Here is a 71,073-nt window from a genome sequence, read left to right as displayed (position 1 = left end):
ACCCAAAAGTTGCTCATGGTCAGTGTTATTATTCATTATACAATATCATGGGGTTAACTAGCACTTTATGGAATGGAAGATTAGGATATCCTGTAATCCTGTCTGTCACCAGTGTCGTTAACAACAGGAATCGGAGGGATAAACTAGGAAGTGTTATTTCCTTTGACCAGAACCCCCATATGGTCAGGTCTAAAACTGACAACAGTCCTATTATTGTAACCACTGGCAACCTTAAAGGCATCCGGCCACTCTTACACATAGATTATACCCTCCCCCTTAACAAGCACAAGAATAGCCATAAACAAACCTTACATGGGCCCTTCAGTAGCCAAACCCCTAATTGAGACAAGTGGGGATAATTTCCTGGAAGAACAGTCTGAGTGGCGCTGGACAGGTATGCCAATAACCTCTGACCAAGAACCAGGCCTGTGCTGACATGAAAGTTGACCCATGGCGACCTTTAGGTCACTCCACAGGCCCTCTGTGGTGCTTTCCCACATAGGCCTGCCTTTGATGTCCATTGCAGCCTTTTCCCATGGCCCTGCCAGTCAGGACCTCTCAGGACCAGAGGAGAGGAGGGGTTAAGGGGCTACCTGAGGAGAGGTCAGGCCACACTGGAGGTTACCCACTGCACAGCTATTCCTTCTTCCTTTAAGACACCTCTAAAAATAATTCACCCCACCTAATATACCCCCTTGCCCCCCACGCGCACACACAAACATACACAACCTTTCACACATTCTGATGTTTTCCTTATTTGGGTAGACTTGAAAAGCCTTTGCGGCTAATTTGGAAGCATGACAGATAATGTTTCAGCGTTTGTGTTTATTTGTGTTCGTGTGTGTTTATGTGTGCATCAGCGCGGGGTGGTCGGGTTAGCGACTTCCAAGTCCTGTGTTCTCATAATGGGCAGCTGCCAACTATAACTTTCTCCTCAGGCATGTCTATGCAGTGAGATCAGCGTTGAGAAGATGGTTGAGGTAGCAGTCAGGACCAACCCTGGACCAGAACTGGGTAAATTGCTTGTTTCAAAACTGTTATCTCTTCATGTGTATAGGTCCGCATTAATCAATTATTATTATCATTTCTGGCCCCCAAGTCTAAAGTAATAAGAAATGATAACTCTGAAGGCCTCATTGTCTGGCAACCCAATCAACATAACTGACATGGGCAGGCTTTGTTTGTCTGACAGGAGTGAGGCTGCTCCTCCTGCTGAGCTGCAGGGCAGTATTACGACCCTCCTCTAATTATGGGGTAATCTTTGTCAATCACTGTCAAGGCATACACAACACCATGAGACACCTGGCTTCATTCCATTTCTGCAGACCACACTGCCCGACACATATCCAGGATGACGGGCTGTCAGTGAAGAGCATACAAATGACTTTTAGGGTGCTCTGAGTGATTTAACGTTAGTGCTTCAGAAGGTGATGGCTTAATGGTTACATTTATTATGCCTGTGTGAAATAGCCTTTCCACAGACATAAAAGCTTCATTATGAATAATGTAGCCTATTTCTTTAGATCATATTTCTATTAAAAATCCATGCATATGTTGTTACACATGCGTAATAATCCTGATGCATATATGAAATATAATTACTGCTACGAAATGCTTGTTTATGTGTCCTTCAAACCTGTCTATTAAGAGGATGTAATTTATCTGCATTATCATCATCACGGTTGAAAGGTTATTCCAGTCCATTGAGGGCTCACACTGCTTCAAGCAATTATAATATAAAAACAGCAATTATCCTGTGGTTGGGAACATTTGCACATCTGCAGCGCTGAGTTGTATTGTATGCTCTGAAGTTACCGCCATGGCCGTCTGTGAAGTATCAAAACCATTACATTGGGAAATTAGAGAGAAAGTCCATTAACCCTTAACACAGTCATCACTATGTGCATCTTTAAAGAAAGGCCTGTGCGCTTTTATGTGAACTCGCTTCAGCATTTACAATAATTACAGGTCTCATTTCCATACAGGTAGTTAAAGCATAAAATACAAATAAATAAACATTTCTCCTAATTACATGCCCTTCCATACCAGGATGCTATATGAATGTCTTTGTTTGTACGTGACATGCACATCTCCATGACATGGACACCATGTTAAAAACATTTCAATGTTTCATCCATTCTCCATTGTTCAATCCATTGGGAGTATTGACAGCCAATCAAACGCCCTGTGCAAGCCCACACTTGTCTCGTATACCTCCCATAATTATTTTTCCTGCCACTTGCAGAGTGGCAGCAGGTGGGATCTGAGGACAGCTGGAGAGGTGATTGGCTGGCCGTCATGATTGATGGGTGAACAAGTGGTTTAAGTGCGACATCCAGGGAGACAGAAAAGAGTGAAGGAGAGAGGCAGAGAAGCAAGAAGACAGTAGAGGTGTTTAGCAGAATCTATGAGGTCACATGGGAAAGTGAATCATCTCCTGAGAAGAAAATGTGGCCTTGGTTAATATGTTACATAGGAAGCATTTTAAGTTTGTGAGGAAGGGTGGAGGTGGAGGACCAGGTCAAGGGTGTGCTGAAGGGTCAGGTGGATAACAGAGTTTATGGGAAGCTTCACTTTGCAACATTAATTACGACACAATGTTGCACAAAAAGGAAGCTAACTTACAGTATCACGATCAAGTGGAAATGTGCTGCTTAGAATGAGTGTATGTGTGTTAAAGTCACAATTTATTCAATCATCAAATTAGTGTACTTGAAATGAGCACAAAGATATATTACACTTTAAAACTCCATCATAACCCATCAGTATTAACTAACATTAAGGCATCTTTTATTGCTCTAAATAAATAGAAAAAGTAACATTTAGTGTCAGTATTACTATCAATATGTCATAAAATTCATTTTAGAATTAAAAACTTGAGGAATGTATATGTTCCAGTGGATTGTGCACATAGCCGAATGACTATAGTCGAACCTTCTACATGGAGAAATGTAATTTGGTGTTGTGAAACCTTCCTGTGGGCAGGTTTCTATTTATCTAGAAAGAGGAAGTAATTCATACAATTATTATGTAAGCGTAATCTTTTGCCACAGTGCTATTTTCCCTTGTGACCTCGGAAGTGTCAGTGTGCAGTGCATGCAAAAGAAAAGGTGTCAAAAAACTTGAGTGCAAGAAGCTCATCGGATTTGGGACAACATGGGTGACTTTGAATCTATTTGGTGACCACTGACATAAAAAACGGACGTCCTGTAAGAACCTGTTGCCCTCGCCCCGGGGAAAACTGAGGCTTCCAGAGATTGGAGGGAGCAGCTGGCACCAAAGCGAGCGGCGCAACTAATAATCTGTCCTTCTGACAGATGAGGTTAGATGGCTGCAATTTGAGCCCTGCTGATCATGCAGGCAGGGGTATCTGCAGCTCCAGAGAGATGCGCTCACTGGTGGCATTTCATAGGCCTGCGGTCACTGTCACACTCATTGCTTTGGACCTCTCCGTTTTCACACACCTCTCCAATGCCCCTGACTGAGCATGAACTCAGCACACACTCCTCTCTGGACCTTTCAGAGAGGAGGCTTTAACTACTATTACTATAGTGTTACTACTGTAGCTTAGCAATATCGTAGATGTTTCACATATTCAGCTAAATTCAAAAATATGAAGAGCAATAAGAGAGCCCTGAAAAGTGACTAAACAGTCTGATGAACTTTTACACATGAAACTAGAAAAACAGGGCGTGCTTTGGTTACAGTGCACTCATGATGATTGCTGTTTGGCACTCAGGAGTTACATAGCTCAGCACCTGATTTGCATGTTGTACTCAAACATTTCAGGGGCATTTAAAGGAATTTGCCCAAGGCTCCGGAAAAAAAACAAGTATGAGCCGGCCTGCGCTCTCATTTTCATTCCAGGCAGCCAGGGTGACCTGAACACAGTTTATAATATAGTTCACCAACATTTTTACAACTACTTTACGATCGAGATGGCGTAGTTTTATATTGAACTTTTTTGTGTGCAGCTCTCCTCATGTTGAGGCATGCAACACAATTGCATTTTAATTAAGGATTGCATGCATGCAAAAGGAATAAAAGATGGGTCGATGGACAAGATTAACCTTTATTATGAAATATAGCACAGCTGCCAAATGCCCATTTAAAGAAATACATCATAACTAAATAAACATCACTTCCTTATTAATCCGCGTTTCCTTCCTCCAGTTTGGCAGAAAGACACATTCACATTACATATTTGTGAAATACAATATATCAGCATTATGATGGCTCACAACTTACCATGAAATTCAAAAGAAAACAAAACATAACTTGGGCAGGGGAGGGAGAGAGAGAGAGCATGCTACTCAGACAATAACATGCGCGGGAAAAGGAGGGCGGAGAGAGGAGGAGCCGAGAGGGGTGGAGGAGGAGGGGTGGTAAATGGAAGTCTTTTTATCTCTAGTTTCCCACATCCTGTGAACGGCTGCAAACGCGGCCACCCAATTTGAAAGAATGAGTGGAATGCGCCTATTCTCCCCAGCGCGCTTTGATGCGCAGCCAGTTGAGGGGCATTGTCAGGCAACTCAAATAAAGCCCATGGTCCTGGACTTCACTTCAGCCAATAAACCTGTGTTTAATGCGAAAACAATCAGGTGAATGGCAGGGTGTTAGAATAGCTGGAATGCAATTGATTAACTGCTCTCAGGTTGTATAGGACCCGCATGTGTCTCCTCGGGCAAAATGTCCATTGAGCCACGTGGATTCTTTAGTGAAACCGACAGTCAGCAACAGTCTGTGTCTGTCCTCAAATGCAGACACAACATGAGGAGAAGGGAGGAGTGGGCAATTCAAAAACACAGTAACAGAGGTGTTAAATGTGGCGAAACTGTATCATTTGAAATATACTAGAACAATATACATGCAGTCTCAGTCACTTGATGCACTCCTCGTGTTTTATTTCGGGACTATTAATAATAGTCTATTCATGTTGTGTATTCCCTGAGTCAGTTGCCTGCGAAGGGAGGAGACAGGGGGAGCACTTGGCTTTGAATTTGCATTTCCCTCCAACTTGAATTCATAATTGTTACTTTAGTCTCCCCGCCTTTTAGCGCGTTTTTATTCCCGCCACGTCTGTGTCTGGCCCGGCAGGTTGTGAGGTTGGCTTTATTTTCATTCGGTGATTGACGTGCGTTCGGAGCGCGTATGTGCAGTCTTATTGGTGCAGAGAGCGGAAAGGGGCGGTGAAACGGGGGACGTCAGAGCGTATCGTAACGCCCTCTTACTACTGCCTTATAAGCGCCCCCCCCCCCCCTCACTCGTTGTTTCCAAGAGCCGGTGTCTGACGGAGGCTTTACCCAGCACACCGATTTCTGTTTATATCGTGAATTTTACTCAACTGTTTACAAAACATTGCGGGGAACAGCCGTGGTTTCGCGTTAGTTTTGAACGTGAACTCACACTCCCCGACCCCGGGACGAGGTTTTTCTGGCTCTATTTTTCTGGAATCACAACCGGTTTTTCTTCTATCCGGATGAGAGGATCCCTACCGCGGTTTTGTTCCTGCAACGTGGACTTCAAGCTCTACACGGGAGACGAGAGAGTCGCGCTATCGGAATAAAACTGCTGTTATTAACCAAAAAATACAACGGAAGAACACGCACATCATTGACCTGTGGTGGATATCCTCAGAGGAATGCTGCTGTCCAAGCTCAATTCACTGGCCCACATCTCCACCGTAGACATGCCGGCGAAAATCCAGCTCCAAGTTCATCAAGGTTAGACGCCCTTTTTCCACTGTGTCATGGAGGACGGTGCTGCAGCAATGGCTGGCAGCCCGCTTATCGTGGCTCAGTCCGCACATGCTACCGCTCCTTTTCAAGGACGGAATTTCATTTACACCATAATATCATTTATTAACAACATAGTATGCGCATTAGTGTGTGGTGGTATCTTAATACTGCCGTCGCTTTGATGTGTACGTGCCGGTGTTTCCAGGGGGGTGCGTTGCGTAGTTTCGTCCCTGGTATTTACCGGCGGTGTTTATGTTTTTTGCAGTGAAGGAGAGGGAGGCTTTCGAGAAGCTGTATCAGGTCGGCGCGGTGCTGGGCAGCGGCGGCTTCGGCACCGTCTACTCCGGTACGAGGGTAGCCGACGGAGCTCCGGTTAGTATGCCTTATGTGTTATTACAATGAGACATGTTGCACTTTAAACCAGCTGCTTTATATTGCGGGTTATTGTACATTTCATTTGACGCGGTCTCTTCTTTGCCATGCTAGGTCGCTGTCAAGCATGTGGCCAAGGACAGAATCTCCGAGTGGGGCGAGCTGGTAAGAAACGATTTATACAACTGTTTTATAATTATAACTAGTGTTTATATATACTTTGTGTTTTATAAAAGAAAATTATATTGCTTCCAACAAAGTATTTTATTTGAATTCGGCATTATTTTAGCATGTATATATGTAATAAATACTGATGTTTATCATTATCTCCTCAGCCTAATGGCTCCCGGGTCCCTATGGAGATTGTGCTGTTGAAGAAAGTCGGGACGGGCTTCCGCGGAGTTATCAAGATGCTGGACTGGTTTGAGCGACCGGACAGCTTCATCATCGTGATGGAGAGGCCCGAAAACGTCAAGGACCTGTTTGACTTCATCACGGAGAAAGGTGCCTTGCCGGAGGAGCTGGCGCGGAGCTTTTTCCGCCAGGTGCTGGAGGCCGTGCGGCACTGCCACAACTGCGGCGTGGTGCACCGGGACATCAAGGACGAGAACATCCTCATCGACCTGCGCACCGGAGAGATGAAGCTCATCGACTTCGGATCTGGAGCCCTGCTGAAGGACACCATATACACAGACTTTGATGGTGAGTCACCAATGCTCAAAAACATGCTGTGATGTATTTGGAAATTATTTATTATTATTTTATTTGGACACAACGGGGTGTTAAGAGCTTTAAGTAGCCCAGTGAACCTCTTTAGTCTTATGATGTGTGCCCCCAGACCACAGCAGGAATTCCTAGGTTGTGTCATTTCTGACATCCCCTCACAGCAGTCTGTTAATACTGGCTGAGCAGCATTGCCTTTGATTTGGCGCCCCCCGTTGGAGGGAAGCTGCATTTTTACAACTCAAAGTTTGTAAACAAAGTCACATGTCCGCTCCCCCTCCCACACACACTTCCCTCTCTCTCTCTCACATGCACACACACACTCCAGCCTGTCAGGCTCCCGAGCACCTGATCCCAGATACAGGCTCAGCTGATAAAGCTGCACTCTTTGTAAATCATTTAACTTCGTCGACAGTGCTTTCATTTTCAGTTTGACAATATGATACAAATAAAATAAATGATTATCCGTTAGAGGAGAATGCATTAGTGCTTAGATATTTCTGATAGTTGTGTTAATGTGTGCATTGTTATTAAACGTTTGTACAGTTTTTGAAAGATATGTGTCTCTCTTTATTTCCTGACAGGCACAAGAGTGTACAGCCCGCCAGAGTGGGTCAAATATCATCGCTATCATGGACGCTCTGCCACAGTTTGGTCCCTGGGCGTCTTGCTGTATGACATGGTGTGTGGGGACATCCCATTTGAACATGATGAGGAGATCACAAGAGGGCAGGTCCTCTTCCGGAGGAGAATATCCACAGGTAAATTCAGATTGCAATCCATGTTCTAGCCTTTTGGTCACCGATGTGTATAATTTCCCCCAGGGGATCAATAAAGTATTTCCGATCTGATCTGTGTAATAATATTTCCTACTCAGTCTATTACTCCAGACTTATTGGTTGTCCTCCTCCTCCTCCTCCAGAATGCCAGCAGCTGATCAAGTGGTGTCTGTCTTTGCTGCCAGCCGACCGTCCATCCTTCGAGGACATCATCAACCACTCGTGGATGCAGAGCTCGTCCTCCTCTGTAGTCCCATCCACAGTGCAGACGGAGAAGACGACCACGGAGATCAGGCTTCACAGCATCAGCCACGACACCACAGCCTTCACTCCCACACCTGTGGCCGTGGCTCGGTGATGGAGGCAATAAGTTTGCTCTGGCCGGCTTTGGCCTGAACTGGACTGCACTGACACAAGAGACTATTACAAAAGACTTATGTAACAGACTTAAAGCAGTGAGAGAAAGAGGGGGTGGGCAGTGGACAGGCCAACACGCGTCCTGACACAGGCGAGAGCCAGGTCTAAAGGACTACACGCAGAGGAGGCCGAAGGCATGACAAAAACCATCATCCCGTGGTTCAACGTGGCAGGCCAGACCCTCTCCACCCTCACCACCCCCAACTACTTGATTTTCGTTGACCTGCATCAGTGTCAGAATATCAACCTAGCTGGACTCTGATCTAGGCAACGGGTATTTAGCAGTCTGTAGGAGGGCGTGCTCTGTGTGCACGGACACCTGCGGTCAGCACATACAGTATATGTGCTCGCTGTACTGCTGAATGGCAAGCGGACAGCCTGAGTTATGTAACCTCTCGCCGCAGTGTACTCTGCTCTCTCTGTCACAGTAGAGTGGGAGGAGCAGAGGCGTTTGGCGAAGAGGAGTGTGACTTTCAAAAAGTGCCTTCTGTGAGATTGTTGGGGGACCCTGAAAATACTTGAATTTGTGAAAGCAAAAAGGCTCGACCTTTCTGCTCCTTACTATGTACAAGGCTTTATATTGTTTATTTCAAATTTTTATTTTTCCTCTCATGGGCCTAGATCAGTAAAGCCTATGCCATTTACAACCACTACTATCACTACTTCTACTGCTCCAATATCATTAGCAACCAGACAACCTCATAGCTCTGGCAGCAACCTGTGCAAACAAATCCTAAAAAAAGAAACACTGGACTTACCTCACTCTCTTTACTACAGCATCCACCTCTACTCTACAACCTCCGCTTCCTCCTCTTCTGGTGTTGTACCGTATACAAACACAAGGCTTAGGCGAACGCTCGCTCACATCCACCTGAATGCACACCACAATGCAACCTTAACCACACGAAATACAACACCCTCTGCTCTTCACTTAAATTTTTTTTTTATGTTTAAACAGTGCCTCACACAGGTCTTAAAATTCGGTGGGGAAAAGAATTGTAAATAATCATGATATTTATTATTGCTGTGACTTCTTTCTCACACTCAATGAGCGCAGAATTTATTTATTTATTTATGAGAGAATTTCGGCTGTACATGCGTATTTCATTCCACAGTCACTGAAGGGCCCACAGATTATTTAAAAGAAACAAAGACGAGATGAATTTTTTTAACCATATTTATGGCTTGAAATTTTTAAAGAGCAGATGTGTGTGTGTATATATAATGTAAATAACGCGTAAATAGTCCTGAAAGTACTTCGACCTTAATGTATCTAAACATTGAACGTCTACTGATGGTAACTGGTTTTGTTACTCTGTTGTCTGCTGTGGGAGCAAGTGAATTCTGAATGTTGGCGTGTGAGTGTGTATGAATATGTTTGCGTGTGTGTGAGTGTGAGAGGTGTGAAAGTGAGAAAACTCTTCTGGTTTCCTGATTACGGCTTGGATTGTTGTTTTTTTCACCAATTCAAATTAGAATTGTAAATTATGTTAAAAACTATTTTTATACAATTTCAATAAATATTTTTTTTAACTATGACTCTTGACTCCTTTGCATTGCTAACACAGTAACACAGTCGGTTGTCATGACCCTGTGTAGCTCAACTTAGTCATGTTATAAATGTACTGACGGTGCCGCAGCACACTTCATATCTAGGTGAAACAAACATGTGATGTGCATGTATCAGAGTAAAAAAACAGGTATGCTAGGATAGTATTTCTCTAGAAATAAAGTTAAAGCAAGAGCGGTACATACGGTATTTTAACACATACATAGAATTTACTCGGTAAGATGGTTATGCAATTTCTCAGCAGGTTTCCTGTTTGACACATTTGTAGAAAAACAGCGGATACAGAGAACAGATGACGAGATAAGAGAAGACTGGCTGGTAGAAGGCAGATGGCAACAAAAAGGGGCATGTGCTTAGATAGAGAGGAGGAAACGAAACATTCCCAGAATTGACTTTCTACTACAAACTGAGATATTTAAGAATGGCAAACCGCACTGATTTCATTATTGACGTCATTCATTCAGAACACGGACTGTTCTATTATTTGTTTGAGAAGGTGCTTGATTTAGAGGAGTTATTAACCTGATATGAGTTGTCATGGTGACCTCATGGCTGAATAAACAGGACAGACATCAGGATTTCAGCTTTGTTAAAACACGTCTGAGGGTTTGAATGGAGAATTCTCTCTATAGCCATATACTGTATGTTGTATATTTTGTAATATCTTTGAATAAGCACTGGTTGCTCTTCATCAGTAGTGGAAAGTCACACATTTCAGTTCTGCATTTTACTGGCACATCTATGATAGCTTTATGTCATTTTTATATTTAAAAGATATGATCATGTAAAAAGTCATGATTACCTGTTAAAATAACCCAGCAGCATGGCTGGATTGACTGTTAGGGGGCCCTGGGGCAAAACACTTGACCCAGAGACCAACCAGTCTGCAGCAGGAGTACGACCTGGCCCCATGTGAGCGCAGTATAAACTAACAAGTGGATTTTGATACAGGGCCCCTCTACAAGACAGGGCAACAAAGGCTAAGTAATAATGCAGGATATTTAGTTTACAATTAAGCAAATCACATAAAACTAATTGACTTCCTCTGCTGGGGTCTGGGGTCTTATTTTTACACTGTTAACAGTAATACTTTTACTTAAGTAAACAATATGTGTACTTCTTCCACCACTGGCATCAGTTATAAGCCATACAGTAATCACCCTCTGCCAATTCACAGCTGGAATGTGGGCCACTGCTTGTCTTCATGGGTTTAATCCCACTAACAAACTGCAGATGCTCTTGTGGGTTAATCTAGACATTTGAGCAGTGATAGTGACCAGCAGGCAGCAGCCTATCATGGATCTGCTCTCTTGGATAGATAAGAGTTGTAGGTTTAATCGCTTGTGATGCTCCCGTGGGACTACGGGCCTCACCACTAATCTTCCTCGAGACAGCGCAGCTGGGAACCCACCTACAGCGAAACGGAGATTTACACAACAGCAAATTACATGGAGGTTGGGAGCGCTGCTTCTCCCATCAGCCCCAGTTAGTGCCTGTCAGGTAAGGGGGAAATAAGGGGATGGAGATGGAAGCCATAATGCTACCATTGTTAGCATCTTTCATTATTTTAGTTTTACTGCCTGCAAACTTGACTGTTTTGGTTCACTCTCACCGCTCTCATAGCAGTGTTTTCAAATGCAGCAGGCAGCTGTTTTCAGTGAAAAAGCTCTAAAAACACACTTAACGCTACCCGTGTTACCCCAGGAGTTGGTGGAGACCAAAACAGAGCTAAAAGTGCCACCATGAGGTTGACATTTGTGGTTTTGAATGAAACGTGTCGACGACTATTAGATTGTCATGAAATTCGGCACAGACGTTCATATCCCCTTCGAGATGAATTGTAATACATTTTGTGATCTGAACGTTTTATCCGGCACCATCGTCAGGTCAACATTTTAATTTGTCCAATTCTTTTGGTTTATGACTAAATTCCTGCAAAACTAATGACATCCCCATCAGTCTCAGCTGTACTTTTAGGTTTAGTGCAGATGTTAACATGCTAACACGCTACTCTGAGATGGATAGCATGGTGAACAACGTAAACATCAGCGTGTTAGCATGCCGACGCTGCAGTTTAACTCAAAGCACGTCTTGGGGTCACACTCCTTCAGCACCATCTAATCCTCTGCCTATCCCTAATATCTGTTCCCTGATCAGCCTCTTGCAAGCCTTTAGCCCGTCTATCTAGCATAAAGCTTTATCCTTCAAACATTCTGAGACATCCATATTTCAAGTGACAAATATACCAAATCAGAGTCCTGCAGTGGCTCCATGCAAGTCACCGTATGCATTTTTGCATCAGATAATAATAGTCAGAGGTCCTCAAAGCTCAAAGCCCCAAACTGTAGTGTCAGTCTTCAGTAATCCTTTTGATCTGATTCTGGCTTTCTACTTCAGGTACTGAGACAGCAAACAATTTTACTGCAGAGACTGCAGTGTATCGGAGACCACAGGTAGTTTCCGCGAATGACATCGCCATACATTTCCCCTCTCATTCTGGGAACCACATGCCACATCAAACTCTTCTGTCGTTCAAAATGTACCAAGTATCTAAGCTGGAAAGAGGACTTCTTCTAAAGGTCACCCTCTACTTCTTAGACCTTAAATCAGTTGGAGATGCAAATTGGGTTACAGGTCATTACTAAACTAAATATAGAAGATAGATTTTTGTGTTGACTACAATGATGATTGTCTCTGCTAAGCAACTAGCTATTGACCAGAGTGGAGCAGCTAAATTCATCAAGTGGCCAGAAAGACAACCACAAATGAATAATAATGTTGCTCTGTAGCTGCTGGATGTGTAAATAGGCAACTGTTAGCTCACAAGTTCGCCGTATACTTAAAAGGTGATGATATGTCAGTGTTGTGTTCACAACTTGTTTTATTAATTTATTGCAGGATAAAAGATATAGTTCGACATTTTGGGAAATGTGCTGATTCGCTTTCTTGTCGAGAATTAGATGAGAAGATTGATTTAAAAAAGGCTATAGCCAGCAGCCAGTTAGCTTAGCATAAAGACTCGAAATAGGGGAGAAACAGTCCTGTCCAAGGCTAACAAACATCCACCTACCAGCACCTCTCAAGCTCACTGATTATCACATTATATCTTGTTAGTTTGATCTGTGCTAAAACCGAAGTGTAATAACTGTTTGCTTGCTGTTGTACGGGCAGGTTGTGTTGGCTATTTGTTGGTGGGCACAGTAACTCCCTGGAGTCTCTGCTGGTTGCCTGTCGACGTAACGGAGATGAAAAAACTTCAGGAAGTCTTGTCTTCAAGCTACCCAGGCTAGCTTTCTATTTACCCCTGTTTGTAGTCTTTATGCTAAGCTAACCTAACCAGGTATTTACTGGACAGACATGAGAGTATCTATTGCCTCGTCTAACTCTGTAAAAAAGTGAATAATCTGTACTATCATATAACTGCTGATATGCACATATTATTGTATATTTATTTATTGTTTATTGCTAATCTAATTTCATCATTTTCTGTACTGCTTTGGCAACATAGACTTCTTGATCTGTCATGCCAATAAAGCTCATTTGAATTTGAATAAGCTCATTTCCCAAAATATCAAACTATTCCTTTAAATCTTAAATACAAGCATACATTTGAGGCAGCTGCATCTAGACACTGTCGTGCTCTGTTTTGCCCTAATGTTCATACTACCATTGTTTGTTGACCACAATTTCCCTGCACATGGGGAAGGACTAATCATGCAAACTGTCTTTAGAGTCAAATACAGAGTTAGGTATTTGCATAGACTCTCGGTGAGTCACTCCCCCCCCCCAGAGTTCATTTGACTGTCTTAGTTCAACACTGAGTCATCACACAAATAGGCCACAGTGGAATAGCTACCAGAGACAACACTGCCTATGTTTAGCTTTCAGAAGAAAAGACACATTGATAACTTATGTTTGTGTGTGTGCTTGAAGAGTCCTGATGTGTGATAATGAATCAGTGAGTGTGTCATTTGTTTTGATCACATTACAATGGCCGTGATGCAGTATGTTCTTCTCATCTGCCCTTGACTCACCCTCAGCAGGCGTTATTGACCCGATACTTCTTACCGTCTCACCAAGAAGAGCTGATTGGCTCATTTTTGTCTTGTTCCCATCAGTCGCGTATTGCACCTCCTTCTTATGAGAAAGACACAGAAAGCCCTGTTGCAATGTATAATCACCCTCCTCCCTGTTCCAACTGTTACACGCAGAGCCGGAACTGTTGGGTAACGCTGTCAGGAACTTCCTTCTATCTCTCTCTGTGTCCATCTGCATGTGTTTGTCCTCTGCCTATCTGCCCGCTTGATAAATACACTACAGGCACAGACACACACATTCACATTCGTACGCACACACTGGCAGGGTTTGCTAACACAGATGAATGGGAAACCATGTGTGCACTGGTTTGGTCCGTAAATTATCATAAACACTTTCGTGACACATTCGTTGTGAAATATGTAGCATTTGGCTAAACATGATAAAACATGATTATTTCAACGATTATTTTCTGGTTAAATGTCATAATAAAAGGGGGAATTTGCCCAAGTACTGTACTGATGTGCAGTTTTGAGGTACTTTACTTGAGAAACGTCGTACCTCTATTCCGTTGCATTTCAAAAGGGGATATATATTACATTTTACCCCACCCTTACTGCACAGACACATATTACACTCAAAACCTATGATATGGTCATATAATGTGATACATTACCTTGGTACCCCAGAGTCCTCGTACAGATGCAATTATTTTAGATATCCCCCCAGTATTCTGTGTTGTCATTGCCTAATTAGACTGTAAGCAACGTATGTCTTTTATTTTGTATTTTTCTAGTTTGCTAGTTTTTAGATCCGTGGACATGTTTTTGTTTAAGGCCTTTCTTGGATTGGCTTCTCTACGGATTCTGTTTTTTTATGTCATTCAAGTTGTTTGGCCTGAGAGCTCTGATTGGCAGCACCTGTCCTAATTACTGTAAATGTGAGTCAGGTGATTCTCCCGTACAAGGCTGATCTTTACCATTTGAGTTTGAGAGTGTGCTGGTTTGCTGTTTCTTTTTCCGGCCATCTCTTTTTTCTCAATTCATCAGAGATTAAACTACCCAACAATATATAAAGTACTTGGACCAGCTAAATGTGCTGCTCAACAGCAGCTCAACATTCTGAATTGAGCCATTTTTCATAAAGAGTACTTTTCCTTTTGAGTAAATGTTTCTGATAATAGTTTTTAATAGAGTAAAAGTTCGAATCCAGGACTTTTACTTGTTATCAAGTATTTTTACATTCTTCTAAAGGACAAAAACATTTCTTCCACCACTGCCTAATCCATTCGTTCAGTTTTAAAGGGGCATTCCAGCATTTTAGTTTTGGTCTTCTATAAAGTTGGGGGACTTTAGAAAGACAGATTAAAGAAAGACTGGTTGGAATTGAAGCAGCAAGGACAGATATCCTGACTTTGATGAGTCAAGCTCCTAAAAAACCCAGGCTCATACTCTTCCCATAATGCAACTCAATGCGGTATTTCATTGGATCCTCCTTGGCTGGTAAATGTCTACATCGTCCAAACTCCGGTTTATAATTAAGCCTAGAAGACATTATACAACAGTTTGTGTCGAATATTACCTTAAAACTTTACTCAGTAAAGTGAGGAGCAGCAACATGTTCTCATTTTGGAGAATTTCCTTCATCTCTCTGTCTTGATGAGGTCACTTCAACCTCATAAAGGCAGAAGTACAGGAATACACACAGACTCACACACAGACATTAAGTGAGTAATGGATGGTGGCCAGCCAGTGTCGGTGTCACTTCTTCCAGCAGACCTGAGGGTACGATGCTCCAGTAAAGGTCGAGATGAACTGCAACACAGTGATCCAGATGTCACCGCTTGGCTCCAAACCTTCTCTTCTTCACTGCTCGTCTATGAGCTGATCCAGACTGTGTGTGTGTGTGTGTGGTTGGGGGTGGGTGGGGGATTTCGGGCACCAGAGTGTCGGGCCGTCCTGGCTGCTACGCTCAATCAAATTTAGTCTATAAGGAGTATTTGTCTGTTGCCAGATTGAACAAAAAAAAAAGACTTTCCACAGATCAGGAGCTCATAGTTTCCATCTCTTCACAGTGGAATGAGTCACGCAGTGATGTAGCGGTAAAGGTTGGTAAAAGTATGGCCACCAGCTGCTGATTATCACAGGCAAACAGCCACCAAAACCTTGGTTCATCACTTTCTCCTTTGTTTTTGTTAGTATGTATACAATCTGTTCATATTACGGAAGAGATGAGAGATTGTAACTATTGGCATTTTGCTGTCTATTTTTGTAAGATTGCAGCAATTCAGTATGGAACAGTTTAAATCCTGTCTGACTGAATAACGTAGCATGCTGCCAGCAACAAAAATGAGATACGATAGTTTGAAAACCAAGCAGTTTTTTTAGATATATGGAATCAATTTCTTGCTATTTGATGTTTTTGTTGGTTTGTAATGTGAAAGGCTATAAATAAAACTGTCCAGTTATTTATAAAATGAAACTGCACATGGCCAATGACATTTTTACTCCGGTACACATATTTTTCAAGAAGCCAATTTCAAAGCAATTTTGCTTGTTTTCTTTTTCTTTTTTCTTAACAAATACAAACAATCTCGTCATTTTGTCTTTCAACCACGTTCTCCTTGTTCTCTGACCTCTCGGGTGCATATCCCTGTTGGAATCCAAACGGGCCAATAAAGAGGCTCCTCCTCTTACAGCAGGTCGCAATACAAATACAACACCACAATAATAGACTGTATTACAATGAAGTGTCAGTTAGCCACACCTATCTGCTGCTTTAAGCTGGATAAAACAAATGCACACAAAATGAAAGTGGTATGCACAGTCAGTAAAATAAGAACATAACCAACAGGTGTCCATATGATTTACAGAAGGTGGAGAAGGACATGTCATACTTTCATACTGTCATACTTTATTATGTTGTTTAATAATATTGTATTATCCCTAAGGTCTTCATTTACAATGTTCGCTATTGCAGAAGTCATCCTAACTACCTATCCTGAGTAGTACAGCTTCGGCACGGAGCAATAAAGTATTCTCAGAGCACCAATGATGATAATTGTATTTTCTGCGAGGATTACTTCTGTAGATTCATTGCAAATAGGAAACAGCCGAGTGTGAAATTAATGAAAGCAAACACGGCAGCAAAGCATTTGTTCATCAACTGATGTTCCCATGGCGGTGTTATTTATTGCCTCATTAAGTGAGAATGTTTTTCCTCTGTCTTCTGCGTAGAACTCCTGCTGTTCAATTTAATCTGCAAGACAGCCGGCAGTCATTCTCTTTAGAAACTTGTAGTCACATGAAGGCAGTTATGCTGTTGACTTTGTTTTCACATTTTTATGAATGACTCAGACTTTGTAATGAGAGGGGAAGAGCGAGAGAGTGGGCGGACAGCTCTCCGCCCCACCTTAGCACTCTCTCAACAGCTACGTCGGATCCCACGGGTTGTGGCCATCCCTGGCCGTGTTACACCTCCATGACTAACAAGTCTGGACATGGAGGGAGCGAGGAGGTCTAGGCTGACGGTATGAGGAGGTTTGGCCTGCATTGGCTACATAAATACACCACCATATTGTGCAAGGGCTCCTATTGCAACGTCTTTTCCCCACCCAGATTGTCAGTTGAAGTTCCCTAGAAAAATACCAGAATTGCTGATAAAAGATTACAGGAACCAGAGAGCGTCCGTTGTCATTTTGACATTCATGTGGAAAATCTCAGTTTTTGTGACAGAGAGATAAAATTGTGCTTTTTGTCTGTTACAGTCTTGCAGGTTTCTGTCAAATTGTCAGTTACTATGTACATTCTCAATTTCCCATGTCTTGAAATATTCATGCTCCAGACCAGACAATCCCTTTTGTCCAGGTGGTTTCAAGTTTAACAGTTTTTCGACAGTGACATCACTTGACTTAAAGGCCATGTCTGGTTTATTACAATTTGTTACAATAACATGGTGCTCACTAAACTAATCGTTTAAATCTGGGAACAAGATGACAGCAAACCCGACAGGGCAAGAAACTGACGACCAGACAAGTTGCTAACAAGCTAATAGTTTAACCAGATAATCTTAACCACTTTATTTGGAGATAAACTGAAAGTGCGCCTGAAATGTCAGTTTTAATCCGTCACTGCACAGGAAAACTACGGTAAGTGCAGTGAGCCAAAACAAGAACCAGGACGTCAAACGAACAGTTTGGGAAATAGTTTTACTGCTCATCTTCCTTTTTTTTCTCCATGTAAGTTTGGCTAACTTGGGTCTGATCATCTGACGCTGTTACTTGACTTATCTGACTTATTTTTAGCACTGTCACTGTTTTCTCGGATCTCAGCAGTTAACTTGGTCAGTACAATGTCACTGTTGTTTGGTGCTGGGCAGAGTAGTCTACAGTGGGTACAGGGGCTGCTGGAGGCAACGTTGATGTCGATTCATCAATACAAGCACCTTTCACATCATACGAAGTCCTTTGAGCCATTGTTAGTGTAGAAATATTACCGTTCAGCTAGGAGGACATGAATTTGGATCAGGGCCTGAAGGACAAATAAGAATTCAGGTAACTAGAGATGAGCTAAACGTCCCTCCTCCATCAACCAGAAGAAGACAACAGAGGACATTCAAAGTAAGGAAGAAATGAGGAGTTCTAAGCCAGTTGAAGCTTCTCACTGAACACACTTGAACAGCCTCTTCTCTTTTATTTGCCTTAGTTAAAACATGTTCAGTATTTTTCCCAGGCCTGGCTGGGAACTGTGGTAGCTCAGTGGCTCTGTGTTTGTCTCCAGGATGCCTGTTGGGTTTCCACGGTAGTGGGAGTAACTTGTCTGAGCGAGGGGTGACCCTGACTTTCTCTTTGACTAATTCCCTGAGCAGCTGATAGGCTGTGGGAGGGGGAGGCAGCAGATCCGTGAATCGGAAAGGTTATGGGAAGGGGAGGTTGAGGAAGCTTGGAAGAATGGATTGGGCCAAAATCACCAAAAAGGGTTCTGCTCTGCATTCATGATGGTGTGTGTTCGAGTTTATGTCATGACCTGTGCCATGTTATCCCTGTTCTTGTCCCTATAAATGTCCAATTACTTCACATTGTCAGCATAAAGAAATAGTTTTATATTTTGGGAAATACATTATTCACTTCCTTACAGAGAGTTAAGTCAAGGCAAGTCTATTTTATTCATTTATACAAATATACTAAAATCACAAATTTTATACAGCATACGAAACCCTCAGGTCTAAGGATAGAGCGAGAAGATATACCACTCTCATGCCTGCGCTTTAAATATGAAGCTAGAGTAAGGAGGCATTTAGCTTAGCTTAGCACAAAGACTGGAAGCGGAGGGAAACAGCTAGCCTGGCCCTGTCCGAAGTACCTCTAAATTTACTAATTAACATGTTACATCAGGTTTGTTTCATTCGCACACAAACAGAAGTCCTCACTGTGCAATTCCCAGAGACCCAAGGAAGTCCCTGTGCCAGGCCACTAGCTTGCCAAGAAATGGTTACAGCACGTAACTCCCTTTAAAACCACAACGTATTCTTTACATTTCTGCTTACACAGATTAAACAAACAAGATATTGGTGAGCTTAGTTTTGAACTTTCTGGTGAGTCAGGCTAGCTGGTCTTTATGCTAAGCCAAGCTAATTGTCTCCCTGCTCTAGTTTCATATTTAGCGTACAGACTTTACAGTGGTATCTCAAAAGCAATAAATAAGGAAATATAGCTTAGCAGCCTGTATAGTATCACTTGTACATTGTCTACATGCCTAAATAATCAAGGCAGAAACTCCTACTTTGAGCTCCACTGAGTTTCAGCAGCATTATCAGAGTTATTAGTCTCAACAGAAGTAAAAGTGTCTGCTGGTATTTGGTTCCTGACTTGCAGAATGAGGTTAGACCTGAGGTTAAGGGAGTGGCAATAGCCGAAGGGCTAAACAAGCAGGCTTCCAACCAGGTCGACCAGGTTGACCAGGTTCAAATTTCTCATCTAGTTGGGAGAATCTCGATGGGGCTAATGACTGAGTTTCACCTAAAACAGTGATTATGTGGTCACTGAACCAAGTGCCTGATGACCATACAGGAAATAGACTGTGTTAGTTCAAAGGGGGAGAGTACACAGAGTGTGTTTGCTTAAGGAGCCTCTTGGTTTTGGGTGATTGCTAATCTTTTAAAAGGAGGATTTTTCACAAGCATACAGCAAAAACACACCTATGTGGCCATTTATAAGAAAGACATCAACAGATGGGGCTAAGAAGAAAAATATGGATTAGCTTCAACAGTTAGAGAGCCATGCCTCCCAGAACTCCCCCTCTAAACTCTCCATCTCTCTGTGAGAACCTGTGCGAGGTTTCCAGGAGATGCCGGGGGAGTGCTGCATTCCTACTGGCTGACTCCTCGGCTTACACTTTGTGCCGGCTGCTGCCACGTCCTTTAAGGGAAAAGGTCAGCTCGCGCTCTCTCTCTCTCTCTCTCTCTCTGTCAGCGAGTGAGAAAATGGACACAGCAACACCAGATATGGACCGACAAATACAATCACAGACACTACAAGGCAATGCGAAGGGCGAGGAGACTTGATTATTCCCATGAAGCTACAGAAAACACATACATACACACAGCTATGGCACACAGATCAATAAGGTGGTGTGAACACGTGCATGTCACTAACGTGTGAATCATGCTGGTTTGCTGTGTGTGTGTGTGTGTGTGTGTGTACTGTGCTTTTCTTCAACTGGAACACGTTTTATCAACTTCTCATGACATTGTGAAAGAGAACACAGTGTATCATTGCCCCAAGCTACAATAACTCCCTTTTAGAATAATCCTACAGTTTGCCAAGTAAGACCGGCATGAAATGTCCTTTCACAATAACCATCTCGTGTGCCAAGAGGTGGCAAGTAGTAACACAGTAACAATGATAATCCAAAGGCTGGGTGGGTAGGCTACACAGAGACCGGCCGCAGTGTGAGTAAGATGAAAAATGTGATTACCCAGCCTCAAATGTAATTAAACTTTTCCACCTTTGCACTTTGCCTTTCTTCTCATCCCTCGCTTCCTGTCTGTCTTAACAAATATTTGTCATAACCTCCCCACCCACATGCATTCCCATTAGCTCCTCCCTCCCACACTCGCTGCCTTCCCGTAAAGATGCTGCCTCACACACTTCCTCATTCCTGAAAAACCAATAAAGAACACTGATGTGGCAACGCTCAAGCTTCTGCTTGCTAGTACTGTCGTTAGGGGCTTTGATCCTCAGTGAGTGTGTGTTTGGAAATGAGACACTTGAAAGTGTTGATAACCTGCATTTCTTAACCATGTTGTTGTGGGTTGTCACTCGGTGGTGACGGATTCTGTGATGATTAATGATTAGCTGCTGCATGAAAGTGGTCCAAGTGCAGTTAACAGGTTTTACTGAGATACAAACCATAATGTGTCATAATTCCCGCAAGGTGATCCTCAGCCAGTGTATGGTTTGTTTGCTCTTTTCACCACACAAAAACAATACAGTTCAATGTGGGCTCAATGTGGCTGCGAAAAACTATACCACGATGGTCATCCATATACAGGAAGTCACGTGACATCAACAGGCGGGCGAGCTAATTATACTTCGTAGGTTATTGTGGGGTAAACATGGGGTCTGTCTCATTTGTAAGGTATATGTAGAGGCAGGTGGCCTCACCTGAGGTAAAGGCAGCCTCTGCTGATTGAGACAATAAATACACTAAATAAAACATTAACCTTCGGGGTAAAAGATCAGAGGCACCTATATTACTGATTGATAAAGATTTTAATATATTTTTCTGACTACATTGTTGTAAGTGCTTTGTCTGAAAACAAAGTATAAATAGAGGGACAAAAGTAAAAACATCATGTAGTAAAACTGTCCAACATTTCATTTGCTTCAATGTATTGAAGCATGTAGGAAGAAAGATATTTCCCCTACAGTTATGTTTACAATATCAAACATGGCACTTGGTACATTATTCATAGAAATCTTAAATGAGAATAGACAAACCATCCAAGTGATCAGTGTTTGTGGAGGTTTTATAAAATGTGTGTATGTAAATGAAAAAGAACACAAGGGCTCTAATGAAACATCCTCATAAGAAGTTTATATATTTTGAATCAGCTTAATTTGTCATTTCTATTCTTCCCTTTTCATTTTTGCTCTGTCAAACTAACTTGAACCTTTTGTACACACATGTGGTTACTGTCATGAGAACATTAAAAAGAAACCTACCAACATGAGTTTGTTATTGTATTCAAGCTGAATCTATCTTTCCATGAATTGTGTGATTCAGCTTTTTCATGTTTCACGTGGTCATTGTGGGTCAACTTATCATCATACATTTCCAGAATATCTTTTCTTTGTTGAACAATGCATTTCCTCTTCCACTGTTCATGTAATGTCGCCACCTGCTGGTCTCTCCTAAGACCTCTGGAGCTCCATTATATTGAAGCTGACATCAATTATTAACACTTAGGAACAATTAAACATTGCTTCAACAACATATGCTTATGCCTAAGCATAAGAGCAAAATAAAGCCAATCTTAGAATTTTAATGCATTTAAGACCAACATTTTGATCTGAGTGGCTTCTTACACACTGGCCCAGGTGGCCATGTGACCTGCACACATAGTCTGTGCAGAAAATAGATCCACAGTGGCAAAGCGGCTTAGTGCTCTGACCCTTTCTCCAAGTCAGGATTGTAATCAAATCATGTATGCGATTGGTCTTTTTAACTTTTTCAGTGTGAATGCCAGCAGTAGAAACCAGCATGCCACTAAAAATGTCCCAACTACATCGTGGTGGCATCGTCCTAACTGTAGCCCCACAGCTGCAGGAACTATGGAAACACACTACCAGCTGTGGATGCCACCGAAAGTGCGCACCTACATACTGTGGCAACTCGGTGTACTTTCTTTTGCACTAAATTAGGTGGGATTCATAATAATGCAAGAGAAACTGAGAGAAGAGCAAAAGGATATTGTTGAAATAAAAATCATCCGATGAAACCTCTTCCATTAGTGGTGAAACGTCTTCAAGACCAAAGTAAAGCTAAATTTCAGAGAAAGACCTAGCTCAACCCATTATCATTCTGGGATAGGGGGAAGAAACCCTCTGAGAGAGATCAGAGAAAAGAGACAGAGAAAGAGAATAAGGGTGAAGGTGCAGTTTGTTGTCAAGTTTCAGGATAAGAGTGTTAAAGCCTTACACAAGCTGTCTGAAGAGCTGAACGATAAAATGGGAGGTGCACTGTGTAGTTTTCTGTAACTCTGAAGCCCAGAGAATGAAGGCCATGAAAGTTCGCCATCTGTTTAACAGGCCCATCGCATGCTTTATACCTGGCCAAGTTCAAAATGTTCAAGGAGTGATATACATTATCCTGAGATAACTGAAAGTACCATAGTAAAAGTATTTAAAGGGAGCTGAAGTTGAGTCTGCTCGTAGACTTTCCGGTTCCAGGGTTTGAAAGTATTAGACAGGATCGAAATGAGAAAGCAGGAAGAAGCTGTGCAACGTTCATAAGATCTGATGTGCAGAACCAAAGGGTGAAACTTAAGTCTCTGCCATAGTGGTAGCACTGTAAAGGTATGGGGAAGGCACCGATGGGTGTATATTGTGAAGTTCTATTCTTCTTTGGAAAATTAGCATCTGGGACTTGGAGGAGATTATGGAACAAATAGGGACACCAGTCATTTGGGTAGGTGACCTTAATGCTCACAACAACCTTGGGGGCATCAGAATGAAAGATGATAATGGGAACACTGTGATGGAATATGTATGTTTGAATGATGACTGACCAACTATATTATAACAGGTGCAGTTTCATGTATAGACTTAGCTTTAGCATCCAGTGAACTGGCAAGGGTTGGAGAATGGGATTTTACGGACAGGTACACAATGGGCAGTGATCACTTTCCAATAATGTTGAGATTAGGGAAAACTTGGTTAACTGAAGAGCACAAAAGATCAAGATACTTTGATTACAATAAGGAAACCTGGGAGCAATTCTCTGATATTTGTGATAAAGCCCTTGAGAGTTTAATGAGGAAGGAACAATAGATGAATGGAATAACAGCTTATGTGCAATGGTCTCGCGTAATGCATACGAATGCATCCCTATAAAGACTAACCCTAAAAGGAAAATAAGTGTACCATGGTGGAATAAAGCATGTCATAAAGCAGTGTGCCTACAGAGCACTGAGAAAGTGGCCAACAGAGAACAAAGCAATAGAATATAAAAGGTTGAGAGCTAAGGCTAGGAAAGTGATGAAGTCTGCACGAAAAGAGTGCTGGAGAATATATTGTGGAAAACAATGTGTGGAGACGTCAGCTGGAGAAGTACGGGCAGCAGTACAGGAGTGTTAAGGAAAAGGAAAACGGGGGGGTCGCTACAAGTTATTTGGAGAAAGCAAAAATGTGTGAAAATAAGTTTAAGGTTGTTCACAGTAGCACAATCGCTGGTGAGGGAGGTATATAGGGAAAAGGAATGAGAAGCTAAGGCAACAAGAGTCTAAACATGAGATAAAGATAACACCAATGCTGTTAATCTCTATTACTCACTGGAAGAATTGTGCAGAGCAATAGGGGGAGAACAGTTCCTGGAAAGGATGGCATTAGCTATGAGATCTTAAAGAGATTAGATGATTCAGTGTTACATGAAATACTGGCTCTCATATATGGAAAGGAGGAACTCTTCCCACCTCCTGGACCAGTGGTGGTCCCAGTTTTGGGGGAAAAATGCCTCACAGGCAGGGTCACACAGGCCTATTGCACAGACAGCAGTGTTGGGTAAAATAATGGAGAGAATGGTCACTGATAGACTGGTGTCTAAACTGCAGAGGGAAGGTAGGTTTACTCCAAGACAAAGTGGTTTTCGTAGCAGGAGGAGCACCATGGGTTCTGTGCTTCCCCTTGACTCTGAGATAAAGAGAGCCGTGCTAAATAAAGAGGGAGGAGTAGTGATGTTTCTTGATACTGAGAAGGTAGTAGTAGAAGTATGCTTAATTGGATTCAAGACTTGTTGAACACCAGGATAATATAGGTTAGGGTGAGGGATGCTTATTATGACGGCACAGGTGTTGACAATTAGCCCGGTACTATTTACCGTTGTATCTTTCAAGGCATTGGGGCACGTTTTGGTCTCTCCCTGTTTGCCGATGATGGAGAAATCTGGAAAAGAGGCAGAAATATTAAATATACAACTGAGCAAACGCAGAAAACCCTAAATAAAATAGCCAATTGGGGAGGCAAGTGGGGATTTAAGATTCAGTCGATAAAAACAAAACATGTCATATTTGGTAATAAGAAAACTGAATGTCAGGGTTTATTTATGTATGGACAGGCAATCGAGAGGGTAAAAGAAGTCCAATTCTTGGGAGTGCATTTTGATGAAGGCTAACATGGAAAATGCATATATTTAGTGTTTTGAGTGTGGAAATGTGATGAAAGTCTTCCCTCTCAGGGAGTACGTGGGGTGCTGGCAAGGATACACAATTAATGATTTACAGAGCAATGATAAAATCAAGATTAGATTATGGTTGTTTATGATATGGAACAGCAGCCAAATCAGCTCTCCAGAGATTGTATGTAGTAAGAGCAAAGGCATTTAGATGTTGTGGGGCCTTCCATACAACCCCATTTCCAGCTTTACTAATAGTGAGGGGGGTTTCCACTGGGAATTCGGCAATCAAAACCAGCAATGCAGGACATAATTAAACATCAAGGAGACATCAAGGGCAGCACCCAGCTAAATTCATTCTGGAAAATGCATGGGAGTGGGGAGGAGCAAAAAGGAAGAAAGTATTTCGTTGTCAAGATGAGTAAAGAGGTGGAGTAGATGGAGTTGGAAGGGGCAGTGGTGGCCGCTTTTAGTCTACTGGTCAATTACACCAGCATGGATTTTACCCACTCCAGAAATAGACTTCAGTATGATCATGATCTCCAAATGTACACAGATGGGATTCCAAGATTACAAAACTGGAAAACCAGGCTGTGTCCTTTACATTCCAGACCTTGAAATTATGAAATACAAACAGTTGTCTGAGAGGATTTCAGTCTTTACAGCAGAACTAATAGCTACAATATGGGCGTTACAATGGGTTGAGGAGGTGAAGCCAAGACGGGCAGTTGTATGTTCAGATTCAGCTTCAGTTCTGATGATACTTAGGGAAAGCAAGTTTGGGGTCCGGTCAGACCTTGTGGTGGAGTTGTTAGTTCTGTCGTATAAGACTGAGATGGCTGAGGGGTCAGAGGGGTTTTCTTTGGGAGCCAACCCGCGTTGGGGTGGAAGGGAATGAGGCAGCAGATATGGCAGCTTAAAAAGGCACTGAAGAGAGAAATACATTATCGAGAAAAACACAACAGCTGTGTCGCAGAAAAGAGTGGGAAAGTGAAAAGAAGGGCCATTACTTCGCTTTACAAAATAGTGTTAAAGAATTGTGTTATTTAGAGACAGCATACAGTTGTAATGACTAGACTGAGACACTGTGGACAAGCATGGGACATGGCAAGGATAGGACCGGAGAATGGACTGTGTGGAACCTGCAGGAAACAACAAACTGTCAAACAAGGTTCAGTCATCACTTGTAATACCACTACAACTATTAATAGCAACGTCACACTTAAAAGCAGTTTGTGGTGCTGTTGAATTGCATTATATTATGCTGAGAGGTGTTTCTATTATTTTGCTCACCCTATTGCTGGGCACTAAATAGATACAGTGACAATAGATACTTTTGCATTTGTTTCGAATGTTATACTTTTTCATTAAAAATGATAATATCAGCTTAACAATTGGAGTGAAAAGTTGAATCTTTGAAAAATGTACAAGAATTTCAGAAAATCGTAGTATTTGGTATGTCCCCCTTTTGCTTTAATGACAGCATGCACTCCAGTTGACATGGACTCCACAAGTTTGTGCAAAACCTGATGGCCCATGTTATCCCAGCATGATCTGACAATGTTCCAAAGGGCTTCTTGTGATGTCACAGAATGCTTGGCTTTCTGAGTCTTCAAGTGCCCCCATAAATAGTTCAATGGGGTTGAGGTCAGGTGACTTTGGAGGAAAGTCCATGACAGTCACGACTCCTCGGTCGTCTTTGGTCTTCAAGTAGTTCCTACAAATCTTTGTGGTGTGTTTGGGGTCATCATCCCTCTCCACAAAGATACAAACCAGAGGGTGTAGCATGTCTCTGAAGAATGGTGTGGTACTTCTCCTTGGTCTGGGTGTAGTCGATTCAGTGCAGGTGTCCAACTCCAGAGTAGGCAAAACAACCCCAGACTTGAATATTCCCACCACCATGTTTGATACACTGCGGTATCCTTCTCTCTCCTGTTCGTCTCCTTACATACACCCTTCTGTTACTGCTACTCATCCACTGAGACCACTACAAGACAGCCTTCCTATCTGTGATGAAGTTGCTTTTCTATCTCTCAGGGAACTAAGCTTGATGTATTGATCTTCTGATGGTGTGGTCACTTCTGTCTGATCGTGCTTTGGATACAACTGATCCCGTTTGTGCAAAGTGTTTTAGAGTTCCATGCACTGCCCCCTTAGAAACCTTTAGTCTAGCTATGATTTGACACTGAGAAAGCCCCCCTTTGCCCTGAATAACAATTTGACACTTCTGACACTGTCACTTATTTCGGATGCCATGTTTCCCACTATCACAACTCTACTTAGTAAGCAGTGATCTGCTGGAAACATGAGGCACAGCCTTATTTATAACAGGTGAACACTGGCTGCATGCTGAGGTAATTGAACAAGCCTCTGATAAGTAAATAGAGTGTCATCTGAACGCATGCTACAGCAACTCAAAGAAATTGGATCTTTGGTACACAGGATTTAAGTTGGTCAATGCCACAAATTTGCTTAAATTTGATTGCTAACCTAGAAATACAAAGAATCAAAATATTTCTTCTTCATTTTACATGTCATAACTTCTTGTGTTTTTAAATGTTTCTGAAAACTCAAACTTTGTGATTATTTCCAGGTTTACGTGAAAATATTTGAGATTTTCAATGTGGTCTCAGACTTTTGGACCCCACTGTATGTTATTTACAGTAATAATGCAGGTGGGGGCTAAATGGTTTGTAATACCATCATGTGACCACTAGATGGCAGCATCAGATAACTAAATGGCAGAATGACCAAAGAGATCAAAGCAAAATGGTATAATTTCTTCATTCAAATTAAATCATTTAAAAATATAAATATACATAATCTGATTTTCACCAGAATTCATATTACAAAACGAACAGATATATTGCATGCAAAACGACATGTAATCATGAATGATTATTCGAAAATATCAAATATTTAAAAAATGATGTGGGCTGCAAAGATTGGACCTCCAATAATTAAAGCTGCAAGCAGCGTTTCACAGATTGACTGATTGAAGCATTAAACAACTTGTAAAGTGTCATGATGTGTGTGAATAGAGTTCACAATAGAGAGAAACAGGAAGATGACAGGCAACAAAGGCTCCAGTTATGCACTCCCACCTCTTGTCCTCCCTCCTTTCTCCTCTTTTCTCTCTTTCTCAGGTGCTCCTGGTTGGCGTTCAGTGGGTGGCCTTGCCCCCCTATTTAAGGAAGGTTGGAGAAGAGGGTTCTCTCTCTCACAGACAAGCCGCCTTCTGACTGCCTTAGTGTTTACTTCCTTTTACTCCTTGCTTTGAGTTTACTTAATTTAGCTTGTTCTATAGTTTAGGGGTGGAAGCTCTGGATCTGACGGCCCACTGTGTGGTTCCCCCATCCCTTTGTTATGTTTAGCCAGGCCTCCAGACTCCTACTTTTGGTTATCATGTGGCAATTTATTTGTTGTAAATAACATCTAAAACTTTGGTAACTTTTGAACAGATCCTCCATATATATATATACTGTATATGCTAAAATCCACCGCACAAGCTCACATAAAACAATGTACATCAGTGCATTACATACTGGAGTTCAACCAACCATCAGTCATTAAAACAACATCCCCATCAGTTCACTGATTAACCAATCAGTGAAATCACCTGCAGTAGCTTTGGCTGGAATAACAACCTGCAGACTCATGTTGTTGACTCTGTTTTCGCTATCTAGTTTCCTCTTTTTCTCCCCTCATCTCTCTCCCCTGTGTGTGCGTGTGTGTGTGTGCGTGTGCGTGCGTGTGTGTCTCACACTCACCGACTCGAGTCACAATGCTTATCGGAATGCACAGATTTGATTGGCTAAGTAGCATCCGTGAGATGATTTGCGATGCATGCAATTGGTCTGTGAGTCTCCTGGGCCGCTAAACAAGTACCGCAAAGGCAAGGAAAGTTGCGCCGACAGCACTCCTGACAGAGATGACACACCTGCCTGCCTCATCAAATCCAGCCCAAACAACCTGTATGAGTAACTCAAAAATACTCAAGTCAAGGCCCAAAGGAACTACATGCACATTCTGTAATTTGATTGTGAAAAAGAAAAACATCGGGCTGCAGACGGAGTCCTCTGGGTGGACTACAGTCATCGTGTGTCTGCCTCTTTAAAAGGCGTGGCTACGGCGTGACAGGCTACAGAAGGCTACGCAGCTAATGAGCCAGTGTACAATCCTGGAGTGGAGGTATTTATCTGAGCTCGGAGCCTGAGCCCTGAAATTAAAACAAAACGTCAGACAAGCAAGTGTTTTTGTGATTTATCTGCTTCGGCTCTTGCGACAAGTATACCCGTATACAGCCCGCACATTCTCGGGGAAACAACCGGACAGACGGCTGTCCGTGCGTCTGTGCGCTGACGCCTTCTCTACTGTAACGTTAGTCCGCGAGATAACGCTTTGATTATTATTAGCTATCCGGTTCGAAAATGGCCACAGACGAGCTCTCGTCCAAGCTCAGCCGTCGGCTGCAGATCGAAGAAGGAGCCGAGGAGCCTGTTGCTGTGGACATCCCCGGACACGAGAATGGGTCGGAAGAGAAGTCGAGCACGGCCAGCGCGGACTCGGAGCTGGGCGCTAAGCTGATGCGGCGAGAAGGGCTGAACGAGGGGCAGGGGGAGCACTGTCAGCCCAGCATGAAGGTCTTCAACCCCTACACCGAGTTCAAGGAGTTCTCCCGAAAGCAGATCAAAGACATGGAGAAGACCTTCAAAACGTGAGTGTGTGACAGTCTGGATGAACACTGATACCCCTGGCAGGCTGGAGGCTAAACCTCAAACGTGCCTCCAGGTTGCCTGTTTTAATTTCCTGTGAGTCAGTAGGTTTTTATCAGGGAAGTAATCGTTAAGATGCTCTTATAAGGAAGTTGAGTTGGCAGGTTCCTCATGCAGGCCACAGTGTTTCCTTATATATATATATATATATATATATAATTTTTTTTTTCCAACTAGAAAGTAGAAAAAGTACCACAGAATGACTAAAAACTAACATCTGAATCTATGAGTGAGCGAACTGACAAAGTAAAAGCTTAAAGACAGCACTTGGATCACTGAGAACTGGTAATATGATGGGCGTTAAACATGGCTAATAAGTGAACTTAAAGATAGTTAAATCAATAAAGAATATTAGCAGTATTTGCAGCTGTAGTTTATGTTAAATCTAATGTACCCATGGATTTCCGTAGCTGGAGTGATTGCAGGGTGGGGACAGTCTGTGAAAGTCAGTGATAAGGAAACCAGACAACAGGCTTTCATTGAGTAGAATATTATATAGAGAATAGTGTTCTCGGTTCTCAGTCCCGGACCTGATGTGTTGCTAATAAATAAAAAAAACGATCAGACATGGTGAAGACAATTATTTGAGCTGCAGAAATCTGCCCTTATACTGAACTCGATGACCTTAAGCCTCAGTTAAACCAGGGGCCCGTGCCGCAGAGCAAGTCCAGCTTAGTCTGGCACTGTTTGGGTCACCTGGCTTCAGTGAGCATGACATTGGTGATCCCGGATAAACCGGTATCTCAGAGCTGGTTATCAACTGGCTCTGTTAACTCTGGGTTTTCCAGTCCAGCTAAAAGCTTGTTCACATGAACCTGGTGGAGTTATTAATTGCAAGTAACATCATTAGAATGAAGTCCTAAACCCTAACCCCTAAATGTCTGAGCCGACTAGCATGTTACAGCTGATAGACTACAACTGGTGCGCTGCCAAAACGTTCCGGGTAAAACAAGCGCTCTATGACTTCTGTTACGTGCGTCCAGGTAGTCGAGATGAATGAACTATTTGGACTTAAGTCCCACTGGTCTGTGTGCATTACGAAATGACAATTACGCTCCTTGATTGGAAAAAAACAAACAAAGATAGTGGCCGGAAGCATTATGTTTTTTGGGTTCTCGTGAATGCCATATCTCAGGAATGCATTGAGGGAATATCTTCAAATTTGGCACCAACATCCACTTGGACTCATACACTAATTATCACAAAATTTCACACAAATGTTTAATAACATTATGAAGTGATGACATTTCTTTACCCAAAAGGTCAAAGGTCAAGTTCACTGTGGTTCCTGGATTTTTTTTTTTTTATTGATTTGGAGCCCACGGTACTGGTGTGAGTCCACCCTCTTCATTTCCTCTCCCTGGGTGACAACCGGGAAAGTTGTTCCTCTGGGAGTCACATTTTAGTCTTGTTGTTTTGTTTTAGTGGAACTCGTAGTCTAGTTTTAGTCAATGTTTTAGTCACGATTTAGACAGTTTCATGAGACTGTGATGGATTTTGCTGAAGGATTTTTCTCCTGGCTGTAAAAATTCCAGTGAGAAGTAGGCATATTTTTTCGGCCCGTTATTCTGAAAATATACAATTTTAACCCAAACCCCAACCCTATCCCGAACCATGACCAAGTGGATTTTGTGCCTAAGTCTTACTAGACCTTAACCACAGCGTTGTCGCATCAGATATTAAGGGCTAAAGAGGTGAAGAGCTAAACAGGGGTAGCCTAATCAGAATAATGGCCGTGCGTCATTGTTGCTTATCAGACATGGGCGATGTTTATTACCTGACAAAACATACTTTTTATATATTACTTAGGTATAAATTTGGGGTCATGTTTCACTCAGTAGAACTCAGCAGTTATAAAAATGTGTGAAGTGTGTCGTTAAGGCGAATGATTGACAGACATGCATGTGAACTGAAACTTGACTGGTTGGCGGAGGCATACAACCGCAGGGCGGCAATTCTAGTTTGTTCAGAGTGATTATTGTTAGCTTTTATGTCTGCTGATGAACAAGCTATTATGATATGTCATGCATGTAATAAAGTTAAAAGTAATATGAGGAGAGGGGGAAAGAAAATGATGTCTGTTTCACTGAAAAGTTGCATTTATAATCATGGAAGCGGATTAACGACGTGCAGATGACTTTGTTTCATGAAAGACAACAGTGCGCAAACTTTTCACTTTCAATTATCATCACAAAGTCGCGATGTTAATGCTTTGCGCAGCTTACGGTGTCCATGACTGTGTCAGAAGGTGTTGATTCAACTCTGTGCTCACTGTTGAAGCCATAGTTGCCTTTTGTGGATTGCATTATAGCGTTATCCACACATGACTTAGTTTAATAGGAAATGAATGTTGCTGACTTGTTGATGAGGCTGCTTGCAGTGCCACTGCACTGAGTGAGTCAGGCTCCACAACTGAATTAGAGCTGAATGGCAGGAATTTGGGGTCAGCCAGCATTCAACACGATGCCTTGTAGCAGCAGCAGGCAGTGTGGGTGTGGGCAGTGGTGAAATGAGTGTTTATTATAGCTCTGCTGACCACCTCTTCTTATTTACACATGTAATTAACAAACCTGTGAGTCCCTGACAAAGCATGTACATGACACTTGGCTGGGTAAATGAAGTTATAATTCCGAGCATCTATATCCTGTAACACATCTTTCTGTAACAAAGAGTCTGCTGTTCTTTCTGCTGTTCCTTTTGGCGCTGGCATTTTCTACTCAAGCTGAAGAGCTTTTAGTCTTCAGTGAGGGAAACTGCTGCTCAGATTGCCTCTGAGGTTTTGTTTTTGCTTGTTCATGACTTCTGCCTGTTTCTGTGCGATGCCCTACCTAGATTTTTCAGGTTCCTGTCATGCCCAGGCCTGTCCAGGCATTTCAAATGCACCACTCACTTACTACACGTACTCTTTGTACAGCCATCTTCAAAAGGTTCAGACCCAATCAGACATGTGCAGTTTGAGCATGAATCTTGTGAGTTAAACAGCCAGAAACAAGTCAAACACTGAAAGGACATTTTCCACATTATACAGTCAGCCCCAGGCTGGTTTAGAGGATAATGTTCTGCAGAAATAAAATCGCTCTGGTCTGTGCAAGTCTAACAGCATCCATCGAATTATTTTATAAATCATTTTCATCGTTCAAGTCCAACTGAAATTTCTATCGGACATTCCAATTCTTTTATTATTTAAAGGAAGAAAGGAAGTCTTCAGGGATAAATCAGAAACGCTTCTATAGGCTTCAAGCCTCTGTGTATGTAGAAATGATAACAAATAATATTTACAAGACATTTATATAACAAAGTGAAAGAAAAAGTAAAGAGAAAGTTTGACAAACTAAAGCATAACCAAAAGGTCTCCACCAATGACAAAACCAAACCTACGCTCTTGATCTGACTATGTAGAACTATGTCTTACCCAGCCTGTGTTCAGAACTTCATCCAGGTTTCAGTCAATATTATCCCCTCTCTTTTTTGATCAGACACACTCAGCGCAGAAAGTGGGAGTGACTGTCATGTTGTCGGATTTGGGAAGGTACAACATTCAGGAGACGCTTGTGTGACCGATTGCAAATCTGAAGGAGAGCACGGTTTGAATTGGAGAAATAAAACACTGAGCAGCTTCCTTCATGGGAAACGGGGGCCTGTGTCTGTTTGCTCCCCCCCCCCCCACAAGTCTCTGTGGAAAACGAATATCTCAAAATAGATGTGGAACTGTGCCAATCAGTGAAAAGTTACTCAACACAGAGACTGGAGAGAGCTAACTGTTGAAAGTACTCCTACATCATTGTCTGCTCTGTGGTAGGACAGATAGATAACATGTCAAAATAGAAAATAAAGACAATAAAAAAAATCAATAATTGCATGATTGCCAGATTCGGCCACTCAACGTGAGTATTCAGGAAGACATTAGCTTGTCTGGACATGAACTCCGTCTGCCAAAGAGGAAATGCAATCTGAGAGGCACTTCCTCAGTTGCACATAGCACAGAGCTGACAGCGTTGTTAGCATAGAGCCGGGGTTTGAGAAGCCCTGCTCTTAAATTAAATTAAATTAAATGATAACAGCTGCAGGCAACTGACTTCACACCTTATTTTTTTTTTTACCAGTTACTGCAAATACTGGAGGTCCTGTTTCAGAAGTAATAAGTCATCTTAAAATATTGATGTGATAAGCATGAAAGTTGACTGAAGGCTGTCCTGTTTTGTGATCAGCTAACTCTTGTTCAAATCCACTTGTGGCCACACAGTGTTACAGAGTGATTATTGAGTGTTTTTTTTACTGTTGTCCACAAATCTCATGTGCAGAGCCAAACCAACAATGTATCCTACCAACAACAAGTACCAAGTGTGTATCCAAAGCCTGATATCTTATTCCTCTGCGCATAGAGCTCCATTGTTGTCCAAAAGTGAATGTCTCTGAACAGCTGCAGGATGTCTTTGGGGACTGTTGACCTCCTTAAACAAGGTCCTGTAAGAGAACAAGTGCAAACTGCCTTCTGTGATTCTTTTTTTTTTTTATCAAAATCATATCTAGTGTTAGTCCAGCTTTTAGGTGGAGCACACTCACTGCCGTTTTAAAGAAACATGATCTTTATCACCCCGCCTTGGATTCATCACTTCCTGTGTAAACATTTCCCACCAATCACAGATCAACGTCTCAGTGAGGAGGGACAGGGCACACAGTGAGAAGACAAGTGTCAGTCCATGTTATTACCTTTTATGGCAGCTTGGATGCCTTTTTATGGTGAGTGAACAGTTAAAAAAACGGATCTTGACTACTCCGTGTGTGTGTGTGTGTGTGTGTGTGGTATGTGTTAGTAAATCATCAATTGGGAAGGAGTGAAAGAAAATAAATCATTGATATTCTTCATTGGTATGTACAAACATTCCCTTTGGCCCACTGACCACAGCCACCGCAAGGGCCGGGCTATGCTAGAAAAGAACTAGTTTGTACGACATGTTGGCCGACTACATCAGAAGGCAAAAGTGTTTGCACCGTATCTGAACGGCCACACTCAATATTGTTTAAATACGAAGATAGCGGAGCACATTGTTTCTCCTGGAAGGCATCCATAATGTTGCACTAAGTTGAAGAATGAATGAAAAAAGACAGCTAAAGAGAGAAACATTTATTTTTCCACCTACACACACCTGACCGATCGCTGCGTGAAGTAGGTGTGAATGCCGGAATGTCCCCTCTAATGCGGTGTTGGAAAAATACGTGTGCAACTATCCGACAAGCACTCCTGATGAAGTCTACTGGTCAACATGTAGCAGCTGAGTTCACATCCACACCCTCTGTGGGCGCTGTGCCAGCCTCCTCAGACCTCAGAGTCTCATCTGTTCTTTCCTGGCAAGATACGATAAAACAAACAAGGTCCCGTAGTTAGAAATATACAGCAAATTATAAATAAATATATTCTATCGGTGAATGGATGTCTGACTCCAGCTCCCTCTGAACGGCCTCCTCGACACAAACACTGATGACATGAACCACCGAAGAGAACTAGAACTTGCATTTAGTATCACCTCCTGAGCCGAGCCCAAATTTAGTTCCTGGCACTCGTCTCCACCGTGGGCAGAGAGCAGAGAGAAGGAACGTAACCGAACATGTGTCCATTGTCTCTGGTTCTGCTTTTGCTTTTAGTTCCTGCAGTGGAAATGGGTTTTATTTGTTCAGCAGAGAGTAGTTGCTGTGGATTATCCAGAGTGGCAGGGGCACCGGTAGTAGAAACATATGTTGTTGTTGCTGAATTTAACATTCATTTTTTTTCAATGCTACGAGCATAACAAATGAATTTCCTTTCACCGTCTTTATATTGGGCTGTAGGCACCAACCCGGATATCTTAAACAGTCAACTCAAAACCTGGACAAATAAAACCAGAACTATCTGCAAGGTTTGAGAATGGCTCAGCATGCAGATGGTGGAAGGTGTGGATTTTCTTTCACAAACAGTTAACAGCCATTTTCTACTTGATTCTGTCCAGGTATGATGTTCAGAGAGACAACTTCATTGACCTGATGGAGCTGAAGCTGATGATGGAGAAGCTCGGAGCTCCGCAGACGCACCTCGGTTTGAAGAACATGATGAAGGAGGTGGACGAGGACCTGGACAACAAGCTCAGCTTCAGAGAGGTGAAACAAGAAAACCAGATTAGAATCAGTCGGAGGATGCGATATTCCTCCTCTCTATATCCACGTCTGTCTGTTCTTCCTGTCCTCCTCAGTTCCTGCTGATCTTCAGGAAGGCAGCAGCAGGAGAGCTGGCAGAGGACAGCGGCCTCTGTGTCCTCGCTCGCCTCACTGAAATCGATGTCTCCACAGAGGGAGTCAAGGGAGCCAAGACCTTCTTTGAAGCCAAAGTAAGTTGACTCCAAACATCCTATACAACAACACCATCAGTGTTTCAGTACAGTCAGTAGACCAGCACAAGTGTTTTAGAGGAGGAGAATCAAAGCAATCAAAGTTATTTCTAGCTGAAGCATCGGGTTCTGTGCCACAGCTGGTGCAGTCCAGCGTTGCTTTTTTGTCAGCAAAAACTCTGGCGAAAAAAAATATTTGTTGACAACCTTTTTCCCGCAATGAAAACGAGACGCATTGTCTCCACTGCATAGTTAAAGTGGCATATTAGCCGAGCGGCAGCAGCTTCAGGCCTCATTAGCTAGCTTTGTTTTAGCCACCAAGCGTGAATTCATATATTGATGTAAAACCACATCACCACAATGCATTTCATAAATAAAATAGACTTATTACATTGCTGTCTCGGAGGAAGAGGGCCAATTCATTCAAATCCTGCCATCCTCTCCGTCTGTGGAATGACCGGCCAAGGTTGACTCGTGTTTTCGCCCGTGCTCTTACTACAATCCTGCCCCCAGTATCAGCCACAACCACGAAACATAACGTGAACGATACAGTTCTCTAAAGAAACATCTCCTCCTGCTTCTTAACTGGCTAACGTACAACTCACTGCAAAACTTTGCCAGGGAAAATGGAAACATAGGCCGTTTTGTCTGATTTCAATCAGACCCGGTGACAGACATTAAGGATTCCTGTGTAGAATATATCGTCTCGTTTGCTTATGTAGGTCACATAGAGGCATCAGTATTAAATTGATGCTGTTTCATAACCAGTTTAGAAACTCCTTGTGGTTGCTTTAATGGCCTACATGCACAATTTAAAAAATAATGTTGCTTTAAATGAGGAAATATCTGATACATTCGGTGCCGACTTGTACTACTTCAGTTTTTGATACTGGGTGCGACAAACCATCTCGCCCTACTCACAGGGTGCAGGTTCCCTACGAAACCCCGCCCGTTAGCCTTTACAGGTCTTTGAGTTTTCAGTGTCCATTCTCAGCTCTTGGCTGAGGAGCGCCACTGTGGCCGCACTCCATCACCTCACAGCTGTGTGCTTTCTCTGTTGGACAGGTCCTGGCCATCAATGAGTCCAACCGCTTTGAGGCAGAGATCCGCCAAGAGCAGGAGGCCAAGAAGAAGGAGGCCGAGGCGCAGAAACGGAGAGGAGCTGCTTTCAGAGAACTGCAGTCAGCCTTCAAGTGACCGCCTCCCTCTCCCCTCAGGACTTTTCACTCTCTGTGCTGTGCTAATGTTTGTCACTGTGTGTGTTTGAACGCTCCATGTATGTCTGACAGTGGTAGTCCTGAGTCAAACGCAGACTCAAAGTCCCACACATGCTGGTCACAAGTCTACATTATGAAAAATCAGCACTGTCTTATCTGCTTGTGCAGATAAAAGATCAAAAAGAATCATTGATTCATCTGTGTAGAATCGTCCATTCGTTTAGCTCTTTAGCTCGGTGACGACAAGTTCAATACAAGTTTAGTGCAACTGTCGCAGGATTTCCAGTAGAGCAGTCCATAATGAGCTAAACGAATGGGTGATTCTTACAGTATCTGTCATCCACCACTGTGTCCCCAACATTACCCAAATATCAACTCTGTGGCCCACAGTGTCGGCACAGTGCTGACACACAGGGCTCCAGCAAAAGATGATCGTCACTGTGAGTAGTAGCCTCATAGTATAATAAACTGCCATGCAGTGTTTTGCACACACCAACGCAGCCACCTGTCGTGGGCTGTTTTCAGCCTGAAAGCTGAAGCTTAAACCTGTAATCGAAAATGACCTAGTGTCCAGTTCTTAGCACGTGCGCAGAATAGTGATGAATGCACTTGTTGCACTGTCTTGGCTACTGTGTCAGTTTGAGCTACATTTGACTTTGCTCATTCAAGAGCTCATTGAATCCACAGTGACACTCTGCAGACATGTAATCATCTGACTCACACTTTAATTCAGTGTTAAATGTTGAAGAAATAGCTGAGCTCTACATTTTTACTGTCAGCTCTGTATTTTTGTACACTGGGGTTGGGTGGGTATTAAGTAGATTTCGGTAGTGTTGATGTTTTGCATGGGCCCCGGCTTTAAAATAAGCTGCTTCTTCTTTTCCTTTCTTTTTTTTTTTTGGAGAAATGTAGGTTTCTTTCTTTCTTTTCTAGTTTCGAAAATGATCCCTGTCCGCTCTGTATGACATTTTATTCACCCACTTCAGTGCTGAGATCTGGGGATACAGTGACTGAGTTCACACCAACCACGTGAGCCATCGGACAATTTGACTATCACAACAATCAGTAATCGGGAAGTTAAAGTTAAACGTCCCCGTGGTGCAGGCACTACTTCCTGGTTCACATTTGATTTGTTTACCGTAGGTGGACAACAAACATTTACGACGTGCTCACTTTAGTTTTTATCTTCAGATCAGTGGATTTGTGGTTTGGACTCAAGGGAGAAAAATGTTTATCATACCTGATAGGAATGATTGCCAAAACTATGCAAATAAGGCCCACAGTGTGCGCTCTCCCCTGGATGAATCTGGAGGTTTTACACAGTATCGCGTGTCATGATAGCAGGTAGAGCAGTCCCACTCGTGGTGTTTAAAAGCTTACACTGCTTCACATATTTCGCTGTTGTCTTGCCGTAAAAATCATGAGTAACGTGAATTTTGGCATTCTTTCGGCAGTGTCGGTGTCATTGCTCTGTGGTTTTCCACGGGGGGGGGGGGGCGTGCAGAGAAGGGAAGCGTGAGTTCCGGCAGAGATGTGAATGGTGCTTCCTCTCAAGTCAACTGCTGTATTCACATCTTATCAAAAGGAGTAGAGCATCACTTCGTCTTACCGAGATCAACAAATGACACCAGCCTTGAACGCTAATCCGCTCATTTCCTGTGGTCCAGCTTGTGTGTTTTCTGTAATCGGGTAAAGAGATGCACAATTTGCACTTACTTGGTCATTCGATATCAGTGTCTTAACCAACAGATAGTAGATTTAACTTCAGTTCAACATCATCTTCCTGTCTTTGAAACTTAAAGTGTTAATCCTGAAGATCGTTTGGTGGATTGTGCTCATGGATGCAATTCAGCATAATTGCTGTTACACCATAGATTATACAGATAATGTATTAGTAGCAGTAGCATGTGATCTTTTTAACAAAAACTCTGCTAAACCTGTCGGCCACTAGGCGGCGTGGCTGTCGGTACAAAACAACTACTAATTACAAACACATCATTTATCAAATTAATAGTGACGCAGCCCATACAACTTAATCATGAAGTCATGAGTTGTAGAGATAACGTTCCTCCATTAATTCCCTTACTAAGTTCCAACCTAACTTCACACTTGTTGTCATGGTGTCATTTTTATAAGCCTCACCTTTATCACAATCGGTGCATCTCCGGTGTTGATTCCCAAATGCTTCCACACTTCACTTCTCGGACTGTTTGGTGTCATGATTGCTTGTTCAGTCTGGCTCGCTGGTTTCCTCTGTTTGTCGGGAATGAAGAGAACAACAAATAGCCTGAGTTACTGACAGCTCAGAGTGACGTTACATTTTATGAATGCCTTGCAGTAACGTTTCCAGTAGTTCACACATTAACAGTGTGATTTAGTGCTGGTTTGTTTGTGGCTCTACCTTGAATGGCATCCTCACATGGATTTCCTGTCGATAGTAGACCATCCATGGAAAAACACTGCGTATGTGTAGGACTGGGTGATAACTAAACAATAGTGTTCATTGACTTGGAATGAAGTTGTATTTTAGTGAATTGAGCATGTTGTCGTGTCTTTTACGAAATTCTGTTGTCCAAATTCAAAGCAACTGAAGTATAAGAGAAACAGTGAAACACGTTTCCATACACTGCCACACTGTGGGTCATCTGATGTGTCAGAAAAATATTCTCATGAATGATGTAATAGGGCCAAGCTCTACATGTATTGAAAACGTGTGTGTATTGAATGGCTGTTTTTTTCTTCTTCTTTTTTTTCCAAACACACCAGTCAAATATCACATTTAATAGGATCTTCAGGATTATCACTTTAAATCATTTAAATCTTAGATCTTTAATTTTTGTATCGTGGCACCGAGCATTTAAAACTTTGTTCATGTATGAGGGAGAAACGTTTGGTTAGTACGGTATAAAATATGCAAACTCCCATGGTGTTGTTATTGTAATGGCGCAGTCTATTGATGCATGCCAGCATTTCACAGCACATAGTGACCGAAATGTTCTTAATGAAGAAGTGAAAAATACTCCGTACCTTTTTTTTTTTTTCTTTTTTTTTTTAGGATGAGGGGTGTCTTTTGAAATGTCCTCCCAGTTCATTATTGATGACTCGGCACAATTCTTGCGACTTTATCAGAGAGCTGGGAGGACATTGTGGGGCTTTCAGGGTTTAAACGTGTTGTTTCTTGTGTAAAGTGGAGGATGTGTCGGTGTGTAGTTTTGTCAGATCTATCAGATGTTTTTCCTGGTGTGTATTATATATACACTAAGGCTCATTGCTTTTGGTTTTAGACCGACTTTTGCAGCGATGTGTCCTGAGTTTCTACATTTCCTAAATATTCAAAATAAACACCATAAATCTTCTTTTGAAAAAAAAAAAAAAAAAAAATGATGAGCCCTAATTATATATGCAAGTCTTTCACTGTTGTGTCTCCTTGGTGGTTTTCTTGTCCAGGATTATGCCAACACTGTATTATGTAGTGGAGGGCTAACAGGAAACAAAAGAACAAAAGCATCATTTCTTTCATTCCATTAAACGTGACCTTATTACTGGTGGAGAATACCGACTCTTGAGTTGAGTGCACACATAACTTTCCACTGGATTCTCCTCCCACTTCATTCCTTAATGTCCTTATTGTTACCAGAATAGTGCCAAATGTTTAAACTACTGTCATTATGCCCAGTCCCGTGGAGCTTTTCACTCTACGGCAAAACAAAATGTGAATGGAAATGATATTGACAATGATGGCGACGAAATATAGCTGTTGACCAAATGTCAGTATTTGCTATTCATTGTATTATTGGTCCAACATTCCATCATTGTTCTCATGAAGATTCAAATCCATCGGTGGCATGGATGTGTTTTTCTGCTGCAGTTCTCATTCTTTGCCACTGAGAGACATTAATCCACTCAACTTTAAACCTACGCTCCCTCGCTGATGTTCAGAAACTCAACTGTGAACTGTGTTCAATCGGAAAACTTCCAAATTGACATGGGAGGGAATTCGGGGGCTGAATAGCAGAATCAGGGAGGGTATCTTTTCAGGTTTTCCTTCTGTGATTTGATTTCCATTTTGTTCTTCCTTCTTTGTATTTTTTTGTTAGTATGTTCAATTGTATTGCCTTGTATGCTGATAAGAAATTAGATAACTCTCTAATACACCTTTTAATTTGATTTTCAATAAAATGCATCCTTTTGTTGCAATAAATTGTCTGTAGAGTTTGTCATCACCCTCTTTCTGTTAACAACATCAAAAAGAGAACATCAAGAGACTACCTGAAACCCAACAAGTACTTTTTGTCCTCTGCCGGATGCACTGCACGAACACCTACACACACACACACACACACACACACACACACACACACACACACACACACACACACACACACACACACACACACACACAAACTGGCTGGACATTGGAGAACCTCTCAATTTTGTGTATCAAACTTCAGTCAGATTGAATTGTCAATTCTTGACACATAACACGACATGGTATTGCACAAATGAGAATCCCTGCAGCTGGGCTGTTTTGCAGAGTTGACCAGTGACACCATGAATCTTGTAGATGAAATAGAAACAGGTAAAAGCACTGCAACTGCAGTATATCGTAATCCCACTCGACGAACAGTGTCTCCTTGTGGACTGCGAACATGAGGGGACGGACAGTAAGTGAGTGCCACATTCAAGGCTCTCAAGTAACACAGCTCTCAATAGTATCGCTGTCTGCCAGCTCCACACGATGGCTAATGTTCTCAGACAACAGCCTCTCATGAAGGACCGGTACAGCACAGGTAGGGCTGAAGCCTGTGTGCGTTTTTCTATAACATTCTACTGCGTTATCTTCAGTATATATAGTGCTGCATGCAGCTGGTGCTGTTTCTAACTGTCACATTCGTCCTGTGTGGAGTGGATTTTTGAAATTTCAACAAGCTCTTCAGACACATGCTCACAGAATGATCAGGATGTGTGTTGTGAGAAATGTGTCTGCTTTATATAATTTGTCATTTTTGTCTCATTAAAATGTGGTGTTCTATGTGCTATATATTTCATATCTATATACCCCAGAATATTTCGCCATGTCAACATTAAGCGTTATGAATGTAATTCTCTCTTTCAAGTAAAATAAACTGCATGCAAGAGAAAAACTTCAGTGCTGGTTCTTTATAGTTTCTACATTTCTAGTTCTGTAATCCTACACCATTTCTTTTCCCCTGCCTCTCTCCTCTTTTCTAGTTCAGTGAGCTTGATGGTTTTGGCATTGAATCTCTGTCACTGTACCACTGCTTATCTGCTCTGTCATGAGTCATTTACATATACACCTGCCCACTGACAGGGTCGGCTATACATCTCTACTCAAGCTAGCCGTTTCCACGCTGCTGTCTCTCTCTGTCTGCTCTGCTTTCTGATTACAATCCCCTCATGATGCCGACTCTGTCATCACCGTCTGCTCCATCTCCCCCCAGCAGCTACCCAGCATGCAGCAGGAGCTGGGGCTCCACGCCAGGTCCCCAGGTGCAGCCCTCCATCGAGCCTTTTCACGCACTGAGATCCACCTCTGCTGCACTTTCTTTCTGTCTCCCACAACAGCCAAACCATCCCATCCCTGGTCCAAGCTTCTTACTCCGACTTCAGACCTCCATATCTCTCGAAGGTTCATTTCCTAACAGCAGTAATCACACATACAGTACATGGAGATCCAGCTGGCCTCCAGAAGCAGGATGATAAACAATACTCATCCACAGAGCAACAACCACAGAAGAGGTCAGTGCAACTTGTACAAGACAGTCTTTGACTGTGGTGGCTTTTGTTGTGCAGCCTTCTTCAGCCTTCAGACACATGGTGCAGATGTGCCACGCCCCACAAAATGACAAAATGAGGAAAGTGTTCTTTCAAACATACATTTATTTCAAGATCTGGTATCCAAAACCTATGAGAGCGAGACGCGAAGCTCAACATCAACATCAATCTCATGTCTGCGCTTTTCAGTGCCGGAGTCAAGGCGTGGTTAGCCTAGCTTAGCACAAAGACCAGGAGCAGGGAAAAAACAGCTAGCCTAGCGCTGTCCAAAGTTAGTCCAAATGTCCAAAATGTTTGTTTTGTTGGTTCAAGTTGTACATGAACAATCCGAGTACTTCTGTGCAGCGTCTGCGGCTGCCTGGCGCCAAAAAAACGCCAAACTCGAGGCTTCAAAACGGTAGTCCACAAACCAATGGGTGACGTCACAGTGGCCACGTCCACTTCTTTCATACAGTCTATGTTACGGATAGAGATAGAGAGGTGTTGGTCGGCATTTTTTTTCCACTTTGGGTTTGGGCAGAGCCAGGCTAGGTTTGGGCTAAGCTAGGCTAACCATGTGTTGACTCCACGACTTCCATACTTAACGCACAAACATGAGATTGACTGATTGTCTTATCTCACTCTCAGAAATAAAATAAATATCTAAGTGGGTTTCACAAAAAGTTGAATTTATCCTTTAAGATTTTGTACCTCATAAATGTGTCATGTCATTAGCAACGAAGCTAAAAGCAATGCAAACAATGCTAGCCACAGCTGCTCAACACTATAAGATGCATGTTCAGTGGGGGGGGGGGGGGGGGGGGCATTGCAAACTACTCATTATCCTTCTAATAATATCATGTTACTCATTATTCAGCGAGGAAAGTACTGGTGTCTTGTTCAGAATTTGATTTGATTCCACCGTATTCATGAGCAGCTCGACGCAGTCTCTTCACTTCTTCCTGCTGCACAGCCGGGTGAACTTGATCTTTATCTGTTGAGGGATTCACTTTTGATGTTGTTTGTTTTGACGTGATTTCTCTGTCAGATAATGGAGTCAAAGCTGAAGCCTCCCTGGGTCAGTCAAACCCCATCAAGGCTTCCAGGACTCACAACGAGCTTCACAAGGAACTGCTGCTGGCCCACAAGAGGTAGGTACCATACAGGAGCAACCAAAAGTCCTTTCTAAAATATGAGTGGGTGAACTCCATTACATTACAAACAAGCATTATTCCTTTGTAAGGTGAGGACATGAACAAAGGGCCACCTCAACTAAGCTTTTTGTAAGAAATGATGTGCTTTTGTGTCCATCATCCAAATGCATCTCAGGCCTCTCTCCTCACTCATTCTTCTGTAAAGCAGGTGTCATTAAGAATGCATGAGAGTCTCTTTCTGTCTCTCACAAACTTGCAATCATACACCCTCTCTCCATGCTGCTGCAGTCCTTTAGGGCACTGGGAGCATGAAGCAGTGTAAAGTGATATGTTAATGGGAGGACTGACCTGGCTCAACACCGGCTTGTCCTGATAGCACACGCTGAACCAGTGAAAGCACTGGATCTTTGTGTTGCTGCCCGTTACTCTGACCTCACTGTTTACAAACAGTAAAACCAACTTAAACACTAAACATCTCAAGTTTATGATGAACCTAATATTACTTTTTACCATGAGAAGTTTGGTAACCTAGTAACCTCCACATCCAATCCAATCCAAACGTATTTAGAAAGCACATTTAAGAACAATAACAGACCAAAGTTCTGTACAATCAAAAATATCAAAAAGCATAAAACAACACAATAAAAGCCAGTTTATTGTTTTAAAAAAAGACCATTTTTTGTCCTCTGTGCTTCAACCTTGGTCTTGGGATAACCAGAAGCAACTGGTCAGCGGACCTGAGTGACCATGATGGGACGTTGTAAAAGGTCAGAGAGATAGGTTGCAGCTAGCCCATTTATGTACAGTTTTCTGATATTCCAGTTGGCAGAAAGACATCTTTTGTCAGTGGCTTCTAAAAGTGTTGAGCTGAATTTATACATTTTTATTTTTTTATTTATAAATTTACAAGGGGTTAACAACAAAACCTAGTTTCGGTCTAGGTTTGGATTTATAGTTCAGTGTCAGATTTCAGAAGCACTACCTCAATACCAGATCGAGGTATCGTATGTGATCAGGCCGTATCATGCTTTAATTCCCCACTGTCATTGTGTTTACATTCTTTTATTCACTTGCTTGCCTTTTCACAGGCCAGAGTTCAATCAGTTTGAACTCTGCGGGACCTTGCAAACGCAGCTGGGTCAATTTGTGACCGGGACTGAATGCGTCTCGCCTCCTTCATCATTGAAATGAATGGGGGAAGGACTTTCAGTCTAACCGCACCTTAAACCTGTTATCTTTGCTGACCTTACGTCTACTTTATCCTGTAATTAGCCTGGTTCCAGACCTCTGAACATCTGTGAACATTCACATCTCTGATATGTTCAGAGATTCAAATAGTCTGGTGTTGTGCTTGAATCAGAGCTTTGTTGGCGGGAACAAGAATTGAGATAGTACAAGCTACGTCCATGAAAGATAGTGACGAGAAAATGGTCGAAGTCGACTGACAAAAACAACAGCTCTTAAAATGGAGTGTCATGATGTTGTGAAGATGATGTTGTCTGGATGGATACGTCACTCACTAATGACTGTTTTGGGCAAAACACAAAATACCTCCCACAACGAACACCATGTCCAGGTAAATAATTATGTGAAACAAAATTACAGTTCAGCCGGATTATCAAACTACAAATACAATTTGGTGTCAGTTTGTGAAATGATGTAAAACTAGAGAGAGTTACACAAATGTCTTGGGTACACTCCCCCCCACAGTTTATCATTCTATGCCAGAACTATTGGAGCCGGTTCATATGGCAAGATCACATTTAAAGACTACTGAATAAAAACTGAACGGCATCTTGATGAAAAGAACGAGGATGGCGAGGCCAGAGTAAAACTGTACCTCAAAGAGGCACTATATGTACACTGTAATGTAACGAAATAATTGTGTCTCTGGTGAGTGTGGGTTGAAATAAAGGATTTTCATCCATAAGTCAGATTTAAGAAAAGTCATCCGTGTCATATTATCTATAAACAACCATATCTAACGCCAACTCTGTCTCTTCCTCTATGGGCTAAGGGGCCTGGCGCTGAGCAGCCGGTCGGAACTTCAGCAGGTGCTGGAGAGGAGGAAGAGGGTGCAGAGTGACCGGGAAGAGGAGGGACAGAGCAGGACTCCTCTGGAGGATGTGCTGCTCAGACGTCAGCAAAAACAACTTGAGGTAATAAATCCTGTTTGTAGCTTCATGAGTGGTTCAGCAATGGCAGAAGAGGCTTCATTTAATCTTTTCAAGCAAATAGATGCTCACTGTAACTATCAAGTGAACTGCCTTAAGGGATCAAACAAAGGCGTGTTTCAGGGCACAAAGAAGAGGCAAAGTTTAGCGTAGGTTTACTGCACCAGTGTCAGGTAGCAGGAAAACTCAAGTGTTTTACTATTTGCTTATTCACAAACCTTGTAGCCCCGTCTGACTGCTGAAATCCCACCACGCTAAAATCTTCCCTCCAAGATTGGGCTACGATATTAAGTTGGTCTCTTATAGTTCTGGGAAACACAGAGAATACAGTTTTCATCCGTTCCAGGTCGCTTTCAGGTAGTCATGGACATGGACAAACAAAAGGTCACTGGCATACTCTGTCCGGACTTTAAACGCAGCGCAGGTGTAGAATTCCAAATACCCGTGGTAGCACTGCGGAGAGATTCAGAATCCTCACTCCGTCAACACTAAGAACGCAAAGTGAATCTACTGCTGATGACGTGTCGAGGGCCTCGGAAAGGTTTCCAATATGTCCTCCTGGAAGGGCTGCGCTGCGTTACTAAACAAACATTTTCTCATGGTGGACGCTGACTTGTTGAGAGGTCCTGTAACTGGAATCTAATTAGCCTGTGTCACAGGATGTCACTTGTCCCCTGCAGGATGGTGACGTGAAATTCGGCTACCATCGCCGTGTTTTTAGGAATCATGCCTTACACCCAACAAGCTGCCACTTGAGAAAACCACATTAAAATTAGCTGACAACAAATTGAGAATCATCATATGCAGTAAAAAGATTCACTACTGTAACAACACGCAGCATTTCAAAAGCAATCCAAATACAAAAATACAAAAATAAATACAGAAAACACAGATGTGTATGCATGGAAAACTAGAGTAAGTGCATAAATAGAGATCATTCCATGCACATTAGTTGTCTCACAAAATCCAATGCTTCTCTTTTTCCTCTTGTCAGAAGGAGAAGGAACAGGGGGAGAAGCACGGAGAGGAGGCCCAGCTGATGGAGTTTGTTAGAGTCCGACAGAACCTAAGAAAGATCCACTCGGCCATCCAGAACAAGGCTGCAAACTCCTTAAGTGCTGCAGAAGAATGCACCCAAAATGTGAAATGAACTCTGGTCTGAGTTCATTCAACACCTACTGCCCTTCACCTGCAAGAGTAACAACAAGCTGCATGCTGAAAGACAATTAGTGTGAATGGGTTTAATACTGATTTTTACTTACTTATACTTATGGAACACTATTCTTTTATAGCGATGTAAAGAAATGTCATCTGCTGCTTTGTGTAAGTCAAATATTTGTATTTTTGCTTGACATAGTAGTTGTTATTTATCAATAGTATGTTGTAGAAAACCAGTATGATCTCCTTTGACATGTCACATTTGGTAATATCGTTAGTGGAAATGCATGTCAAAGATTTCTTTAGGATCTCAGCTAATCAAACTACTGATATTTTTCTATTGAAATGCCAGAGTGAGTCTGACACCCGGAACTCTATTGAAAGTATATTTGGTTGGCACACTGTTGAGATAATGCTTTGAAAGTATTCTTTAGGTTGGTGCAGCTAAGGGCAATAACTCATACCCACAATATCACAGAGGGCGAGAAGAATATGATTTCATATAAAGCAACAGGAAACACATTGAGTTTCTGAGTTTCGACACATTTGTTTGCTCAATCACATGCAGAGGTCCTGTCCGGTCATGCCAGCGGCTCTGTGAGGCACATCGGCGCTTTTTGGACTAAATGAAAACATCCGCATGCTGACACGCTCACACGCAGGGACACAGCTCTATTGTCATTTTTGCTCAAACCTGAAAAAAGACCCAACCCTCCAGCTACAGACATATAAGCCTGATTAACTGTGACCAACAGGTTAGAATCAGTTGAGTTCATTACCATTTGAACACCGAGGAGTTTGTGCACCAACAACCACCACGTGGCATCTGTGAGCAAGTAGAACAGGATCCCAACTGACTGTTCAGTGGTAGTCCTACAGTGCAGTGCACTTTACTGCAGAATTTTGACTGGAAAGAGGAGATACAGCAACGCGCCTGACAATGGCTGCCGAGAAACATGAAGTAAAGTGCAGCAGGAAGGGAAGAAACAGGCGAACGTTAATGTTACTGATGAAACAGCAGTTTGAGAGTGAATGTTTCTTTTTACAGAAGAAAAAGAAAGAAATAAATAACTTGATGCAGGCGTTTCACAAAGCATATAAAGTTTCCCCGAACTGAACAAATCAAAAAACTCCCAGTGTTGCACACGGCGAGTCACCAAGGCACCAAACCACCGCAGTATATAACCTCAGTGCACTCTGGGAAAATACCAGTGTGACACTATGTTCCACTCTAGCTACCTGGCAAAAGGAAGGAACTGCAGCATACAACTGTAACAGAGAGTCCACTTGAGATACAGGCTTGCTCAGAGGAGTACCCATAATTCATAGCAATATGGAGGTGACAATTCCAGGTAAAGAAATAATGATGATAATAATAATGACTAACAAGACATCTGTTTTTATTTTCGTTTTTAGATGTACAAGTTTGTTCATGTAGTGAGGGTCGATTACGCACATACACATGATACACAGTCAAATAATGTGCAATATCAAATCATTTGCATTCATTTAGGATCATTAGTTAGAATCTACAGCGTTTGACAGACAAAGGCTGGTTTTCATCCAAATAAGAAATAATCACCCTCGATGTGTGGATGAGTTGATCATTGAATATAAGAAAAGCAGCAGACCCAGCACATATCTCGCATAAAGGGCGATCACTTGTTGATATCAGCGCAGCTTTACAGCTTTAGAAGTCATGAAGGCGTGTTTATGTGCATAGAGATCTGCAGTATTTATGTTATGTTATTCTAGATTATTTGAATATGGTTGGGTGACGGCACTGAGCATCAACGTTCTCAGCAGCCAGAATTGTGTGGTGAAGGAAGTGTTCAGTGCTGCAAACATGATACTTGGTTCTTTGCAGATGTGACAGACAGTTATAGAGAGGTTCGCTGGTAGAAGGGCGGTGTCGACGGGTGTGGCAGGACTTTACTCCTTGTCCTTACCTGAGAGTTAATCTTCACATGACTGACTACCAGATAATGTACTAAGTAGTACACATCATGGTCTATTCAGCGAGTCACAAGTTTCTCTAGTCCCAGTTTGTGTATTATTGTTACATTTGCGTCACAGAAATCGAGTGCTTGACTTGGGTCGTCGTCCGTCAGTATTCATTGATGCTATTTGTCGATCCCTCCTGACTTGTCCTGCCGCGTGATAACCCGTGAAGCTACAGTTTGCTGTCAACATTGTCGATACATTTTGACAATAGATTAGCAAAATGATTACTGTCCATTCATAGAGACCAGGTCTAAAAATCAGAGGCTTGACCTCTGACCTCTGAGCTTACTCCACAGCTGTTGCACATTGGCAGGTGCTCTCGGTCTGTCCTGCATAGTGTGAGCCTCGCAGCAAAGATTTATTACCATAGTCCCTCTCTCACCCTCCCCACTGCTAGAGGACTACTATTTCTAGTCAAGGACACACAATCAAAATAGCCATATCTGTGTGTCTATTGTCATGCAGACATCTGACTCCGCTCTATACTCAGCGCATTGGTAAATAAGGAAGATTATATGTAGTCATGAAAACTACACGTTACATTTCCTTCAATCGAACGAGAGTGGCTACCCTTCAAAATGTTCAAATATGGAGAGCCTACGTGTTTATGGTGAAATGGATATGAGTGACCCAACAAGCATTCTCTCTGATGCCTTCCCAAGGCTTTCCAACAGATCCCTCACTTTGCCCTTTGAGCACCATTTAGCACCGACTGATGAACAGATGGGCTGATGGATGCAGGTCAGTCGATAAGTGAAAATAAACGTCAGCAGAGGCGAAAAACATGTTTGAGGGTGATTTAGAAACAGTATTGGCATTACATAGTCTGAAAGGTTTAGTTTTACACTGTAAAATGTACTTTCCCTTACTCAGTGTACTCAGTAATAATGCGTCTCTATTCTTTAATAACAAGTGTAACAGATAGATAAGTTATATGACCTTACATTTATACCTTTTTGACTATTTTATTTGAAGGAGTGTGCAGGGAAGTTTGGTATCTGCCAACAAAATGTGTCCTTTCAACTTATTGTCAATTTTAACTACTGAACTTAAAGGCTGCCAAACCACAGAAAAAAAACCCTGTGATATCCCCTACAGACAGCCGCTGAGATGTCTGTTATACTGCCTCTGTTCAGCTAAGACAAAGTGTTTTTGGTGAGACTAGTTTAGCTGGTGTTGCTTTGTTTTTTGATTTAGTAGTTGAATCTAGCTGTGGCCATCACACCAGCTAGCTTTAAATAAACATAGCTCTCTTGGCCGTCTCCGTGTGCCAGAGAGTGTAATAAAGTTGCCAGTATGCTTCTTCAGAAGTGCTTGTCAGGTGGTGGAATAGCTTTGGAAACCCCCCCCCCCACACACACACACACACACACACACACACACACCTTTACGATGGTGGATTCAGGGCGGACTGTGTCCAACCATTTCAACTTTTTGAAAACAACAACCCATCATTCAGACCCACTTCCCGCTGTGATTGGTCAGCTGACACAACTACATCTGTCACTTTTTGTGTGAACAACCGAGTGCAACATGTTGTTCACTGTGACGGCCAAGTTTTCACTCCAGTGCGGAGGCCAGAGATTTGCAAGCCAGAATGCTACTGTGTTACTGTGGTTTGTCTTGGTTCTCGGCTCTGGTTTGAAGTTCCTGCCAACTTACTGAAGTTACTGTAAGCTTTGCATGTTGTTTTCTCGGACGTTTCACATTTCTATAGCAGAATTATTCACAAAGTCACATTCTGGTCTAATCTCAGTTCAACCAAATATGGAAATACTATGTTCAGGCTTTGTTGGGCAGTGGAGAGGAAGTCTGAGAATAGAAGAGTTTTATGTGAAAATGACAATCATCGAAATGGGCTGAGGCCGCCTGTAACCCCACAGAGAGCATCTCCACTTAGGTGCTGCTGTCAGTGTTACACTATTGTTGGGTGGCTTCTGTTGTTTCCTATTTATAGATCTTGCTCTCTTTATCTCTTCCCCCTCCGTCACTCCTCCCTCCGTCACCCTTGGATTTTGCGGGATGGGTCGAGGGCTTTTTTAGCGCCACACTCGTCTAACAATAAAGGCCGAGGCAGTTATTGCTGGCAGTATTTGTCTCCTGTGTCTGAGTGCAGCAGCGGTGTGTCAGAGGCAGGGACGGACCAGCAGCCATGGATGACGTATATAAAGCAGCGGTGAGTACAGCTAAGGCCAAGTACACTATGCTGTTTTATTTCTCTACCTGATGTCTATTCGCTTTGAGGTGATGACAGCTGAAGCATGTAATGATAAGAAAACCCTGAAACAGATCCTGTCCTTGTGTGTCATGCTTGTACAAAAAAAAACTCACACCTGAGTAAAATCCAATACAACAGTAACTACTACCTTTGTGAAGCTACAACATAAAGCTTAGGTTGAGACAGTCAGAGAGGTTTTGACTCAACTCGAGGGTCTGTTGAGACCATACTTTGTGTTGCTGTTTTATTGGTTTAGATTATATTGTCAAGAATTCCTATTAGTTTGTTCACCTGAACAAAAGAACATACCGTATATGAGAAGGAAAGGAACAAAGAACTATAACCAGAGATGTAGATTGATAGAATAAGAATAGGCACTAGATGATGATAGCAATAACATATTACTGTTATTGTGCGCTGTCCAAATATTTGGACAATTTGTATTTTGATGCTTTGACAACAACCTTCATGATAATACAGGCCTTTTGAAAAAAAAAAGAAAAAAAAGAATAGATATTGGACAGATGTAGGTTATCTGAAAATAGGGAATTTTAGGGGTAAATGATTGGATTTCTGGAAATGGAATTAATTTGAATTTCTACTTCTGTCAGAGCTGTAGCTACCGTTGAGGACGCTGAGGTCATGTCCTTGGTACTTTTGGCACAGGGCGGCATGAGTACAACAACCTGAGAGGGGGGGGGGGGGTTTCCAGTCTACATTTAAAACCTAATGCATGGATGGGGTTAATATAGTAATATTATATAGTCATATAATTCTGTTTAGTTAGACTACTTTTAGAAAATAAATATAGATAATGTTATCCCATCAGTGTGGAGATGAGTGTGAAACAGCATTACAGAAAATATAATGAAAAGTAATGAAAACATGAATGGACTCATGACGTCAGTATGCAGCACTGCACTCGTGCTTGTCGTTGTAGATGATATATCTTCCTGTGATGACCACTTTCTCAATGTTTATGTGACAGCACAAGAGTCTCTGTGTGTTCCTTCGGCTTGTATGACAGTGAAATTAGTGAAACTAGAGAAACAATAGGTGTGATAAGCCCAGACAGAGCGCTGCCGTGGTTAGTCCATGTGTCTGACAATAGAACAATGAACAGTTGGACAGTTCAGAAGAAGAGAGGGGACAGCTGACCCCCCCCCCCCCCACACACCCTCGCTGTCACACAGCAAGAATAGTAAGTGAAGACAGCCGTGTGACATTGTTGTCATGCTGCACTGAGAGCAGCACAGACGGGAGGTTATCAGTACAGTGACTGAGCTGAAGTTGTTCTCCGACTGTACAATGGTAAAAACAAGTGTGATATAAACACACTTAAACACAATAACCATCCTGATTGTGTTTCCCTTTAGGTTGAGAACTTGACAGAGGAGCAGAAAAATGGTGAGGAAACTACTACTGCCATTACTTGTCGTTATTATTACTGCCATTATACCATTATATACTGACTTCTACAACTGATGATATTCATAACACTTATTATAACGCTACAAATATGACCACTACTACCGACAATACTATTTAAAGGAGTCCAAGTTTTATTGACTTTCACGATTTGTTAAAGATAAATACAATGAAATAAAATATGCACGTACACTGTCCTTTATTGTTGTGTACAAGCACATCTACTAAATGGATACATGATTAAGGCTGTCAGTGCGGCTCCCTTTTAAAGATTACATCACTGAGAGATGTATCACCGGCTGCCTTACACCCATGAAGTGCCTTTCATGGACTTGGCAGTGAGCCTCCCACGAGAGGAACTCCCTTTTCCAGGAACCTTTTCAGGATCACAGAAACTTCAATTGTGTCTCAAGCGAAGGAACCAGGGACTATTAGTGCCACTAGGATTAATATGAAGAGGAGGGGTAGACATTTCTAGTTCTTTATTGACATTAAATATGTTTAAAGCCGAAATGCACGAGCATAAAACGCTCATAGATTGTCACTACTGTCCCCCTCTGCACGCCTCCATTCAAATATCACAAGGAACACCACGATGACTCTGTAATGTTGTTTTGTTGTGTGCAAAAGTTACCAAACAAAGCTGCCATTTTGAATCCATTACTGGTCAGTAACAGCTGCTGTGTCCCTTCCAGAGTTCAAGGCTGCGTTTGACATCTTCATCCAGGATGCAGAGGACGGCTGCATCAGCACCAAAGAGCTGGGGAAGGTGATGAGGATGCTGGGACAGAATCCCACCCCTGAAGAGTTACAGGAGATGATTGATGAGGTGGATGAGGACGGTATGTCAGCGTCATCAAGGCTGTCGCATCACTGTACTGTAGACATCAGGAGCATGTTTGTTGATTTTAACATGATGTGGAGTACGTGTAATCTCATGGTGTATGTTCGCAGGCAGTGGCACAGTAGATTTTGATGAGTTCTTGGTTATGATGGTCCGCTGCATGAAGGAGGAGAGCAAAGGAAAATCAGAGGAGGAGCTGGCTGAACTGTTCCGAATGTTCGACAAGTAAGTTTCTCTTCAAAATTCAAAGGAATTAACATAAGAGAAATCAGCGCTGACTCCCACTTTATCACACTGACAGGATGATGGGTTTTTTTTTTTTTAAATAAGTCAAACAAAGCTCTCTTGGTGACAATCCAGATGAGCATAAAACTAATTTCTTCATCTTGTGTTGAGGAATGGAGACGGCTACATAGACTTAGAAGAGCTGAAGACCATGCTGGAGTCCACTGGGGAGGCCATCACGGAAGACGACATCGAGGAGCTGATGAAGGATGGAGACAAAAACAATGACGGCAAAATTGATTATGACGGTACGGTATTAGTGGCACAACAGACACCGACTGTATGTCCTACTAACAATGACCACATGCAAAGCTGAGGTCATGATTAAAGCGGCATTAATCCTTTAGTTTTTGGCCACTTGGGGGCAGCATTCCAATACAAGTTGAAAATTGCACACGTTTGACATTTTACAGCCTTACATGGCAAACAAACAAGTCCAATATTCACCTTGTTTTGGCTCTGTCTTTGGTCTCCACACTATCCCACCCTAAAACAATTTAAATCAGTACGGTGATCCTGTAGATGGTAACCATCACCACATTATATATGTGTGTGTGTGTGTGTGTGTGTGTGTGTACTGTATATGTATATGTGTGTACTGATTTTGTGCGTTCGCTCTGACAGAGTTCCTGGAGTTCATGAAAGGTGTTGAATAGAGCGGACTCAGCCGGAGGCCTCACGCTGCAGCCTCTTCACTTTCCATTGACTGCATCATCACCGGAGGCCACTCCTGATGACGTGCCTCCGCCTTTTTGTCTGCTTTCAACAATGCAAACAACACACCTGTCCTCAGCAGACACCTGCCCTGTCAGTTACTCTCAAACAACCCCACCGAGGCCCTGAAAGGTTTGCCGAGAGATCTCATTGACTGCAAATATCTTTATTTCTGATAGTGATGATAAATGTCATATATAAAAAAAAACTATTTTCAATAAAAAGATTTTCATAATTGCATATTTGTCATAATATGTGATGTGTGTGTTCATGAAACCATATTTTACAACTTGAGAAAAACAACACAAAACGTATTCTTTTAAGAGACTATAGATCCCAGAGAGGCGTTCGCAGCCGGCTGATGGTTTCGAATTTTATTGGGTTTTGTTTTACAGTTGTCAAATAGATGTTAAAGCTGTGCTAACACTCCATAATAAGCAGTCAGTACATTGTAATTCAAGTGGTCTGAGAGGAGAAAATCTAGCCCGTGACGTGTGATTTTGGCCAATCACAGGTCATATCAGAGCCAGGGCGTCCCTATTGGTTGTCAACCCTAACTCTGTGAATGTTGGCCTCATGGTGGTACTGTACATACAGTTCACCCACCAGCAGGTGGTGTAATGACCTAAAGAAAGAGATGAATCCACCACCTTAATGCTGATGTCACATGAACTTTGACCTCCGGATGAATGGAAGAATTCACACGTTGAGTCATTTGGTGTTCCGCTTTCCACTGAACAGCAAGAGCACAGCATTACCAAGTATGAGTGTAACATGGAGTGTTTGGGGACGCCACTGGTGCTACATATAGCGTACATGCACTGCCACCTAGTGGAGAAGCCTGTACAGGTCACTTATGATGATTAGGTGACACAAGTTGTATTAGAAACAATCTTTGGGACTCTAGACATTGAAATAACACTGTAAACACTCTATCTTTAATTTCTGTTGTTGTTTTTCTCCTTCTTCTTCTTCTTGGGTCCCAAGGGCTGGTGACTTATTGTTCTTGCCCAACTAATAATTTCATAATTCAGTTTGAAAATTGATCAAAATGAGTGCTCATAAAATGCAAAAGTATTTAAATAAATGATACAGTAAACATTTTCCTTCAAAAAGAAATTTGAAAAAGTTCAATTTAGTCATTTACTTATTTACATATTTGCTTTTTTTACGCATAAAACATGCGACTCTCCGTCTCTAGTTTTCACCAGCTGGCTCTGGTCGCATTGATCCGACACTGAAACGTCAGCTGACAGCATGCCGGGGAAGGGACGCGCTTTAAAGTCTGAGAGCATCAAGATGATCAACGCCGTCTGGCAGCTGCTTGAGTTGGATTGCAGGAAAGGAGAAAATCTAGATAATAGTAAACATTATGTTACTGTAAAACAAACTGTACAAAAAGGTACACCTGTCTTGTTATATTGTAAATGACAAGCATAGTATGAATGGATGTCGAAAAATGAAAAAGACTGTATGAGCTGTGTGGAGGGATCACACTGCATGAAAGCAGTAAGGAGCAGAAACAGCAGACAGACTTCAGGTCCTGTGTGATAATAATCAGTCAGAGAGGAGCTGCTGCTCATGTGTTCACGCTGTGGTCTAAACACAATAATAAGTTGGTTGGTGTGTATGTTGATGCCCCCGAGAGCAAATTCTGTCATAATGAGGTTTGTTCGTCTCGTTCTTCTGCCTGTCTGTCGCTCAACATTTGGTCCTGATTTAAATACAGGCCTGCCCTCTCTCTCTCTCTCTCTCTCTCTCTCTCTCTCTCTCTCTCTGTGCAGCAGGTACTGTCCGGATCCCTCTTTTGCAGGAGGACTGTGTCAACATCAGTCGACAAGATGAAGAAGTAAGGAGGCCGTACGATCTGTCCCTTGTTGGAGTGGAACACTATTTTGTATTTTGTGTGTTGCTTTGCCAGTTGGCTGGAGCGTCCATGGTATGTATACTTTAAGGCCTCTTTATTTCTACAGGGGCGACTCCAGTAATCATTTGCATCTATGAAAAATGATGCTCAACAAACTTGAATTATGTGTAGGTTTATGCCAGCCTGTCATTGCAAAACTAGTTTGAACCATTTTGTTTGTCACCCTTCTTATAATCTATTCCTTTAATACGAGTGAAAATGTGTGTGTCTGTTGGTAAATTCAGTGTCACTCTACTTCTGTAGTTATGAACAATATGTGAAGATGCAACTTTCAAGGAAGTATATCAACTTCCACAGACCTGATGAATGCGTTTAGCCCTGACTCTGTGCTGACTGTTGAGAAACAAAAATGGCCCTCAGTTCTCTGGAGTCGTGCTATGAAAAAAAAAAAAAAAAAAACCTGTAGGAGGGCTGAGTTTAGTGGCATCTTTTGGGCCTTGCTGTGGTAAAGGGTGTGGGAGTTTCACCCTGCAGACAAGAACACAGTGGAGGGCAAGCTGTTCACAACACGTGGCACACACACAGGGATCTGGAGCTCAGTGAAGACTCTCATTTAAGCTCCTGTCAAGGGAAGAGATGATGGTAGCATAACAGCTTCACTGAAATGAACAACCAAATGCACTGAACTGTTGAAATTGTGTCCTGAATTAGAATTTTCTGTTCTGAATTTGTTCGAACAAAAGTGACAATTGAACTACTGCTTTGTATCTGGAATTTGATTTTGATTATGCGTAAAGACAGCACCAAATGATCTTCCCATCAGATGCAGGTGTACTCTGTGTTGAGTGCTTTGTAGTTAATGTTAGCATGCTAACGCGCCACATGCTCCTGTCATTCAAATACAGACAATAGAGGTTTAAAACACACATGGGCCTGACACACAAACTTTGTTGTTATCAGTTTTGGGATTTTAAAACAGACATGGATCGAATGGAAGATCCACATGGAATAATCGAATTCAGAATACACCATCCACGGCTTTTCTTCTGTTGTGTTGTGAACCTTGTTTGGTGCACATCCCGTCAAAGGCAAGATTCAACGAGGGTAAATTCATGCTTTGTCCAAAAACTGCATTTTCTGCATGCGAGCGTTTTAAATTCAAAAACTGAGGGAGCAAACCCGAAATGTAAAATGTCGTGTGTCCTGACTGAAGACCACATCTCCTCCCTGCTCCGTCATTTGTGGCTTTTTTTAGTTCTAACCATCAAATTGATGGCTTTTGCTCTGTGAAGATAGATCTTGTCACAAATGTAGGGTCTGCATTTTGCAAACAACTATACACAGCAGGGACACATTATGGGATACAGGGATGCATCATTTAAATGAAGCAGTGGCTGCAAATGGCATTGTGGACTATATTTTGTTTTTATAACACCAATTTGAGGCAAAGATGTTCTGTTGCTCCAGCTTGGTTATGGCACAGTTTGTCTTTGGGAGCAAAAGGAATGCATTGGCCCTCGTGTTTGGAAAAAGGAACATTTTAAAAAGCAGTTGATTAAAATATATGTGAATGACAACTTTTTTTCCCCCACGTGTTTGTGTTATTTTTACTTTATCTTCAGCATCAGATCCAGATCCAGACAAGCGGTCCCGTCATGCATCCCATCTTAGTTCTGTTTCTCGTGGCGTGTGCAACACCGTCACCTGTCCCCTCCATCGCCTTGCCCTTCCAGCAGAGGGGCCTCCCACATCTGGGGAAGACTGTTGATGTTGGCAGCTTGATGACGATGATGATGAATGATGAAGAAGAGGGGTCAGGCTTCCAGGACATTTTCCGCGTTGAACACCCATCATGTCCGTTCGCCTGCCAGTGCCACCTCAACATAGTGCAGTGCTCCGACGTGGGTGAGTGAATATCTGGAGGTTGTTTGTGCACATGTCTCACTGGCCAGCTCTCTAACGCTCCCTTTTTGTAGCAAACCACTGTATATATTCAGCAAAGTGCCGCATACTCACGCCAACCAAAGGACACTACCTGACCTTGTCTGATGTCTGATTATAGAACATGGCTTTCATTTTAAAATGCTTTCAGACTGCGGCCAGCTCTCGCTTTGACTAGCAAGTAGCTAGTCACTAGGACACACCAATTTCAGAGAGTAAATACAGCTTGAGTTTGAAGTTGTGTACCGTTGTACGTTGTACTTGGTTTAGCTCATGTACTTTGTGTCTCTCCCGAAGGTTTACATTACGTGCCCTTCAACATTCCTCCTGACACCAGACTGCTGGACCTCCAGGGGAACCAGATCACAGAGATCAGAGAGAACGACTTTAAGGGACTGAGCAACCTCTATGTAAGAAAATATTTTTTTCATGGTTTTGTCCAATAGGTCAGCATGACATTGTATTATGCAATACAGACAGACAGATTGTTGGAATATTAACTTTTCACAGGAGCAAGGGGAAGTGACACAAACAAATGGGCCATGTTGTATAATGAATCATATCTCCTTCAGCCAGTACACACAGCAGGATGCAGTAGCAGACTTCAGGTCAGAAGAATAGCAATCGCCATTTCTATGTTGCGGGGGGACAAGTTTTACCTGAAGATGACCAGGTCGTTTTGACAGCCATTCAGAAATGCAAAAAAAAAAAGATGTGTGTGTGTGAAGATACGTGAAGATGCAACTTGTTTGTGAAGCGATCACAGCTGATAAACAGGCTTCCAAATCCTTGCAAGAAAGTCGGAGCTGCACATCAGCTTCCACAGCCCTGATGACTATGATTAGCTCCGACTTTGTGCTGACTGTCGCAAGAAGAAAAACGGCCCTCAGTTCTCCGGAGTTGTGCTATAAAAAAAAAAGCTCTGCAGTCGGAGGCCTAGTTTAGTGGCCATCAAATTGATGGCTTTTGCTCTGTGAAGATAGATCTTCTCACAAATGTAGGTCTGCATTTTGCAAACAACTATACACAGCAGGGACACATTATGGGATACAGAGATACATCATTGCTAGATGCTAAATGAAGCAGTGGCTGCAAATGGGTTTCTGGACTATATTTAGTTTTTGTGCACAGCACCAATCAAGTCAATTCATATTTGGAGCAGAGATGTTCTGTTGCTCTTGCTTGGTTATGGCACAGTGTGTCTGTGGGAGCGCAATGAATGCATCAGCCCAAGGTTTTGTAAAAAAAGAAAAAAAAGAAAGAAGTTGGTTATAAAATGTGTGAGTACATACTGTATATATTGCATGGTGTATGTAACACCGTCACCTGTCCCCTCCATCGTCTTGCCCTTTCAGCAGAGGGGCCTCCCAGAGCTGGGGAGGACTGTTGATGATGAGAGCTTGATGATGATGATGAAGAGGGCTTTCAAGAAACTTTCCATGCTGAACACCCATCATGTCATTATCAAAAAGTGCTATAGAGTCTATGAATCACCTAATGTTGAATCAAGCCATGTTATATATATTGTATGTGTATATTGTAGGTGGCAATATTGATCAGGGTGGATTGTAGCGATGTTCACACTGTAGCACATTTTCTTTAACACTGTGCCTTCTTTAAAATGTGAATTTAAAAGACTGAATTGTATTGACCGAATGATGCAATCTACATATATACTAAAGATCTCATAACTATCAACTATTAATACTCATCTTCATTTATCCTTAAGTATTTCTACTTTGGGTAAATCGCACTTTTTTTTATGTCCGCACAGGACGGTCCATACCGGCTGTGAGGAGATACAGTGCCTTCAAAGAGCGACCTTTCCCGTCAGAACTAGACCCACAGTTCTCATTTAGCAGTTCGAGTTATTCAAATCAAGTGTTTATCTTGCGTTTATTGTCTACCTCCTTGTCCTCGTAGCAAACCAAAATGTGACAACCAGGAAGTATCCCTCCACCGAGGCCAAGGAAACAGTGACTGTGGAAACACGGAGGGAAAATTGTACTCTATTGCTACCACTGTTAGTACTATTAGATTTCATCGCCCATTTTTTACAGTGCTGTCGCTCTACAAAGGCTTCATGGCCATAAATATACAGAAACCAATAATTCTTATATGGGATGTGAGTATTGTATTAAGATAGACATAAAAACTAAACATATTCTTTAAGTCCAGTAATAGTAGTAGTATTATTATTAGTAGTAGTAGCAGTACTAAAACAAGTTCAGCTGATGAAACTCCACTGACCATCTTCTGTCTGTTTTAACATTTGCGGCAGGCTCTGGTGTTGGTGAACAATCTGATCTCTAAGGTCCACCCACGTGCCTTCCTGCCGCTTGGACGCATGCAGAAGCTCTATTTGTCCCACAACCTGCTGACCACTGTCCCCAAGAAGCTGCCCCCCTCTCTGCAGGAGCTGCGTATCCACGACAATCGCATTAGGAAAGTAGCATCAGGGACATTCTACGGTCTACGCAACTTGAACTGCATTGGTGAGACTTTCTTCCCCTGTTAACACGTACAGTATGTGGGTATGCAACTGATTTTTGTCCCCATGCAGTGTTTTTTTTTCAGATTGTACAGGCAGTGGGTTTCAATAAAATACTTGTTTTATATGGATAATACAGTTTTTTTTTGCAAAGTCTCTGTCTCTTTTATGAATTTTGAAAGTTCACTGTTTATTATTTTCTTTTAACATAGAGATGGGTCGTAATCCCATCAGGAACAGCGGGTTGGAGCCTGGTGCATTTAATGGACTTAAACTGAAATTCCTGCGTATTTCGGAGGCTAAACTCACAGGTGTCCCAAAAGGTAAAAACTCACTTAACTACTATGCTTACATTGTATTTTTTAACATTGGCTGACATTCTAACACATAGTGACTGACTGACAGCGCACAGCAATAGCAGAACAAGCTTAAACCCTGAGATCCCTTAAACTGTAAGAGAAGGAGTGAATCGTGGCCTGATAATGTTCATGATCATAGAGCAATCATATGAGAGAACTACGGAAGCCCTGAGAGACAAGTGAGAAAATTGTAGTGATCCATTTTCTAATTCTGATGGAAATTGTTTTCTCTCCTGTGTTTATGACTTAAGGCAGGAAAATGTTTTGCCAATATAATCTTTCTAAGTTCCTTTGTGGGAAAGAAAGTTTTTCCAGGAAGTTTTGGCAGGTGAAAAACTTTTTTTTCATTTTTTCAGGAAGTGTTTGTTGTTGTAATACTAATTTCGGACACAGGAGGCTGAAGTGCACCACTTGCCCATATTCTAAATAGGACTAGAAGCATTCATGTTTTCTCCATGCTGTGTAAACACAAGGTACATACAATATACAGTAGGTATGGGGGTCAGGGTGGCAAGATCATTTCCGGGGGTTGCCAGATGGTTGTGGAGAAGAAAATTAAATGACATATTTTAGGTAAGATTTGAATGGGTTTTACATTAGCTCGAGTGTACCAGTGATATAATATGCCTTAGAATTGAGAGTCATAGTGTGCATGTACATTAGTTCTGATTGGAAACAAAAAATTACTTGGAAAACGATTTAGATCAGATTTACAAAGTGGATCAACAGAACTTCTTTTTCTCACTTGCCTCTCGGGGCTTTCATAGAACTGATAAAGGAATTCTATAAAAGTTGAATACAGAAATAGACAGATCTTTTGCAAGCAATGTATGGAGTGGAGACGATGTACTGAGAAAGATTTTAAAAAAAAATTAAAAAAAAAGAATTGTCAAAATCAAAGCATGTAATGCAGCTCAGTAGCATCTTTTCTCTTAGCACCCTTCTCTTTGTGCAGAGCTGAGGTCAGTGGGTCAGTAAAGACATGAGGTGAGGAAATATAAGGAGCAAGACATTTTAACTTAACCACCTGTCTGCTTTTCTCCCTCATATCAGATCTGCCTAATAATCTGAATGAGTTACATCTGGATCAAAATCTAATTCAGGCCATTGAGTTGGAGGACCTGAGACAATATGGACAATTGTACAGGTGAGTGAGTAAATGACACTGTATGACTACACACAGAGCTATGAAAAACAGTTGGGAGTAGGGAGTGGGACTTTTAAGAGGCTTAAGAGTTTCTTAAGCAGAGGAGAAAATGGCGGAAAGACAAAGAGGCAGGAGAACTCTTCTCCAAACGCTGAATGACGGTGAGTTGATGGAACGCTACAGATGAGATCACGCAGGGAAAATGTTTGTGGTCGGTCTCATTAGAGATGCGCTCACATCTCCCAACGCAATAACACCAGAAATGAAAGTGATCACAGCACGAAGACATTTGGCAACTGGAAAAATGCAACATTGCTTCCGTTGCTGTTTGCATGTTCGCTGGTTTATTTACATACATTAGGCCCATCGATTTCACTGAGAGTGCGCATTTTATTTCCTTATCTTTGTGTGATCACACCTTTTAAAAGAACGTGTCACACAGGGTCAACCACACGTCCTCACTAATGTAAAGGTTTCTGTTCTGAGAGTCTTCTCAGGATGTTTGTGAATACGGCTCCTGGGGTATACCTGCACAAAGCATTGGTCCTTAGACTCAAAGAAGTACAGCAAATGCCCAAGTAAATATTCCCCTTGCTGTGTGTGATGATTGTATATGTGTATGCACTTGCTTCCTGCTATAGGCTGGGCCTTGGGTACAACCAGATCCGCCATATTGAGCATGGCAGCCTGTACTATTTGCAGAATCTCCGTGAACTTCATTTGGACAATAACCTGCTGTCCCATGTGCCTGCTAATCTGCCAGAGATGAAGCACCTGCAGGTGAGGAGGACGTTCACCGACAGAGTGATAGGCGTGTGAGTTAAGTGTGTGCGTTGCTTGACTGTATATTTGTGCGTTCTTCTAGGTGGTGTACCTGCACGCTAACAACATCAGCAGTGTGGATGTGAATGACTTCTGCCCTAAAGGTTTCGGCATGAAGAGGACTTCATATAACGGCATCAGTCTTTTCAATAATCCCATCCAGTACTGGGAGGTGCAGCCTTCAACGTTTCGCTGTGTCAGCAGCAGCATGGCCATACACTTTGGCAACTATAAGTAATACTGTCCTGCTCATTTAACCTTTTCACCTGGATCATATATTTCATAGATTTTTACGTCACGCTCATCACAACACTCACTAGCTGCACTGCAAAAGAAATCAGAGACAGGAGGCCACTTAACACAGCTTCACAGCAGAATCCACCAGGGCAAGTGACCGTGGACTGATGACGAAACAACGGACCCCTCGGCACAGATGAAGGCCCACCCTCTTTCCTAGCAGTGCCCTGCAACGCTCCCCACTCCCAAACTGCTTTGCTAATTTCATGGTAGGCTGACTGCAGCCTAAATATGCACTGTGGAGCTGTATAATGTAGTGTAATGAAAAATGTAATAAATATGAGATCACACTCAGTATCGGTAAATAATCGGAGCCCTCTGATTTTACAACAAGAACACTTGAAACACATCCTCTGAGTCAGGGTCAATTAATTAGTGTTCATTAGTACACAGGATCACATCAGACACATTGAATTGGATAGAGCTTAATTAACATTAAACAACATTAACATTACTTTTTGGTTTGATTGATAATTCTGGCAGACGGCTGAGATATTCAAAGTCACGGTGGTGTAGAGTTGTGCAAACCGTGATCTCTGGTGTTCGTGTCAATATGCACTGCTTACTCACAGTCTCAACGTAAATGGGCCTCAAGGCAGTGGTGATTAGCTAATTATGTGGGCCCCATCGTTTAGAGGGGCCTTGTGTTAAATTCTAGTATTAAAATTATTATACCAGTTGATATTGTGCTTACATGGTACATAAGCATCTACACATCTGTGTTCATTCTGATCCCAAATGGATTTGTCTACAAACCTGAGCCTGGCTAACATTTTAGCAAAAGAGCAGTGGTCGGAGCTCCAGGCAAAATATAATGAAGTGTGCACTTTTTTTTGGGGGGGGGGGGGGGTAATAGGGCCATGGATATACTGTAAAAGTGCTTTGCATAATTATCACACATATGCTTCTCTCTCAAGATGATATATGATGTTTGGGGAATCTGTGACTTGTCCATCTGAGCTGCAAAGGTTTCTTTGTCTGGCAGGTCTGTTTTCTCATTTCTTGACCCCCCCCCCCCTCCCCATCTTTAATACTGTAAAATGTTAAAAATCTATTAAAAAAAAGATGAAAGGATTGAAAGGCATGCACATAGTGTACACAGGACACTGGAAGAATCACTTTCATTGTTGAAATAAAAGGGTTAAGGCTCATGAGTCCCTGTTTGTAAAATCCACACCATTCAACAGTTATCACACATACGCTTCTCTCTCAAGATGCAATTTGGTTTTTATATATATATTCAGTTAAGTGCAAATAAAAACATAGACATGTTGACAGTTCTTTCTTAAAGTGTAGCTTTGTTGGCGTGTCTGTTCCGAAGCAGCATTTTCATTTTGTCGTTGAGGTAGTTGTTGGATGTATTAGCCAATCACCTCTCTTTCTTTCCCCTCAAATAACTTCCAAGCCGCAAACAACACAAACCAGATTCTTACACAACACACCCTGTAAAGGGCAAACTGCCTTACAGCAGCTACACACCGTCCTCTCCTCACTCTAATTCACCAGGAGTCAGCTATGGATTATCAGGAGCAGGTAAGAACCAGCAACTCAAGGACCAACTCTGAATTATCTTTGCAATGGCACAGAATTAACAACAGGGACGACTGGGCCTAAAAATATTTTGAGTGCGATCAGCCAACCTTTAATAGCATGAGAGCTGTTGTACCTGTATTCTTAATAAATCAGACTTTGTCATTCTGTGGGTAATGTAATGCACATTTATCAGTGTTATGTAAGAGGATGAGCTAATATAGCAATGTGGCTTCAATCAATGGAACTGTGAGATTGTCAACAAACAAACAACAACAAGGCTGATCAGTTTTACCTGTGAAGGCGATGGCCAGTATTTACCATGTGACAGCAACTCTGCCCTGAACTGAATGTAGCCAGACCTGCTTTCAGACTGGATGGGGAGTGGAGCAGGGTGGAGGTGCGTCTGAAACTGCTTCTTTTATTCTAATTCACTGTCATGTGTTTTGTGACGAACGCAGGTTGATGAAATTGTGTCCACGGCCAAATTCGGAGACTTGATAGAATTTTCCTACCCCATCGGATATTCACACTGGGGAGTGTATGACGACGATGGATGTGTGATCCATTTTGCTGTCGCAGGTGAGGACAATATCCAGTAGATTTCATTGCTGCCATGACATCAAAAGCCCCATTGATTGTCTGACCATGTAGGCACTCGCATTACTTGCAAACATTAGGCTACTGATGTAATCAAACCATCAGAAAGCATAACCTAGATTTGGGGGTTATTTTTTTAAGTAGAAGAAGAAAAACCATGCAATGCAGCATGTAAGGACAATATCACCTTAAGACTAGATTTAGACTTAGGGCCCCTCTACAGGATGGGGCCTTAGGATGAGGTCATGATGCTGGACAAAAGTCTCATAGGAAATATGCTTCAGTTGTGAAGAAGTCCTTCAGGAATTATGCAGGTTCTGAAAATCTGGAGAACAAAATGGCAAATAATTAAATTACCACAAACCAAACAAACACACAATGATCCTGCAGGGCTTCTGGGGGTCTGGGGCAGTTGCAGCTTTGACTGCCTATTACATGTTTTGAAATGTAATGGTGGTGTAGGACCACCCTGTAATTATATGGTACCATTCTCTACCATTTTGGAAAGGCTCTATAAGCTTTATCAAATGGCTGTATTAGTGGTTGATAAATCATTTAATAATGTTGTATAGATACAGCATTATCTATACAAAAATGCCTGCTGGTGTTGAAATATTAGTATTTATTAATACTCATGGGTATTATTGAACTAATGAGCCATAAAGGTTACAATTGAGTCATCTGGAGTTGTACACGTTAAGTCATTAATAATAGATACATCTTTCAAACTGTATAAATGTATTTTGGCCCAGATGTTCTGCAGCCTTTTCCCAAAGTGATGTGATGCTGGAGTAGCATGAACGCCAGCCGGGTGGGGATTTTTCACATCTTGGCAAAAGTTCTTATTAATGGCTTATAACTGATTCGTAAAGCATCAGTGAATGATTTAGTGAAGGATAACAATATTCAACATTTTTCTTGTAAACAAATTATATATCCCACTAACAAATACTGTCTGTGTATCCAAAGCCTGATCTTATTCCTCTGTGCCATAGAGCTCTGTTGTTGTCCAAACATTATTAAAGACACATCAATGAGCCACACTGTTGCTCTGGGTGACATGTGACTTCAGCACCATTAATACACCATTAGCTGTAGTTAATTTAGACTAAATCCCACATACACTGTCCTGCTGCCCCAAATACTCACAAACCACATATTGTGGATTAATCTGCCGCTGAATATAGTTCTCAACAAATGCACTATTTCCTAAATAAGACATACTACTACATACATACAGATAATATGGTGGGTTCACAACTGAAAAACGTCCTGCTACAGGATTGGATTGCTGCAGTTTGAGTGCAGGCCTCCTGCCAGAAGTATGCCAATGTCATGTGATTAGTTGTGCTGTTTTTTTTTACATCACGGTTGGATTCGATGTTTCCGGTTTCTCACTTGTTCATTTTCACCTTGGGGAGAGACAGACTGTAACACCAAAACAAATCAATTTAATGCCACAAATGCACAAAGATCCAACGGAGAACATTGTTGTTTTTCCAATTGCACATATTCACCTTCACAATCAATGTAATTATCGTTGTTTGGTTCTCAATCATGGCCCCTATATAAACTACAGAGCTCACCAAAACATAGCTTTACTTTTTGTTAAATTTTGATTATTGCCAATGTTCATTAAAAGTAGCACAGCTTCCACTGGAGATAATAGTAGTGGCAGCATGTAAATGAATTCACTTGCAGCAAATCAAGAACACTATTGTGAGAGGATGGCCGGTTATGGTGCTATCTGACAGTGTTATAAAAGCTAAGGGACACGTATTTCTTCATGAAGATTGAAAATTGAGGTTGTTTGTCAAATTGTTGCACATCCTGAACGTAAACTGTTATACCTGCTCTTCAGATGAGGGGCAACTGATGGGCAGCATACGTTCTTCCCTGCAATCAATTTTCCCGATATGTGGGGACATTCTTCTTGGGGAAACTAAGATCCGCAGAGTGCCTGTTGGTGAGGTGAACATCCCAAAAGGAGCCCATATCCTGATCAGTAACAACCGCCATGCCTTCAAGCCATCAGAACCTGAGGACATGAGGCTACGCCGCGATGCCCTTCTTGAGAAGGCCTTCCCATATAATCTTCTTAATCTCAACTGCGAGCACTTTGCCACTTTTGTGCGCTATGGGAAAGCTGTGTGCAACCAGGTATACATTTGGCACTGCAAAAAATAGCATCTTGCAGTGTTTCTTATTCTTTTTTGTTTTTGTTTGTTTAAAAGCAATTGATTGTACTCATGTTTGGAGGTCATCTTATACCCTCCTTTCCCCTAATTAACAAGCATCTACACTTGTCTGACAGTAATAGATTCAGTTTTTGCTAAAAACAAACAAACAAACAAACAAACAAACAAACAAACAAACAAACAAAAATAATAATAATAATATTTTCTGTGTTGCTTTAAGTGGCCTGAAATACATGTGTAGGACCTTGCTGACCTTTAATGACCACTAAGAGACTGCTCTGTTATTCCTCCTATAGATCCCTGCAAGAAGCAAGAACGTAGAGTGTGTTTCGGCAACTGCAACCTTCAAAAACATTGTCAGCCCAGAAGAAACTGCTGAAGACCAGGTGGAATGAGACCCCTCCCAGCAACCTTATAAGAAGTGGTATTGGAAACATGAACAACTATGAACAAATGATATGAACTCTTTGTGAATCATGCTACTTTAAACATTCAGGGTTTTCTCTTCGGCTCTCTTTATAGCTGGTGTGATTGTGATGGAGTGGAAAATGTGCCAAATATTTTCTTGATAACATTGTTTTGTCTGTAAAATGACCACAATTATAAAACTGATGTGGAAATCTATGGGAACAGATTAATAAACCGAGGGAACGGATTGGTAGACCATGGGTGAGGATTGTTAGATAAACTAAACTCATATTGTTTAAACCATAATTAGGAGCACCCGAGTGGGGGAAAAAAAAGTGGGGTCATGTCGGCCTCTGACTTGTCATTCCAAGTCGGCAATATCAGAAATTTCTGATACAGATACTTGGTGAAAAGAACTAAAGACATGAAGTTGTGGAAATCAAAAATCAGTTGTGGATGAGGCTTATAAAGACACTGGGACTGTTATGACAGAATTTCAAGGAGAAGTGGTGATAGGATTGATTGGTTACATCGTAAGAGATCATATTCCCAGACCAATGAGTGTGTTTCAACTGTCAAACGTTTGGGCATGTCGCCTCAAAGTGCAGGGACCAACACAGATGTGTGCATTGTGGAGGGAACCATGAGTATGGGAAATGTGAAGAGGGAGCACAGCCAAGGTGTTTCAACTGTGGAGCGGCTCAAAGCGCTGTCTACAGGAGATGTGAGGTACTACCTCACATATACCTCACATCTCACATCACCTTTACTGCAGACGTAGTCTCTGGTCCACACTCAGTGGTTTGCAAAGTTAACATGGAATGAACATATTGATATATAAAACACCAAGTGTGAAAAGAATGTGATGAGATGAACAGGGTCTGATTCATGTAGTGCTGATTAGATCAGTGTTAGACAATGGCTGTATTGCTTATGGTTCAGCAGCAAAATCCTTATTAGAGAAGTTTGAAGTGGTGCAAGTGATCTCAAGCTTTGATATTTTGTTGTGGAGCTCTCAAAACGACTCCTGTGTCCGCTCTTCAGGTTGAGTCGGTTGAGCATAAAGGTTTTGGAAATATTGCAGACCATTTTTAGGTCCACACTCCAACATAGTAGGTGGCGCTAATACACCTTAACGCTGGTTGCCACCCGCCATAAAAATAGAAGAAAGAAGAAGAAGACAACCCGGAACTGAACTGTACTTTAAACTGGAAGTTCTTTCATTTTAGCTGAAGAACGAAAATTGTCTGCTTATTTTTTCCCATGGTGTCTATCTGAGGACCAAAACCATTAAGCGAACTCTTGTTTCTGGCCTGGAAGAGGCCGTGTCGCACACGAAGAGACTGGAAACATCTCGGTTGAACATTCATCTTGTCACCAAAACAATTAAACGGAACCGTCCTGAAGGAAGATTTGCTGTGCCATTAGACACTGGGAATCCAACTCAGCGTTAGCTGCCCACCAACCAGAGATAGTGTGGAACTGGCCAAGAATATCCAAAAAGACAGGAGGTAATGTGAAGTTATTGTTGGATAATGATATATCTTCTTTGGGTTATCTGCTTTGCATGGCTTTATTTAAGTTATTTTGGGTAACGTTAACGCTGACAGCAAACGTGGGCTAAGGCTAGCGATGAGCAGTCACAACAAACCAAGACGCAAATCAGGGGGATAAGCTAGGTTTACTATAATACGCAGATGTACGGTATCTTGGCTATTTAGGCTCAACAAGCATAACATGGATCAGAGAGCCCGTATTGTTGTGTAACGGTAGCGCTCACACATCAACATCTTGCAGCTGTTGTTAATTTCCAGACAACTATCGTTAGCTTGCCAGCTAACTTCCGTTGGGTAGTAACCTAGCTAACCTACAGTAGTTGTTAGCTTGATATCTATCTTGCGATACAGTTGCATATGTTATGGAGCGTGTGTGTTTGTTTGCTCTACAGTAGCAACGGTCTCCTATGAGTTACTCAAGTGGCAGCAGCGCTGTTACAAAGATCTGGCTCTTGTGTTTACCTAAAAACTGCTTTAGTTAGCTACATTAGCCTTAGCTAGCGTTATGGTGATTGTAGTCCAAACGGCCTTATGATGTCAAGAACGTTAGTGATTATTTTTTTGTTCATAACTGCATTTTTGCACCATGTGTGCTTCATGAACAACATATAGGTGGCATTTATAAAGTGAAACAAAACGTTGCTTATGACCAGATATCTCCATGTCTAGACCCGACTGACCGGTGTCTACCTCTCTAATTCAATGTCATGTCTTTTTTCTTCTTGTTT

At 42.1% G+C, this 71,073-nt stretch overlaps 6 protein-coding genes across 6 annotated transcripts; all 6 read left to right on the top strand.

Moving 5' to 3' along the window:
• Positions 1-5,295: 5,295 nt before the first annotated feature.
• Positions 5,296-9,568, top strand: pim1 (Pim-1 proto-oncogene, serine/threonine kinase). Its single transcript, XM_070910241.1, is given in 7 exon segments — positions 5,296-5,723; positions 6,004-6,110; positions 6,225-6,275; positions 6,446-6,812; positions 7,418-7,594; positions 7,756-7,952; positions 7,954-9,568. Coding segments are annotated over 7 exon segments (1,143 nt in total). The 5' UTR covers positions 5,296-5,641; the 3' UTR covers positions 8,116-9,568.
• A 19,706-nt stretch (positions 9,569-29,274) lies between these two features.
• Positions 29,275-38,837, top strand: efhd2 (EF-hand domain family, member D2). The gene is made up of 4 exons (XM_070910598.1): positions 29,275-29,741; positions 35,784-35,931; positions 36,024-36,158; positions 37,224-38,837. The coding sequence occupies exons 1-4, from the start codon at positions 29,455-29,457 to the stop codon at positions 37,353-37,355; spliced, it is 702 nt and encodes a 233-aa protein (XP_070766699.1). The 5' UTR covers positions 29,275-29,454; the 3' UTR covers positions 37,356-38,837.
• Positions 38,838-42,113: 3,276 nt separating this feature from the next.
• Positions 42,114-47,628, top strand: LOC139288448 (actin-associated protein FAM107A). The gene is made up of 4 exons (XM_070909749.1): positions 42,114-42,165; positions 44,199-44,301; positions 46,322-46,463; positions 47,473-47,628. Exons 1-4 carry the CDS (start codon positions 42,114-42,116, stop codon positions 47,626-47,628), a joined length of 453 nt encoding a protein of 150 aa, XP_070765850.1.
• A 4,031-nt stretch (positions 47,629-51,659) lies between these two features.
• On the top strand, positions 51,660-55,369 carry tnnc1b (troponin C type 1b (slow)). The gene is made up of 6 exons (XM_070909989.1): positions 51,660-51,816; positions 53,235-53,265; positions 53,982-54,128; positions 54,241-54,355; positions 54,527-54,663; positions 55,040-55,369. Exons 1-6 carry the CDS (start codon positions 51,793-51,795, stop codon positions 55,069-55,071), a joined length of 486 nt encoding a protein of 161 aa, XP_070766090.1. The 5' UTR covers positions 51,660-51,792; the 3' UTR covers positions 55,072-55,369.
• A 534-nt stretch (positions 55,370-55,903) lies between these two features.
• LOC139288446 (biglycan-like) lies at positions 55,904-64,304 on the top strand. The gene is made up of 8 exons (XM_070909748.1): positions 55,904-55,972; positions 58,619-58,901; positions 59,235-59,347; positions 61,219-61,432; positions 61,641-61,751; positions 62,841-62,934; positions 63,576-63,714; positions 63,800-64,304. Exons 1-8 carry the CDS (start codon positions 55,904-55,906, stop codon positions 63,992-63,994), a joined length of 1,218 nt encoding a protein of 405 aa, XP_070765849.1. The 3' UTR covers positions 63,995-64,304.
• A 1,166-nt stretch (positions 64,305-65,470) lies between these two features.
• On the top strand, positions 65,471-69,036 carry LOC139289186 (phospholipase A and acyltransferase 4-like). The gene is made up of 4 exons (XM_070910722.1): positions 65,471-65,586; positions 66,045-66,165; positions 68,045-68,343; positions 68,678-69,036. The coding sequence occupies exons 1-4, from the start codon at positions 65,569-65,571 to the stop codon at positions 68,774-68,776; spliced, it is 537 nt and encodes a 178-aa protein (XP_070766823.1). The 5' UTR covers positions 65,471-65,568; the 3' UTR covers positions 68,777-69,036.
• Positions 69,037-71,073: the final 2,037 nt, after the last annotated feature.

This window comes from Enoplosus armatus, chromosome 8, assembly GCF_043641665.1.
Source record: "Enoplosus armatus isolate fEnoArm2 chromosome 8, fEnoArm2.hap1, whole genome shotgun sequence".
In the NCBI taxonomy this organism is placed as follows: domain Eukaryota; kingdom Metazoa; phylum Chordata; class Actinopteri; order Centrarchiformes; family Enoplosidae; genus Enoplosus; species Enoplosus armatus.
Note: the sequence above shows the minus strand (reverse complement) of the source record. Positions and strands in the feature narration are given on the sequence as shown.

Excerpts from the sequence above, each read along its gene's own strand:
- efhd2 (XM_070910598.1), top strand. The coding sequence starts at position 29,455 with ATGGCCACAGACGAGCTCTCGTCCAAGCTCAGCCGTCGGCTGCAGATC. Across the intron at positions 29,742-35,783 it reads ATGGAGAAGACCTTCAAAAC|GTATGATGTTCAGAGAGACA; the intron begins GTGAGTGTGTGA and ends GATTCTGTCCAG. Across the intron at positions 36,159-37,223 it reads AGACCTTCTTTGAAGCCAAA|GTCCTGGCCATCAATGAGTC; the intron begins GTAAGTTGACTC and ends TCTGTTGGACAG.
- LOC139288448 (XM_070909749.1), top strand. The coding sequence starts at position 42,114 with ATGGCTAATGTTCTCAGACAACAGCCTCTCATGAAGGACCGGTACAGC. Across the intron at positions 42,166-44,198 it reads GAAGGACCGGTACAGCACAG|ATAATGGAGTCAAAGCTGAA; the intron begins GTAGGGCTGAAG and ends TTTCTCTGTCAG. Across the intron at positions 46,464-47,472 it reads GTCAGCAAAAACAACTTGAG|AAGGAGAAGGAACAGGGGGA; the intron begins GTAATAAATCCT and ends TCCTCTTGTCAG.
- tnnc1b (XM_070909989.1), top strand. The coding sequence starts at position 51,793 with ATGGATGACGTATATAAAGCAGCG. Across the intron at positions 54,129-54,240 it reads TGATGAGGTGGATGAGGACG|GCAGTGGCACAGTAGATTTT; the intron begins GTATGTCAGCGT and ends GTATGTTCGCAG. Across the intron at positions 54,356-54,526 it reads CTGTTCCGAATGTTCGACAA|GAATGGAGACGGCTACATAG; the intron begins GTAAGTTTCTCT and ends TCTTGTGTTGAG.
- LOC139288446 (XM_070909748.1), top strand. The coding sequence starts at position 55,904 with ATGGAGTGTTTGGGGACGCCACTGGTGCTACATATAGCGTACATGCAC. Across the intron at positions 55,973-58,618 it reads GCCACCTAGTGGAGAAGCCT|CATCAGATCCAGATCCAGAC; the intron begins GTACAGGTCACT and ends CTTTATCTTCAG. Across the intron at positions 61,433-61,640 it reads ACGCAACTTGAACTGCATTG|AGATGGGTCGTAATCCCATC; the intron begins GTGAGACTTTCT and ends CTTTTAACATAG.
- LOC139289186 (XM_070910722.1), top strand. Across the intron at positions 66,166-68,044 it reads GATCCATTTTGCTGTCGCAG|ATGAGGGGCAACTGATGGGC; the intron begins GTGAGGACAATA and ends CCTGCTCTTCAG. Across the intron at positions 68,344-68,677 it reads GGAAAGCTGTGTGCAACCAG|ATCCCTGCAAGAAGCAAGAA; the intron begins GTATACATTTGG and ends TTCCTCCTATAG.